This window comes from Acinonyx jubatus, chromosome B2 (assembly GCF_027475565.1).
Source record: "Acinonyx jubatus isolate Ajub_Pintada_27869175 chromosome B2, VMU_Ajub_asm_v1.0, whole genome shotgun sequence".
In the NCBI taxonomy this organism is placed as follows: Eukaryota; Metazoa; Chordata; class Mammalia; order Carnivora; family Felidae; genus Acinonyx; species Acinonyx jubatus.
In genome coordinates, this window is record NC_069385.1 from 81,735,672 (window position 1) to 81,807,760 (window position 72,089).

At 36.9% G+C, this 72,089-nt stretch overlaps 1 long non-coding RNA gene across 2 annotated transcripts; it reads left to right on the forward strand.

Moving 5' to 3' along the window:
• Positions 1 to 10,222: 10,222 nt before the first annotated feature.
• LOC128315595 (uncharacterized) lies at positions 10,223 to 39,169 on the forward strand. Of its 2 annotated transcripts, none has more exons than XR_008298519.1 (3): positions 10,223 to 10,651; positions 37,831 to 37,971; positions 38,476 to 39,169. It is a non-coding gene; the product is annotated as an uncharacterized LOC128315595 (long non-coding RNA). The 2 variants fall into 2 exon arrangements; XR_008298518.1 differs by lacking the exon at positions 10,223 to 10,651 and adding an exon at positions 32,385 to 32,584.
• The last annotated feature ends 32,920 nt before the right edge of the window (positions 39,170 to 72,089 follow it).

Here is a 72,089-nt window from a genome sequence, read left to right on the forward strand (position 1 = left end):
ACAGGGCCCTTCCCAAAGCAGACCACTGAAGGCAAAGCAAGCTGAGTCTGCCCCTCCCACCCCTGTCCACCTTGCAGATCCAACCTGGCTAATATGCCAGATCCCATAGAAGCAGCACCACAAGCCTGGCAGTGTGCAAGTAGCCCACACAGGGGCCACACCACTCCACAGTGAGTCCTGCCCCTGGGAGAGGGGAACATAAGGTACACACCAGTCTGACTGTGGCCCCAGCAGTGGGCTGGGGGCAGACATCAAGTCTGACTGTGGCCCTGCTCACCAACACAAGTTATTCCAGACACCACAGGGGAAGAGCCCTGCAGTTCTGCACCACTCCAGGGACTATCCAAAATGATGAAACGGAAGAATTCTTCTCAAAAGAAACTCCAGGAAGTAGCGACAGCTAACAAACTGATCAAAAACGATTTAAGCAATGTAACAGAAAATGAATTTAAAATGTCATAAAATTAATCACTTGGCATGAAAAAAGTATAGGAGACAGCAGAGAATCTATTACTACAGGGATCAAGGGACTAAGAAACAGTCAGGAGGAGCTAAAAAATGCTATAAATGAACTGCAAAATAAAATGGAGGCAACCACAGCTCGGATTGAAGAGGCAGAGGACAGAATACGTGAATTAGAAGATAAAATTATGGAAAAAGAGGACGCTGAGAAAAAGAGATAAAAAAAAATCCAGGAGTATGAGGGGAGACTTAGAGAACTAAGTGACACAATTAAACATAATAACATACGCATCATTGGGATTCCAGAGGAGGAAGAGAGAGGGAAAGGTGCTGAAAGTGTACTTAAAAGAATCATAGCTGAGAACTTCCCTGATCTGGGGAAGGAAAAAGGCATTGAAATCCAAGAGGCACAGAGAACTCCCTTCAGACGTAACTTGAATCAATCTTCTGCACAACATATCATAGTCGAACTGGCAAGATACAAGGATAAAGAGAAAATTCTGAAAGCAGCTAGGGATAAACATGCTCTAACATATAAAGGTAGACAGATAAGACTAGTGACAGATTTATCTACTGAAACTTGGCAGGCCAGAAAGGAATGGCAAGAAATCTTCAATGTACTGAACAGAAAAAAATATGCAGCCGAGAATCCTTTATCCAGCAAGTCTGTCATTTAGAATACAAGGAGAGATAAAGATCTTCCCAAACAAACAAAAACTGAAGGAATTCGTCACCACTTAACCAGCCCTACAAGAGATCCTAAGGGGGATCCTGTGAGACAAGGTACCCAAGACATCACTACGAGCATAAACCTACAGACATCACAATGACTCTAAACCCATATCTTTCTATAATAACACTGAATGTAAATGGACTAAATGCTCCAACCATAAGATAGGGTATCAGAATGGATAAAAAAAACAAGACCCATCTATTTGCTGTCTACAAGAGACTCATTTTAGACCTGAGGACACCTTCAGATTGAAAGTGAGGGGATGGAGAACTATCTATCATGCTACGGGAAGTCAAAAGAAAACTGGAGTAGCCATACTTATATCAGACAAACTAGACTTTAAATTAAAGGCTGTAACAAGAGATGAAGAAGGGCATTATATAATAATTACAGGGTCGATCCGTCAGGAAGAGCTAACAATTATAAATGTCTATGCACCGAATACAGAGGCCCCCAAATATATAAAACAATTAATCACAAACATAAGCAACCTTATTGATAAGAATGTGGTAATTGCAGGGGACTTTAATACTCCACTTACAACAATGGATAGATCATCTAGACACAGGATCAATAAAGAAACAAGGGCCCTGAATGATACATTGGATCAGATGGACTTGACAGATATATTTAGAACTCTGCATCCCAAAGCAACAGAATATATTTTCTTCTCGAGTGCACATGGAACATTCTCCAAGATAGATCACATACTGGGTCACAAAACAGCCCTTCATAAGTATACAAGAGTTGAGATCATACCATGCACACTTTCAGACCACACAATGCTATGAAGCTTGAAATCAACCACAGGAAAAAGTCTGGAAAACCTCCAAAAGCATGGAAGTTAAAGAACACCCTACTAAAGAATGAATGGGTCAACCAGGCAATTAGAGAAGAAATTAAAAAATATACGGAAACAAATGAAAATGAAAACACAACAATCCAAACGCTTTGGGATGCAGCAAAGGCAGTCCTGAGAGGAAAATACATTGCTATCCAGGCCCATGTCAAGAAACAAGAAAAATCCCAAATACAAAATCTAACAGCACACCTAAGGGAAATAGAAGCAGAGCAGCAAAGACAACCCAAACCCCGCAGAAGAAGAGAAATAATAAAGATCAGAGCAGAAATAAACAATATAGAATCTAAAAAAACGGTAGAGCAGATCAATGAAACCAAGAGTTGGTTTTTTGAAAAAAAAAATTGATAAACCTCTAGCCAGGCTTGTCAAAAAGAAAAGGGAGATGACCCAAATAGATAAAATCATGAATGAAAATGGAATTATTACAACCAATCCCTCAGAGATACAAACAATTATCAGGGAATACTATGAAAAATTATATGCCAACAAACTGCACAACCTGGAAGAAATGGACAAATTTCTAAACACCCACACTCTTCCAAAACTCAATCAGGAGGAAATAGAAAGCTTGAACAGACCCATAACCAGCGAAGAAATTGAATCGGTTATCAAAAATCTCCCAACAAATAAGAGTCCAGGACTAGATGGCTTCCCAGGGGAATTCTACCAGATATTTACAGCAGAGATAATACCTACCTTTCTCAAGCTATTCCAAAAAATAGAAAAGGAAGGAAAACTTCAAGACTCATTCTATGAAGCCAGCATTACTGGGATTCCTGAACCAGACAGAGACCCAGTAAAAAAAGAGAACTACAGGCCAATATCCCTGATGAATATGGATGCAAAAATTCTCAATAAGATACTAGCAAATAGAATTCAACAGCTTATAAAAAGAATTATTCACCATGATCAAGTGGGATTCATTCCTGGGATGCAGGGCTGGTTCAACATTCGCAAATCAACCAATGTGATACATCACATTAATAAAAGAAAAGATAACCATACGATCCTGTCAATAAATGCAGAAAAAGCATTTGTCAAAATTCAGCATCCTTTCTTAGTAAAAATCCTCGAGAATGTTGGAATAGAAGGTACATACTTAAACATCATAAAATCATTTATGAAAAGCCCACAGCTAATATCATCCTCAATTCGAAAAAACTGAGAGCTTTCTCCCTGAGATCAGGTACACGACAGGGATGTCCACTCTCACCACTGTTGTTTAACATAGTGTTGGAAGTGCAAGCATCAGCAATCAGACAACAAAAAGAAATCAAAAGCATCAAAATTGGCAAAGATGAAGTCAAGCTTTCACTTTTTGCACACGACATTATATTAGACATGGAAAATCTGATACACTCCACCAAAAGTCTGCTAGAACTGATACATGAATTTAGCAAAGTCGCAGGATACAAAATCAATTTACAGAAATCGGTTGCATTCTTATACACTAATAATGAAGCAACAGAAAAACAAATAAAGAAACTGACCCATTCACAATTGTACCAAGAATCATAAAATACCTAGGAATAAACCTAACCAAAGATATAAAGGATCTGTATGCTGAAAACTATAGAAAGCTTATGAAGGAAATTGAAGAAGATTTAAAGAACTGGAAAAACATTCCGTGCTCATGGATTGGAAGAATAAATATTGTTAAAATGTCAACACTACCCAAAGTTATCTACACATTCATTGCAATCCCAATCAAAATTGCACCAGCATTCTTCTCGAAGCTAGAACAAGCAATCCTAAAATTTGTATGGAACCACAAAAGGCCCGAATAGCCAAAGTAATTTTGAAGAAGAACAAAGCAGGAGGTGTCACAATCCCAGACTTTAGCCTCTATTACAAAGCTATAACTATCAAGACAGCATGGTATTGGCACAAAAACAGACACATAGACCAATGGAATAGAATAGAAACCCCAGAACTAGACCCACAAAAGTATGGCCAACTAATCTTTGACAAAGCAGGAAAGAACATCCAATGGAAAAAAGACAGTCTCTTTAACAAATGGTGCTGGGAGAACCGGGCAGCAACATGCAGAAGAATGAAACTAGACCACTTTCTTACACCATTCACAAAAACAAACTCAAAATGGATAAAGGACCTGAATGTGAGACAGGAAACCATCAAAACCCTAGAGAAGAAAACAGGAAAAACCTCTCTGGCCTCAGCCGCAGCAATTTCTTACTTGACACATCCCCAAGGGCAAGGGAATTAAAAGCAAAAATGAACTATTGGGACCTCATGAAGATAAAAAGCTTCTGCACAACAAAGGAAACAATCAACAAAGCTAAAAGGCAACCAACGGAATGGGAAAAGATATTTGCAAATGACGTATTGGACAAAGGCTAGTATCCAAAATCTATAAAGAGTCCACCAAACTCCATAGCCGAAAAACAAATAATCCAGTGAAGAAATGGGCAGAAAACATGAATAGACACTTCTCTAAAGGAGACATCCAGATGGCCAACAGGCACATGAAAAGATGCTCAACGTTGCTTCTCATCAGAGAAATACAAATCAAAACCACACTCAGATATCACCTCACGCCAGTCAGAGTGGCCAAAATGAACAAATCAGGAGACCACTAATGCTGGAGAGGATGTGGAGAAACGGGAACCCTCTTGCACTGTTGGTGGGAATGCAAACTGGTGCAGCCGCTCTGGAAAACAGTGTGGAGGTTCCTCAAAAAATTAAAAATAGACCTACCCTATGACCCAGCAGTAGCACTGCTAGTAATTTACCCAAGGGATACAGGAGTACTGATATATAGGGACACTTGTACCCCAATGTTTCTAACAGCACTCTCAACAATAGCCAAATTATGGAAAGAGCCTAAATGTCCATCAACTGACGAATGGATAAATAAATTGTGGTTTATATACACAATGGAATACTACATGGCAATGAGAAAGAATGAAATATGGCTCTTTGTAACAACATGGATGGAACTGGAGAGTGTTATGTTAAGTGAAATAAGTCATACAGAGAAAGACAGATACCATCTGTTTTCACTCTTATGTGGATCTTGAGAAACTTAACAGAAACCCATGGGGGAGGGGAAGGAAAAAAAAAAAAGAGGTTAGAGTGGGAGAGAGCCAAAGCATAAGAGACTCTTAAAAACTGAGAACAAACTGAGGGTTGATGGGGGGTGGGAGGGAGGAGAGGGTGGGTGATGGGTATTGAGGAGGGCACCTTTTGGGATGAGCCCTGGGTGTTGTATGGAAACCAATTTGACAATAAATTTCATATTAAAAAAAAAAAAGAAACTTTCAGGCATCTGAAGCTCTTTAAAACTAAAAACTCCATAGTGTATTCAGTCACCGTTATTAATGGTGAAATCTCTTACAATCAGATAATTCATCTTTTTAATCAATACAAATCTGTGAGGTTGTTTATGTAAATAAAGGAAGATAGACAAACTAGAGATTTTTTAAAATACTATTGTAAGCCTCTTGAAAGCAGGGACAGTATTTCTGAATCACCAGCTCGTAGTTGCACGTCTGCCTTAAAATAGAGACTTAATCTTTTTAAATAAATAGTATAAGTCTATGTTTGTTTTGGATTATTTATGTCTCCTTTGTTTTTGTGATATCTTCAATTCTATAATGAGATAATTCAAAGTGAGACCTATTTGGAATGCCAAGGAAATAAATTTAATTCTGGTATGTCATCTGAGGGAAACCTGCAACAAACTAGGAAAAATGTATTTTAAAATCTCAAGAAAGGTCATTTTTGTAAAACAAAACAAAAATATGAAAAAAAACTATAAATCTAGCCAGAAATTGATTCCAAGAACAAATGTTTTAAAAATCCACCTGACCTTTACATTTGTTTCCTTTCCAATTAATATGTGCCAAACCAAGTCACAAAATTATAAAATTTAAACTACATTGGTAATACTCTAAAAGGATGCTAAGAAAACTCAACATTTCCAGTAACGTATTTATCAGAACATTTTTTTCTAAATGTAAACTGAATGGTTTACTACAAAATATTTTTAGAGCATAATTCTTAGTACAGAATTAAAAAATAAATTTATATTTCAAAATCCAGCTGTCATATAATGAAAAAAAAATGCTCAAGCTTGTTAGCAAAAACATTCATGTGTAAAACAATCATCCATCCAAAATGGTTAATAACACAAGCAATAAGTCCATTATCTAAGGGGCTACTATTTTATATGAACAGAAAACAAGAAGACACAACTAAAATGCATCAAATAAGTGAAAGAGTCATATAATCTGTATTCTGCCAATATAGTTTCTCAAGTACTGGTAGAGTTCTGGTAGAACTAGTAAGCAAACCTTGAATTTAATTGGGTGTGGAACAGGTTACTAACATTAAAATTTAGCCAAGTAACTAAGGTCATTCACAAACAAAAACTCTCTGTCCATAAAGGATACTTTTCTAAGGGAAAATTGTTGCAACTCTACTACATATTTCATTATTTATAATTGGCATTTTACACTAATATAAACTGTAAATTTCCTAAAAAAGCATAAAGCATGTAACACTTCCCAAACTTATTTGGCTGTTGTATTAGTTTCTTATTGTTGCTATAACAAATTACCAAAAACTTAGTGGCTTAGAACAACACAAATTTATTATCTTAACTGGAGTCCAAAATGTGCCATAGGGCTGTGTTTCTTCTGAACACTGATGGGAAAAATCCATTTCATTACCTTTCATAGGTTCTAGAGGCTACCTGCATTCACTGGCTTGTGGCCCTGTCCTCCATCTTCAAAGCCAGCAATGCAGCATCTTCCAATCTTTCTTTCTGTCCCTCTGCTTTTACTGTCACATCTCTGACTCTGATCCTCCTGTCTCTCTCTTACAAGAACATTTGTGATTACACTGAACTCAGTGTATATAATCAGTATATAATCAGAATAATCTCCCTATCTCTTACACATACACAAAATCCCTTTAGCTATGTAAGGTAACATATTCTTAGATTCCAGGGACTAGGATGCAGTCATCTCTAGAAAACCATTATTTACCCAATCACAGCCTGGCATCTCTTTTTTTTTTTTCATGCAACTTTCATTGTAATATTGCTGAAGTAGAATTCTGTAAAACAAAGTTTGGGAAACTTGTATTTTTATAAGAAGATGGACAAGGTTCCAGACTCTGGAAGCAGAGGTGAGAAAATGAAGAATAAGCTGTACTGCAAATACCAATCTATTGTGGAAAACCATAATTGCTGGAGTCACAAGTCCTGGCTTGTGACTTGAACCAGTTGTGCCAAAATGAATAGTCAAATGAGGTAAGAAAAAACTAGGGCACTAGAACCCTGTCTTGGCATGCTTCCAGATTCCTTAAATGCTATGTTAAATGTTCCTTAAGATGATTAGAGAATTATGCAAAAGTGTAATAAAGGAAGAAAAGATAAATGTGAGTACTATGACCTGTTGGATTAAAGGAATCTATATGTTTAATGAGGATGGGACATGATGCATAGTAATGAGGGATAATTAGAAGATGGGATTTGGAAAGTTCATAAGGTTATGTGAGGTTGATGAGATTTGGGTATCTTATGTCATGCTAAAAGCATACTCCCTTGGCTAAGCCAACACACACACACAACAAGTAAAATCTAGCTTCAATTAAAAGGAAGCATAGTGTATAGTGGTTACTTGTCCATGATCTAAGGCCAGGTTTCCATGTAAAATTGTAATTCTACTGCCTTAACTTCCCTTTACCTCTATAGAACAGTTTCCTCTCCTGTAAAATGAGAAATATATCGATGCCATATTATTGGTAAAGATCAGGTGCATTACATAGCTTGAGCTCAATACATTTTATCTATTGTTCTTACAATTGCTCTGGTTTCTGAGGAAGAAAGTGAAAGGCAGCAATGACAGAAAAAGATGACCCAGAGCTAAATGTGAACATGTCTTCTCCTGACCATATCTTCTCTAACAACAACAAAATAGATAAGTGTGTGGTTATACACATTCTAGAAGGGTGAGATTAAAGAAGGAATAATTCTCCTCTGACAATCTTAACTGATAATGTGAAATCACTGTTCACCCTACATCCATTAATAGAATATAAAGAAGGTCTTGAAAAAAGTAAATTCCCTTTCACATGACTCACAAATATTAGTATATTTTGGAATCAGCTTGGGATATTAAAGAATACTGGCTCCTGGATCCCACTCCCAGCCATTAGTATTTAGTCATTCTGGGGGCATATTTGGCATTGATATCTATACAAGCTCCCTCGGTGATTTTAATGTGCAGCAAAGATGGGAACCCTTGCCCTTGCTAGTTAAAGAATTGTAGCTAATGAAGAAACATACAGTTTGCCATGGAGCAGTGTGCTTCAGGTCTGCACTTTATTGCTTTTGAGTTCATACTAGTGTCTAATTCTTTGAGTTGATACAGATATAGTATACTGAATCATATTAAATTACTGGATATAACTGCTTTGACTTATAAAAATAGTAACTTCATATGCAGTGATTTTGAGTAGTGTTTTTACAGAACAGCTTTTGTCCTAAACAAATTAAATGCCCATTAATAAAAAAATGGATAAAGAAAACATGGCATATACATCCAACACAATGTTATTCATAAAAAGAAAAGAAATCTTGCCATATGCTACAACATGGATTAGCCTTGAGGATAATATAAGTGAAATAAGCCAATCACAGAAGGATAAATACTATGTGATTAAACTTCCATGGTTATCTAATAGAGTTAAACTCATAGAAATAGGAAGTGGAATGGTGGTTTCCAAGGGCTGGGGAGAGGGAGAAATGGAGAGTTGCTCTTTAATGTTGATAGAGTTTCAGTCATGAAGATAAAAAAGTTCTAGAGATCTGCTATATAAAATTGTGCTTATAGTTAACAACATGGTATTGCACACTTAAAATTTAAGAGGGTAGACCTCATATGTGCTTTTTACCACAATAAAAAATATGCTATGGAGTAAAAACTAGATTTGCCAGAAAATAGAGTACTCCTGCCACTTCTGCCACCTATAATGTCTTCACTTTGAATTCCATCTGTAAGAATCCTATCACATCTTGAAATCTTAGTTTCAATGCTACATTCTCCATCAGTGCCTTATGTTGCATAACATCATGACCCTTGTCCATGGAGAGAAGATCCCAGGGAGGTGGCAGTGACAAGAAGAAAGGACATGGGCTACTTCTAGAGGATGATCAAAGACTTTGGTGAAAAATTTGTTCAGAAAACTAATGAGTGATAAAAGGTGGAGAATAGAACACTTGTGAGAATGGGGACAGAAAGTGGAAATAAGGACACTGAATTTCCAAAAATTGTATAATAACAAAGTGCAAGGACAGGTGCAGTGGGAGAGGTTGGAAGTACAGCCCCAAGCAACACTGCAGAGGATGAGCATCTCATTGACAGCATTAAGATTAGCTGAAAATAGAATGAGGTGTGCATGTTGGGAAAGTTTGGTAAAAGCATAATATTGCTGCAAGCAATTAGATGTTCGAATTAAATTATGCTTACTGCCATTATATTTATATCCAATTCAAATTGTATATAATTAAAGGAACTAGCATAAGAGATTGGCATAAGCTGTTTTCTTAGCTTCCTTCTTGGCACACGTTATTGAAGGAAACAAGAAGAAAGTGAACTAAGAAAACAGGGCACCAGTCCCTATTTGTGCCTGATCCATGGAGGTCCCTGTATAGCAAGGGAGAGTAAAAGTGTGAGGGTCTATAGCACACTCAAAAAGAGGAATACCTCATGTGGGGGCAAAGAGGGATAGTTTTTATAGATTCCAATCGCCACCAGATTTTAGCTCTCCTCCCCAAACTCAAGCATGTCCCTCTCCTGAATCAGAGAAAAGCAAGCATGACTGCAGTCTTCATGTCTTCAGTGTTCTAGGCCTGAGAAAGAGACAAAGACAACTTTTTATTACTAACCTTAATTACAGGTGGTCATACCTCTAACTCAAACACCTTTGTACTTCTTCTATGATACTCATTGCCAAATTGTAAATGGACTTTGATTGAGGCATCCTGGGACCTCAGCATTACCAGCTACAGTGAAGGAGAACCAAGACCAAAACAGGTAAAGGAAAACCAAACCAGGAGCACAGCTGGTCCTGTGGGCTGGTAGCTCCATTATGACATGTGGCGATAAGAGATAAGGGTGATGGAGATACCCATTAGAAGCAGATCACCCACAGATCACAACTGCCACTGGGACAAGACAGAAGTGCATTGGGTGGATATATGCTACCGCTATGTCAGTGGTTTAGTATTTCCAGGTGATTAGAACATGAAGAGCAGGTACCTGGTTATCAATTTGGAGTGTGTAAAGGACCATACTTCTGGGAAAAGAGGTTTATTAGAGATAGGTTGGGTGCTGAGAAGGTGTTCTCCAAGACTCGGTGGGAAGTAGCAGTACTAGATAGGCAGAATCTCCAATTGAGGACGCTGGCACTTGTGTTTTGAGTACATTTGTGCCAAGAGTCATCAAAAGTACACTGGATTTGGGTCTGAACCTATGTCTGCCTACATATTGCCTGCTTTTGTCAAGAGGATATCAATGACGAAAACATCCTAGACTGCTGGAACTAGGAATCAGTAAATGGAGGTAAAAACATTAAAACCATAGTTAGTTTTGTATAATAATTACCTTATGTGTTTAGCATATTTCTTATACTAGACAGTAAACACCTTGAGGGCATGGATGATGCCTAATTTATATTGAACCCCTGAAGATACATGTGCTTATTATAAAATTGGAAGATAAAAGTACAGAAAATTGTGGAAGTTCCTCTACAATAATAGCCAGGGCTTCCGGATGAATTTATATCCAATTCCGTTTTTCAGACACATTTCTTCTTGAATTATAATTGTTACATCACTGCCATCTGGCATTTCATGGCTAAGCAAAGCACCTTTTCCGGAAAGTAAAAAGTCAGTGGTAATAAATAGCAGCTTGTGTCCACTGTGATGCAATAACATAGTTTGTGGGCATTAATTCATTGCCTTAAAATGGAAAAAAAAATTAAATATAAGCATTAAAAAACAACATCTATCATGATGCATAAAATGCCAAACAGGAATGGGTGTGACAATGTGTAGAGTTTATTCAGGGTATGATGACTCCAGTATGGTTTTGTTTTTCAAATGCATTCAACACTTTTCCACCAATGCAATTTTGCTTGTGCAGCTCCTTGCTGCCTCAGGTCCCTCCCACCAAGCATTACTGTTGAAAATTCTGCCCATATTTCAGGCCTCAGTCAAATGGTATCTCTTACATAAAATTTTTTCTGATCCCCATATCCATGAGTGGCATCTCATTATTTTTTTTTTAATGTTTATCTTTTATTTTGGAGACAGAGAGAGCAGAGCATGAGTGGGGAAGAGGCAGAGAGAGAGGGAGACACAGAATCGGAAGCAGGCTCCAGGATCTGAGCTGTCAGCACAGAGCCCAACACGGGGCTGGAACTCAGGAGCCGTGAGATCATGACCTGAGGCGAAGTTGGATGCTCAACCGACTGAGCCACCCTGGTGCCCCTCATACCTTTTTTATTGACACTCATCCTTATCCATTTGTCTAAATGTCAGTGGCCCCTGATCTCAGTGTTTGGGCCTCTTCTCTATCCATGCCATCATTGGTAAGTGATCTCATCCAGTCACAAGAGTTTCAATCTCATCCATAATTATTGAGTTCCCCATTTTTCCCCAACCTTGACCTCTTCTTTGATGCAGCCAACTGTCTACTATACATCTATACTTGTATATCAACAGAAATCTCAAATTTAACATGTGAAAAACAGAACTTTCAATATTGTCCTCCCAAATTATCCCCCTCCATTTCTCTAAACAAGAGTTATTTTTGATTCTTCTTTTTCTCTCAAACCACACATCCAATATACTCCGAGCAAATCTCCTCAGCTGCATCTTTCAAATGAAAAGAATCAGGGAACACTTATCTTTCCACAACCACCAGAGCCTAAGGCACCATTTTCTCAAGCTTGGACCTCTGCCAGAGCCTCCTTACAGACTATTCAGATTCCACTCCTTCTTCAATCATTCTCCATGGGGCAGCTGGAATACTTTTTGACATAATACTTTTTGGATGCTTAAACCATACAAGTGAATCTCATCACACTTAAGACAAAAGCCTAAGTCCTTTATAGCAACTGTAAAGCCTTATGTACTTCTCCCCCAGGACTGTCTTCCAAACACCTTCCCCTGCAACTCACTTATCTCCCCATGAACTTACCTCCTTGCTGCTCTTTGGACATCAGGATTTACCATACCTTTGGGCCTTTTCATTTGCTTTTCCTCTTACTGAAATGTCTTTCTCCTATTTCTTCCTATGGTGGTCTCCCTCACTTCATTAGGTCTCTGTCACATGCATTATCTTTTTTTTTTTTTTTTAGTTTATTTATTTGAGAGAGAGAGAGAGCACAACAGGACAGGAGCAGAGATTTTGGGGGAGGGGGGAGAGTATCCCAAGCAGGCCCCATACTATGAGCATAGAGCCCTACATGGGGCTTAATTTCACAAACCATGAGATCATGACCTGAGCTAAAACCATGAGTTAGACACTTAACCAACTGAACCACCCAGGCACCCCACATGCCTTATCTTCTAAGAGGCCTTTCCTGACTTCACATTCTAAAAGAACTGCTCTGACCCTTTTATCCTTATCCTAGTTTGTCTCCATATAATTTACCTCTATTTGGAAACATACTTCATATTTATTTATTGACTTGATATCTTTCTAACCCCTTTGGAATGTTAGCTCTATTAGGGCAAGACTTCTGTTTGGATGTTAATATCCCAACATCCAGAATGGTGACAGACACAGAGTAAGAATTCAATAAATATTTGTTATATAGAAGTTTCTTTAAAACCTATTTAAAGTGTTTTTATTTATCATATTCAATTAAGTGTATATTTAATCTTCCCTGGAGTACTATAAGCTTCTTGAGGGCAGGAAAGGTGTCTATCCATGTATCCTGGACAAAATCGAGCATTTGGCTTTTACTTCATGATACAGGATAAATATATTTTGACTAAATTTATTAAATAAAAATAGAGATAGTACTTGGAAGTTTAGCATTTCAAGCTAAGAAGGTTGAAAGCTGAGAGGTAGTCACCGTGGAGTGATTTTTATAGGTTCTAGGAGAAAGACATGGTTACTTGATACTTCAGCTGAGGAACCCATCCTCTTAAAAACTATGGAGAGTAACTAAAATACTTGAGCAATTAGTTACTCTATTAAGCCTGTGATATAGAAAGAATTGGAGGTGAGGGAAAAGTACAGATAAAAGATCAATTTAGAGAATGTTACAACAAACTAGATGAAAAGTCATGAAACTCAAATAAGGCAATGCCAATGAGTCAGAAAGAAAGAGAAAACTACAAGAGGCCCTTTGGAAGGTTACTTGGTACTGATACTGGATCACCTGGTCACATTTCCAAGATGAAATACAGGGAAACAAGAGGCATCAAAATAACTTTAAAGTCTGTACCTAGATAACAGAGAGGACAATTATGTCAATATAAATTAAAAAGTTAGGAGGCGTAGTGCCTGGGTAGCTCAGTTGGTTAAGCTTCTGACTGTTGATTTGGCTCAGGTCACGATCCCATGGTTTGTGGGTTTGAACCCAACCAGGTTCTGTGCTGAAAGCTTGGAGCCTGTTGCTCCCTGTGTCTCTGCCTCTCCCCTGCTCCCTCTCTTCTCTCTCTCTCTCTCTCAAAAATAAATACATAAAGTAAAAAAAAATGTTAGGAGGAAGCAACAATATAAGGGGAAAAATTAATGTAGTTCAGACATTTTGGATGAGAAAAAATGAGGGGAATGGGTAAACACATAAAGACAAACATGGGAAGAAATTCATAAATGATTATTGTGCAAGGACTAAAATTCTACCTAGATCCATGTCTAAGATATTGCAACCAAAGAGAGATGATGGGTGGACATTGATCCCAACTTCTAAGAGCTGGAAAAGATGAAAAACAGTGCTCTGAAACAAATGAAACCCTTTATGATCACTATATTGTACCTTACATAAAAAGCTTAAGCTAAATGGCTTTACAAAAAAAGAATAATCTACCACAGTGTGTTGGACTTCAGTGTAACTGAATCTTGCGGTATCAACATTCTGCTGTTAAAAAGGCACTGTATCACCAGACGTCTGGGTGGCTCAGTCCAACTCTTGATTTTGGCTTACGTCATGATCTCATGGTTCATGAGTTTGAGCCCCATGTCAGCCTCTGCACTGACAGCACAGAACCTGCTTGGGATTCTCTCTCTCTCTCTCTCTGCACACCCCCTCATGCTTTCTCTCTCTCTCTCTCTCTCTCTCTCTCTCTCTCAAAATAAATAACCTTAAAAACAAAATGAAACAAAACATTAAAAAATTTAAAAATTAGAAAAAAGGAACTACAGGCAGGGGAGTGGGAAAAAAAAGGAACTACGACCTATGTCATACTAAATTCTGAAATTCTTCTCTTAAAAAAGAAAAAGAAAAAGAAAATCACTGTTCCATGTTCTAGAAGGAGATGTAAAGAGAACCACATTAATTTTAATGTCTTTAAAATGAAATCCAGGATATGTGAGTTGCCAGGCTTATGTGATAACGTGAAAACACATCTAAAATTTAAAAAAAAATGTTGGGGCACCTGGTTGGCTCAGTCAATTGAGCATATGCTCTTGATTTTGGCTCAGGTCATGGTCCCAGTGTTGTGAGATCGAGCCCCACATCAGGCTCCACAATGAGCTTAAAGACTGCTTAATATTCCCTTTTCCTCTCCTTCTGCCCCTCTCCCTTGCTTGCACTCTCTCCCTGTCTCTAAAAAATAAAAAAAAAAAATTAAATTAAAAATAAAATGTTGAAGTTCCCTATGAATGTGCATTTATATAAATAATTTTAAAATGCACAAAAAGAACATGGTTTTTCTGAGAATGAGAATCACTCTGTTATCACAGAGATTTCGTTAGTGATGCAGTATGTCTGAGCTTTGCCAAACATTACCAAGCTCCCAACTGTCTCCTTAGAGTTTCAATTAACAGCCTTTGTGATGTGGTTATCAATTTTTGTCTGATGTAGCCTCCATTCTATGTCTGACTCCTCTATAATATTACTCTCTAGGTAAAGTCAATGTAACAAAACACATGTGTCTTTATTTCTTTTAAATCTCAGAAGTTTTGACAGGTAATAATTTTATGTTTGTGGTTTTATTGCACATTTTCAACGGTCTTGGATACATCTATTGGTGTGTCCTGAAGTAATCTATTCATATATCATCTATTGCTTCCATTTCAGTCTAGAAAATTTGTTCAATATTTATCACTTCCAGGTAAAGTTTTTGACAAAACTGTGTCATAGATAAAATTTGCTTTTCTAATTTTTTTCACATCTTAGGGCCCTTTTAATTTGAACGTTTTGTTGCATATCAATTGCCTATGTCCACACTGTTCAGAGGACATTTAAATATGCTTGGCCTGCACCCACAGACTGCAGATGAATCTACATCACATGTTTCAAAGGGTGCTTGCACTTTTACCCAGAAATTTCTCTGATCTCCACTTTCTTTTTCATCTGCCAATAATCTCCCTCCATTTTCCCAGACTTCAATGTTAAGAACAACTCCCTCTGTAAGTACCTTCTTAACCTGGCAAACCCCCTTGTCTGAGACAAAATTTCCAAAGGTGCTCCATCTGGTTAATAAATATAGCAAAAACCATTCTGATAGTTTGAAATTGTACCTAGCTGTGTGTGCCATTGTAATTAATACACATTACTTACTGTGAGATTCCAATAATTCCAAACTAATCCTTTATTATAACTTATAAATTCTGAGCATTATGTAATTGTATAATAAGCACTATGTAATTGTTAGTTGCCATGCTTTTCATTGTAACCCTCTCAATCAAACTATATCAGGTTACTGTTCATTGCACCTGAAAGATATCTTTGAACATCAAGAAGAAGGCACACGTTATAAGAATCAATGCAAACAGAGAATTGAGAGAGACAAGCAAAAATTTTATCTTCATAGATTGTTATTTTATAGTGGCATATACTGCAAACCAACATAGTGTCACCTGTTCTATTTTTCTCCATTGGTAGGTAAATCTGGGAAGTATACAACTCTTCCCACAATATTTTTGGTGATTCATAAGCAAAAAAGTGGTCACAAAAATTACTAAATTTATTTTTTTTCATATCCATCACTTAGAAACAGTTTATAGACTTAAACTAGATATTAGAAGTTCCTGAAGAAAGTCATAGTTTCTCAATATACCTTGAGCAACTGGAAGAGGAGTTGTAATGAAAGTCATCCTTCAATGTGGCCACCTCTTACCAACTCCCATGAACACAATAATAGGTGACATCAGTTGACACAGTCAGGTATAAATGTCTCTGCTATACAGGCAAGATGAAACAATCCCTATGACCTGAATATGGTCTCCCCTGCATTATACAATCAGAGAACATGCTGATCATAGCAGCAACAAAACAGTTTCTCTCACACCTGGCAAGGAAAAAAAAAAAAAACACTGTTCCTGGGACCCCCCAGAAACCATATTGTAACTCGATTATCTGTGTCTGAATCACAGAAACCCTTAATATATGGCACCAGGAATTTTTGGTCACCTTTGGGAACCTGATAAAAACACCATCTTAAAACTATTTTTAATTAGTTCTTACATTGATGGTAACTTCAGTTGGGCTCACCTGACAACAGGAACCAAGGTAAAAAAATTCTCAGGAACAGGATCCCAGAGTATAATTTGGTGGAAAGATTTTAGAGATTTTTTTTTCACACCACACACTAGATGATAGATAGATAGATAGATAGATAGATAGATAGATGATTGTTAGATATTTGATAGATGATAGATAGATAGATAGATAGATAGATAGACAGATAGATAGACAGATGATAGACAGATGATAGATAGCAACATGATCCCCAGCTAAATGAACAAACATTGTATAAAGTTTAAAAGTATTTCTGGGTTTCGAAATTAAGCACAGCAGAAAATGAGAGTTATGCATTTCAAAAAACATTGCACACTCTTTTTAAAGCTTCAGTTGGAATATTTATGTGTAACCTCCAACACTTTTGTACAACTGTAAACACAGCATAAGGCAATATAGAGACCCTATACTGGAATGCCAGCAGATAGACTGTTTAAAAAAAATCTATGCCCATGGAATTTACTCGTTTCATTTCTTTAAGAATCCTTATATGAAAATCAATATAAAGTCTCTGATTTAGTTAAACTCCATTGCTAGAAATCTAGAGATGGTTCTATATAAGTGATGTATTCTATTAGCAAAGATTTATTAATCATGTTACAAGTGCCAGGCAATGTCCAAGGTGCTAGAAATATATCATGAATAAAACAAAATAAAATTCATATCCTTAAGGAGTTTACATTCTAATTGAGAAATATAGAAAATAAGTTACATAAGATATCAGTTGCATATAGGCACTCCTGGGTGGCTCAGTCCTAAGCATCTGACTCTTAATTTTGGCTCAGGTCATGATCTCACAGTTCATAAGTTCAAGCCTTGTATCAGTCTCCGCACTGACAGTGTGGAGCCTACTTGGGATTCTCTCTCTCCTCTCTCTGCCTGTCTCCCTCTCTCAAAATAAATAAATAAACTTTTAAATAAAAAAAAGATATCTGCACATTGGATAATGGTAAATACTATGGCAAAAAATAAAGTATGGAAGGGGTGGAGTGCTGAGGAGAGAAGGGAGTTTGAAATTTTAAGTAAGGTCTCCGGGGTAGAATTTACTAGAAAGGTGAACTAAACAGGACTGAAACCAGGTAGATGTGTGAGGAAAAGCATTCAAGGCAGAGGGAATAACAAATGCAAAGCCTTGAGGCAGGGTCATGGCTGGTATGAATTAAGAAGAACAAAGAGCCTTTGGAAATGTATGGCAATGAGCAAGGGTATAGGGAGAATAAGAGATGAGGGTCTTACAAGCCATTTAGTACATATTGGCTTTACTGTGAGTGAGATGATAAGGAGAAATGTTTTCAAGAAATATTTTGGTTACTGAGCTAAGAACAGACAGGAAGCAAGGGCAGAAATAAGGAACATGTAGAAGGCTATTGAGTTGAGAGAATATGGTAGCTTGAACCAGCATCTTAGAAATGGAGGTGGTAAGAAGTAGTCATATTCTGAATATATTTTGAATGTAGAAACGAAAATGTTTTGCTGACAGATTGGGAGTGGGATGTGAGAGAAAGAGAGGCGTCAAGGATGCTAAGTGTTTGATCTGGGTAACTGGGAGAATGGCTGGAGTTGTCATTTAAAGGGAGGGAGTAACCTGAAGGAGAATCACTTTCAGGAGTGGAGAGGAGAATGGAGCTTAATTGGGACACATTGAGCTTTCTGTAACTATGACATAACAGAATTGAATTGTTGCTGATTGAATGAGGAGACATCTAGGTGAGAGATATAAATTTGGTTGTCACAAGAATGAAGATAGTTTTTAAAGCCAGGACATTGAGCAAAATCACCAAGATGTGAAAGCAAAGGGCAAAAAGAAGAGATCATGGAATTAAGCCATGAAGCACATCAACATTTAGAGGTTGGAGAAAAGAGAAGGGATAGTTAACTAAACAAAACTGAACTGAAAAGGGTGATTAGTGAGGTATGAGGAAAAGTACAAGCATGGATTGAGTCTTAGAAGCGAGGTGAAGAAAATATTTCAAGGAGATAGAGATCAACTCTATCTAAAACTAAATGTTGATCAGTCAGTAGGAGTCATTGGACATAACCCTCTATAAATTAGAAGTATTAGAAACTGTAAGGCATTTGTGACATTTCCAAGAAACGGGTTGTGAGTAGGTGAGTTTGTTCCAGAGAAAACAGGTCAAGGAGAACAAGAGTGAGTAGGTATATATAATTTTTTGAGAAGTTTTGCTATAGAGAGGATCAGAGAAATGAGAAAGTCAATAGAAGTAGATGAAGTAGGGTCAAGAAATATTTTGTTTTAAGATGAGAAAGAACAGCATGTGTGTATGCAATAGAAATGATCCAGTTGAAAGCATTATCAACAAGTCAGCTAGTAAGAAATATCTGTTCTAAGAAATGGTATACTTCTTTTCTAAGAGTAGGTTAAAACACTGAACCATCAATTGCTGATGAAGAATAAAAAATTTTAATATATTTTTATAATACTAAATTGAAAATATAAATGGCCCATTTTTATGTCTTGTCTTTTTTCAGTGTATCAAAGAAATATTCATCATTGACCATTATTTTGCCCAAAAAATGTTCCACAATATCACCTTCCACCATGAGCAACTTGCCTGATGAGCACACTTTAAAACAATTCTTCAAAAATATTTGATATATTCATAAAGGCCCATATAATAGGTGTTCTGATCAGGAATTTTCTCTAAGATTATAGTTTCTGGGGGAAAGAAGCAATGATTTTGAGGAGCAAGATGTTACTGAGGAAATGCAGAAATAGGGACAGGGGTGTCCTTGATTGATTGAGAATCAATTTGAGGTGAACAGTAGAATCACTTGGAAAGTTTAAGAAATACCGATACCCTGGATTCCTCCTCAAAATTTCTGAGGCTTACGTGCTCTTGGACAGGACCCAGGCATCTGAATTTTTAACAGTTTCCCAAAAGATTCTAATGAACTATATTTAAGAACTACTACTCAGGGCACATATTTTTGATAGCCATCTTCTAAGGAATCTTCCAAGATCTGAAGGGTTAGTGTCAGGGAATAAAGGAACCATGAGATGACCTTCTAACCTGCTCAAGATGTAGTGTGGTATGATAGGGTCTCTGGCTCAAGAATGACATTTATCTTTTGTTAAAGTCCTATGTATCCACCTTAAAGAAGCTTGTGATTACCTAAACTGCTCTGAACTCTGTTCCTTATCTCTTCCCAGTTCTTCAAAACCTAACTTAAAGGTATGAATTGCAGACTAAATTATGAACTTAGAATGTCTAAGAATATCTACCCATACTATTAATGGAAAGTAAGTTTTATTTACACTATCTGGTTGAGCAGAGACCAGAACACAGAAGTAAGATCCTTGGGATGTTAAGATGTGGATAAATAGCATGCTTTAATTTCCTATAGCTGTTTCTTTTTTTTCCTACGTTACTCTAACTTTTTCTTTGCTTCCTTTAGCCTCTTGTTTTGTTCTTTTTTTTTTTTTTACCATTCTCTTGTGTTTTTTCTTTCTACATTTATTATTGCCTTTTTCTGCCTTTCTTTTTATTTGGTGGTATCTTCTCTCACTTCCTTTATCACTGGGGGCAATAGCTGGAACAGAGAGATGGGAGGAAAGATAAGACTCTAGGAATGCAACATCTTGGAAGGTCCTTATAATCATTTAGGAAGCATTTCATAAAGAAGGGAGGTGCTAGGGGCACTTGGGTGGCTCAGTCGGTTAAACGGCCAACTTCAGCTCAGGTCATGATTTCACGGTTTGTAAATTCAAGCCCCAGTCAGGGTCTGTGCTGGCACCTGGAGCCTGCTTTGGGTTCTATGTCTCCCACCCTCTCTGCCCCTCCTGTGCTCATGCTCTCTCTCTCTCTCCATCTCTCAATAATAAATAAACTTAAAAAAATTTTTTAATAAAAAAAAGAAGGGAGGTTCTAAAATGTATTTGCCAAAGCAACAAAGACCAGAAAATAAGTCCAATGTAGTTGCACCATTTTCTCAAAATGAAGAAAACTAAGAAATGGAAAATCACATACATCATATATTCACATAGATTTTAAAAACACACTCTATTTGTTCAATAGATAATATTATTGCCTGACTCTATGAGAAAAAATATGAAATAGTGATTCTGTTGCATTTTAAGTACCAGCATCTTCCTGAAAGAGTGATTTCAAAGCAATCATAGCATAATCAACATAAGCAGGCTTTTAGACCCAGTGCATATATAAAACAGATTCTTCAAAAGAAATTGCCTAGGATGATCACTGGGTGTTATATGTAAGTGATGAATCACTAAATTCTACACCTGAAACCAATTTTACCATGTATGTTAACTAACTAGAATTTAAATAAAAACTTGAAGAAAATAAAAAAGAAATTGTCCGGAAGTAAAGAGAAAAAACCACGCATTAACCACATACAGTGCTTAGTTTTAATTCCTATCTACCTATTAATTTAGTACTTACTAAATATCAGTAAATAAATGAAGCTCTATAATAATTCTTAAAGAATTCTGATAAAAACATTTTTAAAAATTCCTTTTCACTCTTGACGTTATCACATCTCTATGATAAATCAGATGTTTTTCAAAGCCAGTGAGTCTTCGGGCAAAAAATGTTAGAAAGCCACAGCATAATTTAATTCATTAAAATAACTTAATTAAACATGTTGGTTGCATAACAAAAGTCACAGACACCAGCTGATATAGGAGGCATCCAAACAATATGAAAAGGATTTAGGAAACAGGAAAAAAACATAGCTAATTGAGTTTCACAAAGGAAATTGTCTTGATGATTCCAATCAAGGCAATCATTTTATCCTTTGCCAACACTATTCACAAATGAAATTTAAATTGTTGAAAGAAATACAGCCAATTAACTATGAATTTAAAAAAATGTTAGGGGCACCTCCTTGGCTCAGTTGGTTAAGTGTCTGACTCTTGATTTTGGCTCAGGTCATGATCTCAGGGTTCATGAGTTTGAACCCCACTGTGCTGTCAGCACAGAACCTGCTTGAGATTCTCTTCCTCTCTCTGCCCCTCCCGTACTCTTGCTATTTTTACACCCAGTGCATATATAAAAAAGAGACATTGCCCATACATTTGACAATTACTAAGTGTTTGTATACTGGATTTCTTAGTTGTCTGCACCAAAAGACTGAACTGTTTTAAATTTTATTTAAATTTTATTTTACAGACATGAAAGACAAAGCCAATTATCTGTCCATTAATCATCCTCCTCAGTGGGAAATCCTAGAGCAGGGTCTCAATCTCTGGTCCACCAGATTTATACAGCCATAGAATGTTTCTGGTCATTTCATTTTTCCTAAAGGTGTCTCAAAAACTGTAACTAGGCAGGGGGTGTGTCTGCAGTATCAGCAGTGTCTCATTCCAGGACTGCTTCACACTGTGTATTACAACATAAATCCTGCATGCATTTGAGTTTATGAGCCTTCCCTCTTATAGTGCAGAGTTTTATAATTGAAAGAGCTACAGTTATGCATCTACCTCAGCCTCGATTCCAGGGAGTATCTGTATGATTTCTACAAGAATATGTGGCATATATTATTTTCTATTAAATCATTCCATTTCTTTTTTTTAATTGCTATGTAACAAATTATCACAAATGTAGTGGCTTAAGATAACACACATTTTATAAGTTCCTGTGGGACAAGAGTTCAGGCACAGCTTGACACACTCGTTTGATAAGGGTCTCACAAGGTTGCAATTTAGATGTCAGGTGGGCTTCTCCTTTCTGGAGTTCAAAGTCTCTCACCAAACTCACATAACTGTTGTCAGAATTCAGGTCCTTGCAGTTATGGGACTGAAGTCCTGCTATCTTGTGTTACTCTTAGCCCTTTAGGGACCTCCCTGGTTCCTTGCCACCTGACCCTCTCACTAGTCCTATCCTAACATAGTGCTTTATTTCTTCAAAGCCAACAAGAGAATCTCTCTCTTTGGGAAGGGCTCACTCCCCCTTTTAAGGACATTTGTTCAATTAAGTTAAGCCCACACAGGGTAATTTTTTGATTAACTCAAAACCAACTGACTTGGAATTTTAATTACAGTTGCAAAATCCCTTCACCTTTGTCATATAATGTAACGTAATTACAGCTATGACATGCCAAGTATTCAGAGGTTCCACCCATACTCAAGGAGAAGGGATTATACAGAAGCCAGAAATCTTGGAAATCATCATAGAATTCTGCCTACTACAATGATAAATGTCTTTCAGATAACTTTGTTTTATTTTTTTTTCAATATATGAAGTTCATTGTCAAATGGTTTCCATACAACACCCAATGCTCATCCCAAAAGGTGCCCTCCTCAGTACCCATCACCCCCCCTCCCCTCCCTCCCACCCCCCCTCAACCCTCAGTTTGTTCTCACTTTTTAAGAGTCTCTTATGCTTTGGCTCTCTTCCACTCTAACCTCTTTTTTTTCCCTTCCCCTCCCCCATGGGTTTCTGTTAAGTTTCTCAGGATCCACATAAGAGTGAAACCATATGGTATCTGTCTTTCTCTGTATGGCTTATTTCACTTAGCATAACACTCTCCAGTTCCATCCATGTTGCTACAAAGGGCCATATTTCATTCTTTCTCATTGCCACGTAGTACTCCATTGTGTATATAAACCACAATTTCTTTATCCATTCATCATAGATAACTTTGTTTTACAGGATGTAAAAGTATGTTGACAGTTATATTTACACATGCATATTTATGTAGTACATAAAATATATAATATGTATTATATTAGCTTAGTTAAAAACATTGCATATATTTACACATATATGTAGGTATATGTGTGTAGATATAGACACACACATATTTATTTTTGCTGCTACTCCTCTTTCTCCTTTATTTGCCCTTCTTTTCTCTATCCTTCTCTTCCTCCCGTCTCCCTGCTTTACCTCTTCTGCATCAGTTAAAAACCAAGTAAGGTTAATTTATATAAATTTCCAAAAAGCAAGAGACTTTATCGTGATTTTGAGAAATTAGTCTGAAGTTTTCGATTTCATTCTTAAGAGAGCATTTAGAGCAACACTATGATAAACCATGTATTTATATGTATAAGTGAGATGAAGTTTACTTTTTACATTGGAGAGCTCTAAACCACATATCCTCTTAATCGTGCATGATTACATAAAGAAAAATATACCATCTGTAAACCAATTTCCTCAGGGAAATTACGGACATTTTTAGAGGATTCACAATAAAGTGAAATAAAAGTTTGATAGAGCCAATTCTCTACTTTGTTCGATAGAAATCTTTGTTTAAAGAAAGTGGATTAAAGTGACTTTGCTCAATGTATTTGTCTAATGGATTTTCTCAAATTTGCAAAGCTTGAGAAGATAAAATGAGTAAGAAAGTGAACTGTAGAGATTTCCCTATCTAATCAGAGATTTAAAAGTCATTTTATTCATAAGTGTTCAGGAGTGGAAATTGAAGGGAAGATTTCACAGGATGCCTACTCTGAGACGGTAAGAGAAGCAAAAGTATGCATCATAAACTGAGCCACTAAGGGGTCCAAAGGAAAGAGCATCACTCAGCAAGTGTGAGTCTCAGTTAAAGGCCAGTTCTACTATTAACTAGTTCTGCCATTTAAGAAATGATCTCATTTTCTTCACATATGGGTTATGAATAACACTAACTTCTCTGTCCAGATCTTGGGATTATTATAATTAACCATTATGATTTAATGAAGAGAATAATGGACACACATTTCAGAGAGAATTTGGGTATAGTTCTGCCTTTACCACTTTCTAGCTGTGTGGACCTGGGCATGCTATTTCTCTTGTCTTAACCTGAGTTTCCTCCTATGGAAAATAACACATAGTCTCGAGATTACTTTAGAGATTAAACTATTTGTATAAACAAAATAGATAATCCATAAATTGTGTCTATTGTTAAGATTATTAAAGTATTATTGACATGTAAATTAGAATTATTAAAGCATAGATTTAGAAAGAGCCCCCCACCCCAACTAGAGCAAAGAATGACTTGTGGAATATATGCTACATATGTAAGAATACATGCAGGGGATCCACACTTTCGCACTCTCCCACAACTTCATTTCTATATTTCAAATCCAAATATGTAAAGCAGAGAAGACTGGGGAATGATTAGAATTCATTTTATGACCTGAGAATATTTTAAATGATTATGTATGGATTTTGAAATTATTATTGTTTCATCGCTGTGTCAGAATATAGCAGTCAATATTCTGTATTGATTTTATATACGGTATAAGGAATAAATGCCTTGGAATATCTTTCCTCCAACAAAACATCGTTTACGTTTTGTGACACTTTTTCTAGACCATTATTACCTCACGTATAAGATGAGGAAAACTTATCTATGCTCTCACATTTTGCTTTAAAGTCTAAAAAATACTTTTTAGTAAGAAGGGATCTACTTTTTGTTCAAATTTTGTACAAAAATATGCTTAGGGAAATTATTTAGATGCCAATCAGAGTGATTCTTTGATAGATAACAGATAACATACTAATATCCAGGTATCAAGCAGAAAGAAAATAACATCTGAATCTACATTTTTAAACTGAGAGAGGGGACCCCCTCCCAGTCCACAGTGATTTGCATATCTTCAGCATGGGAACTTTTGCTGTGAAACCTTCATTAAAATACTCTTGAACCTAAGTTCCTTCTAAGGAAGATGAAAGATATCTACTCTCTTACAATCACACTACTTGTTTTCGATGAAAACAAATCACAGACTAAATTCTGCCACTGCCATTTATAAGTCAAATCCTTATTGAAAAATGGGCACAAAAACACTCACATACCTTGTTCCTACCAGCTTGATGAACTCCCAGTTACATGTGTTTTGAGATTAAGCAACCATTTTTTGCAGAAAAAACATTTCTCTCCCAACAATATTTTAGAAGCAGGACTCAGTTAATCTAATATTTGACACAGCCAACCAAAATATTCTAACCCATGACTACATTAGGATTATGCCTTGAATGGCATTCTGAAAGGTGAGGAGTAAAACGTTTCCCTGACTATTATCCTATTTAAGCAGAAGTGGAAAGTCTAAAACAGTTTACCAATGGGTACACGTTGAATACAACTAAGTTCACACTTAATTTACAGGCATACCCATTACGTTTATCATGAAGCTACTAAATTCACCCATGAAAATTCCCTTCTAACATCCATTTGCAGAGCCTCCCTCTGGTGTTGATGAGAGATAATGATCGCTGAAACACTAGTAGTTGCCTTTCAAGTAAATGTTACCAGCCCTTGTACGTAAAAAGTATACCTAACTGCTCCTTGAAGAAATTGAACTAATATGTATATAACATCCTACCTCCTATGATGAAAGGTTTTAAAACATACTTCCAGTGTTATAACACTTAGAAGCGTTTATCACCAACTGAGATCTATACACTCTAGACTCACAGCCATCAGCTGCCTACTACACCTAAGCATTAGCCTTCTTTAGCCCCCTGTAGTCTATTACCAATACCACAGACAGAGTGATCCTGATTTCCCTTTGGTAGAAATTGAGAGCTGCTCAAAGAAAGGAACAGACCTTATCATCCCTGTGCTTAAAACCCTTCAGGGATTTCTCATCTCATAGGCAGTGCAAATGAACATTATCACCAAATCCGCGAGTCCTCTGACCTCTCTGGTCTAATCTCCCAGTTGTTTCCCCACTTACTGTGCTTGAGCCTCAGTGGCCACCTTAATGTTTCCTCAATCATGGCAGACATGCTACCACCTCAAGGCTGATGGACATGAAGTTTCTCTCTGCCAGGAGTTTTCAGTCCCCAGATACATGCATGGCTTGCTCCATCCCCTCCTGTAGAGATGAGTGCTAATCTCACTGTAGTGGTCTCCTGTGGCTGATGTAACCAATCACCAGAAACCTTGTAGTTTAAAACAATAGAAATTCATTCTCTCCCAGTTCTGGGAAATCCAAAATCATGGGGCCAAAATCAAGGTGTAAACAGGGCCATACTCCTTTTAAAGGCTCTGGGGAGAATCCTTTCCTTATATCTTCCAGCGTCTCATGGAAGCTGGGCTTATGGCTGTGTCAAGCAAATCTCTGCCTCCATGGTCACATTGCACCTTCTTCTGTTTATATGAAATCTTCTCTGTCTCTGTCCTACAAAGACATTTCTTATAACATTTAGGACCTATCAGGATAATCTCCCCTGCTCTAGATCCTTAATTTAATCACATTGGGAAAGTCTCTGCCATATAAGATAACATTTACAAGTCGTAGGTTTTCAAACCTGATGTCTTTTAGAGAAGCCATTTGTTAGCCTTCTCAGAGAGACCTCCTCAAACCACTATACTTAAAATCTCCACCCCTTTTTTCCACCCCACTTCCTCTACCCTTCTTTATTTTTTCCAATAGGATTTATTATCTGATGGCACTCAATATATTTACTCATGTATTTCTTATCTGTCTAGCTCCTTCAGCTAAAATGTAAGCACTATGAAGACAGAGTTCTTATCTGTTCTATTCATTGTTATTTCCCTGGCACACTGAACAATGTCTACTACTCTGCAAATCTTTCATGAATATTTTAGAGTGAATGGATAGATGAATGAATAAAGGAAAAGGCTCAAGTTATTTCAGGTGAATGGAAAATGTGCTTAGTGGGTTAAAAGATGACCCCCTTCCATGGGGCACCTGGGTGGCTCAGTCAGCTGAGCATCCAACTCTTGATTTCAGCTCAGGTCATGACCCTAGGGTTGTGGGATTGGGCCCCACATCGGGCTCCATATTGAGTGTGGAGCCGGCTTGGGATTCCTTTCTTTCTCTCTCCCTCTCTCTCTCTCTCTCTCTCACCCTCTCCCTCTCCCCTTCCACCCACTCTCTCTAAAATAAATAAATAAATAAATTAAAAAAAAAAGATGACCCCCTCCCTCAAAAGATTTGCACATGTCTTAATCCCCTGGGCCTGTGAATGTTACCTTAAGTGGAAAAAGAATGAATAATACATTATACTGCAAAGGTGTAATTAAGTTAAAGATCTTAAGAGGAGGAGCTTATCCTGGATAATCTGCGTCTTAAATCAATCACAAATAACCTTATAAGAGAGAGGCAGAGGACGAAAGAGAGAGATGCACAGAGGGGAAGACATACAGAAGAGGAAGCAATGTGACCATGAAGGCAGACATTGGAGTGATGTAGCCATAAGTCAAAATGTGCCAGGAGCCACAAGCAGCTGGAAGTGGCAAGGAATGTATTCCCCTTCAGAGGGAGTATGGCCCTGCCGACACTGATTTATACTTCTGGTCTCCAGAATGAGGACAGAAGAAATTTCTGTTGTTTTAGGACACCAGTTTGTGGAAATTTGTTACAGCAGCCACAGAAAATTAATACAATGTGGGTATTCTAATGGCTTCCTGTAGCTGGTTGTTAAAGGAAGAAAGACTATAAACAGCTATATATACCTTATTTTTACCATAAGGAAAGTAATTCTTAACTTGAAACTACACCTAGAATTATTATCTGGGTTCCTGCCACCCTATGACGAACACAGACTCTAAAGTCAGATTTCCTGTTTTACTTGTGTCTTCACTTCTAAGGACCTTGGGGAGATTATCTGATCTTTTTGCCTCTGTTTTCTCACTGTAAAATAACAGTAAACCAATGCCTACCTCAAAGGTAGGCCTGAGAATTAAGAGTTAAGAATTATAAAGAACTTAGGAAACACACCAATGCCTAGCATACATCAACCATTGTGTCATTTTTTGCTATAATTTTTATTATATAATAAATAAATAGAGCTTATTAGAAGCATCCTTGCTCTGAGATAACATTTTTAACTATAACATTGACAAAGGTCAAAAAGAATGACAACACAGTGTGTTAAAGGGGGGAGGGGTATTCAGATAGGCACCAACACATATTGACAAAAGGATTACAAATGCGGCAACCTAGCTGGGAGGCAATTTGATGCTATCAAAAGTATAAACTTACTTATATTTAGGAAGTAACTTGGGTAGACATAGCAGCACTGTTTTCTATACGAATACTAGAAAATTTCAGCTACATGGGACTGGTTAAATTCAGGAACATCATTCAATTGACTTTTGTGAAGCTGATAAACAAATCAGGCATATTTTATATAGCGACACTACCCAAAGTGATCTACAGATACAGTGCAATCCCTATCAAAACCGCAATGACAATGTTTACAGAAATAGAAAAAAAATCTAAAACTGATATGGAACCAAAAAGGATTCTGAATAACCAAAACAGTCTTGAAGAAAAAGAACAAAGTTAGAAGTCTCACACCACCCATTTTAGAAACATATTATAAAACTATAGGAATTAAAAGTTTGATACTAACATAAAGACAGGCAAATAGACTAATAAAAGAGAATAGAGAGACTAAAAATAAATTCACCCACATATAGTCAAGGTCAACTGATTTTTGACAAGAGTACTGAGAATATACATTGTGGGGGTAGCCTTTTCAACAAATGATGCTGGAAAAACTGGATCCCCCTATGTGAACCTAAACCATCATCTTAAACCATACACAAAGGTCAACTCAAAATGTATTAAAGATTTGAAGACTTGAAACTGCAAGTTTCCTACAAGAAAACATAGTGGAAAATTTCATGACAGTGAAACATGACAGTGTTGGCATGTGGGTTGAACATCTGGAATTTATAAAGATTCATATAACTTAGCAATAAATAACCCAATACTGAAATATGCAAAAGACTTGAATAGACATTTAACCAAAGAAAATCTACAGGTAGCCCATAAGGACACAAAAAGATGCTTAATATCATTAGTGATTAGGGTAAAGAAAATACAACCCATAACGAGACACTACTTCACACGCATTCAGACAGCTATAATAACTAATAATAATAATAATAATAATAACAAGTGGTAACATGGATTTAGGGAAATTGGGAACGCTCATACATTGCTGATAGGAATGTAAAATGGTGTAGCCATTCTGGAAAACAATTTGGTGCTCCTCAAAAAGGTAAACATAGAATTACCACATGACTCAGCAATTCCAATCCTGGATGTATATCCTGGAGACTCGACAGATATTTGTACCTGAATGTTCAATGTCACATTATTTGTAGTAGTCAAAAGTAGAAAACAACTCTTGTGTCCATCCACAAAAGAATGGATAAATGAAATGTGGTATGTATACACAATGAAATATTATTCAGACATAAAAAGGAATGAAGTTCTGATACATGCTGCAATATGGATGAACTTTGACATTGTGCTAAGTGAAATAGGTCAGACAAAAAATGACAAGTGACATTTCAATGAAATAAGTCAGACAAAAAATGACAAACCATACAAACGTATGGTTTATTTAGTTCATAAACACAGAAAATAGATTAGAGGTTACTAGGGGTGAGGGATAGATGGAATGGAGAGTTTTTGCTTAATGGGTACAGAATTTCTGTTTGTATGATAAAAATGTTTGAAAATAGATAATGTGATGGTTGAACAACATTGTACTTATAATTAATGAATTGTACACTTAAAATATTTAAAATGACAATTTTTATGGTATATATATTTACCACAATGAAAACAAAAAAAGAAAAAGAAAAAGAAAAAAGAAAAGAGAATATGCCAGGAGGCAAGACCAAATCAGTGAAAAAAACCCACAAAACAAAACAGGTCCATAGATGACTTAATATACTGGAATTTTAAGGCATGGATTTTAAAACATCTGTAATCTAAAACTAGACAAGATAAGGCATAATCTTATTAAAGCACTGAAAACTATATAAAGGGGTGACGGGGTAGCTTAACAGGTTAAGTGTCAAACTCTTGATTTTGGTTCAGGTCATGATCTCATGGTTAGTAACATCAAGCCCCACCTCAGGTTCTGTGTTGCGTGTGGAGCCTGCTGGGGATTCTCTCTCTTCCTCTCTCTCTCTCTGCCCGTCGCCCACTCACTCTCTATTTCTCAAAATATATAAGTTAATATTTCAAAAAAACTATATAAAAATAATTAAATGAAAACCCTAGAACTAAAAAATACTATACCTGAATTTAAGAATCAGTTGATGGAGAATTAGAAATATTAGAAGATGGAATTAGCAAAACAAAAGATGGGTAAAGGAAAAATGAACAAATCAGGAGACTGTAGATGCTGGAGAGGATGTGGAGAAACGGGAACCCTCTTGCCCTGTTGGTGGGAATGCAAACTGGTGCAGCCGCTCTGGAAAACAGTGTGGAGGTTCCTCAGAAAATTAAAAATAGACCTACCCTATGACCCAGCAATAGCACTGCTAGGAATTTATCCAAGGGATACAGGAGTACTGATGCATAGGGGCACTTGTACCCCAATGTTTATAGCAGCACTCTCAACAATAGCCAAATTATGGAAAGAGCCTAAATGTCCATCAACTGATGAATGGATAAAGAAATTGTGGTTTATATACACAATGGAATACTACGTGGCAATGAGAAAAAATGAAATATGGCCTTTTGTAGCAACGTGGATGGAACTGGAGAGTGTGATGCTAAGTGAAATAAGCCATCCAGAGAAAGACAGATACCATATGTTTTCACTCTTATGTGGATCCTGAGAAACTTAACAGGAACCCATGGGGGAGGGGGAGGAAAAAAGAAAAAAAAAAAAAAAGAGGTTAGAGTGGGAGAGAGCCAAAGCATAAGAGACTGTTAAAAACTGAGAGCAGACTGGGGGTTGATGGGGGGTGGGAGGGAGGAGAGGGTGGGTGATGGGTATTGAGGAGGGCACCTTTTGGGATGAGCACTGGGTGTTGTATGGAAACCAATTTGACAATAAATTTCATATGTTAAAAAAAAAAAAAAAAAAAGATGGGTAAAGGAGCTCACGGATACAGAGAACAGATTGGTGGTTGCCAGAGGCTGAGAGGCGAGATGGGGGAGTGGTGCAAAATGGGTGAAAGTGGTCAAAAGGTAGAACTTCCAGTTCTAAAATAAGTTCTAAGGATGACTATAGTTAATAAATACTGTATTGTACATTTAAAAGGTGTTATGTGAATAAATCTTAAAAGTTCTCATCACAAGAAAAAAATTGCAACTATGTATGGTGATAGATGTTAAATAGACTTATAGTGGTGATCATTTCATAATATACACAAATACTGAATCATTATGTTGCACACCTGAGACTAATATAATGTTATATGCCAATTATATTTCAATTTTTTTAAAAAGATAGGTAACAAAAAAGATCCATATGGAAGCACAAAGGAAAAAAATACAGAGTAAACTGTAAGAATGAATGGGACATATGAAAATTCTAACATAGGTGTTATTGGAGAGCTAGGAAAAAGGAGAAAGAGAATAGAAACTTCAGAAGTTATATTAGCTTAAAACATTCCAAAACTAATCTAAAGCATCAAAACCACAGATTTAAGATGTTCTAAAAAATTTATGCAACATAAATACATAGAAAATCAGACCAGTAAAATCTGATGAAAACCAAAGAAAAAAAGAATACCTTAAAATCTTTTAAAGAAATCTCCTCGAAAGAAACAAACAAAATACTGACCACTGTCTTCTTAACAGAAATGATGGAAGCTAGACCCATAAAGTTCAAAGAGAAAATAACTGCCAACCTAGAATTCTGAGACTCTTGAAAATATTCTTTTCAAATATAGTTAAAATTAATGTAATCCATTAAAATCAAGAACTATGAGTGAAAAAATGTAGGCAACTATCACAGTTTTAGTAAAACAGAAATTGAGAGAATATTTCACTGGGAGAATCACACTAAAAATAATAATAAAGGCAGAAATTCTCCAACAGAAGAAAATCCATTCCAGTTGAAATCATGGTGATGCAGAAAGTTACGAAGAGTACCGTAAAGGTTAAGTATATGCCTAAATCTAATTTTGTGCTGATTATGTAAAGCAATAATAAGAATGTTTTCTGAAAATTAAGATGCATAAAGAATAAATTTTAGGATAATTAAAGATGAATGTAGTCAAAGAGTTCTCACTTACCTGCATTTTTTGAGAATTAGTAGGATGCCAACTTAAAAAGAACTGTAATAAGTCAAGGATGTTGTATGTCATAAGCTCTAGATAGCAGTAAAATAAGCAATAAGAGAGGGATGCCTGGGTGGCTCGGTTAAGTGTCTGACTTCAGTTCAGGTCATGATGTCAGGGTTCATGAGTTCAAGCTCCACGTCGAGACAGCTGGGAGCCTGGAGACTGCTTTGGATTCTGTGTCTCCCTGTCTCTCTGCCCCTCCCCTGCTCATGCTCTGTCTCTCTCTCTCAAAAATAAACAAACATTTTTAAAAATGTAAAAAGAAATGAGATACAACTAACAAACTATAATGTGGGAGGAAGAAATATAGTAATGGTTTTAAAAATCTTAACTAAACTGAGAGAATATCAGTAAGAGGAGAAAAAGCAACATGGGACAAGAAAAAATAAATTATAAGATTATTTATTATATCTTTAAAATTTAAAGATTAAATAAGTCTTAAATAGAAAGGAAAATATTATAATGAATAGATTGTTTAAAATCCAACTATATGTTGCTTACATTAAGCATTTTAAACATAAGGAGAAAAGGGCTAAAAAATAAACAAATGAAAAAAAAAATACACCATGCAGATACTATTAAAAAAAAAAAAAGCCGGTGTGACTCTACTAGTATCAGACAAAGTCAACTTTAAGGCAAAAATTTGATCCATTTTCTAGTTGGGTTGTTTGTTTTTCTTTCTGTTGCCTTTGAAAGTTCATTGTACATTCTTAATACAAGTCTTTTTTCAGATATGTGACTTGCAAGCATTTTCTCCCAATCTGCAGCTTGCATTTACATTCTGTTTTTCATAGACACACGCCCAAAGTCCAATTTATTATTGTTATTTTTTAAATATACAGCTAGCTTTGCTATTAACATGTCTGAGAACTTTTGGCCTGACATCAGGCCACAAAGACTTTTTTCCTATATTTTCCTTAAAATTTTATAGTTTTATGATTTCATAAAACTAGATCTATGAGCCACTTTGAGTTAGGATAGAGGATTTTTAGTAGGAATGTAGTTTGACACTCAGTAGCTTAATCCCATGTATATGGAAGTTAGCCATTCACAATTGGTTTTAAAATAATATAGTCTTGTTGCACAAGAAAAATACTCTTCATTTCTTTTTTTTTTTTAATGTTTATTTATTTTTGAGAGAGAGAGAGAGAGACAGAGCACGAGCAGAGGAGGGGCAGAGAGAGAGGGAGACACAGAATCTGAAGCAGGATCCGGGCTCTGAGCTGTCAGCACAGAGCCCGATGTGGGGTTCGAACTCATGAGCTGTGAGATCATGACCTGAGCTGAAATTGGACGCTTAACCGACTGAACCACCCAGGCACCCCATTCTTCATTTCAGTGAAGAGTATCATTGGAGAAGACTGTCTCTTCTCTTGGTTTTAGAATTATCAGTCAACAAAGCATGTTCTTTCCCTTAAGATTTGGGACATTCCAATCTAGAGCCTTGTTGATAAACACTCACTTCTTCAGCCCATGCTAAATGAGTGTCTCCACTACCTTCCTTAGTGTCTCTGTATTACCAGAGAACATGCCCATGTCTTCAATTAGACTAAGCAATCCTTTCAGATGGGAACCATGACTTGTTACCATTGTAAAACCATTGTGTTACATTTCCACACAATATACTACACATACTTGGTACTCAACAAAATGCATTAAAAAAATATTTGATATCCATACCTCTTCCGCTATTCTTCCCTTCCTGGCCCACTACGCTTCCTTTCTCTTGGTATCTTTAGTTAAAAAGTGGGGGGAGGGTGCTGCTCTTGGTATAGAGCAAAAATATTCTAAGGAAATTTTTACTTCACATTTAAATACATAGTTCATTGTAGAACACGTGCACATTAAACGAAAATATTGTTGGGGAAATATAATTAAAAACCAAATCTCCCAACCTGGAAATCCTGTTCAGGAAGGTAGTGGAGAATGATAACCAGTTTTATTATTGAATAAGAAGTAAACCCAGATGTGATGCACATCACAGACTGCACGGACAAAAAGAAGTCTCATCCTCTTACACAGCTGAAAAAAATAAACCCGGTTTTCATGATAAATGATAACTAACTAGTCCTCCAGTAAGAAGACTTGATAACTCAATTTGTCACAAATAATTTTTACTTTACCTGTTAATTAGAGTGACTCAAGTTGAAAAAACAGACTCTTTATCTCCATGACATAAAGTAATTTTGTGTCTTGGAACATGCACCCACCACTGTAGACTCCTACCCTCCCAGAGAAACTGGAAGATAGGGATGCCCTCTTTTGAGGTTTACATTCAGAGATGGCTCCACATTCTTGAGAAAAGCATTTTTTGGGTCATAAAGCTAACAAAAGGACTTTTTAGTCTTAAAAACTTTACATACACCTCAAAGAGAAGAGAAAGTACTTACAAGTTTTCTAAGGTAAATATTCTATGAAAAAGGAGGGGAGGGAAATTTCTTCCCTCCATTTTCAACAGGGATAAATAAGCCTTTTTTTTTCTAATTTATATTGTCCTTACAATATATAAAGTATATCTTAAATGTAGTTAATCTGTCAAATTACAAACTAAAATAATTTAGTAATGAGTTTGATGTCCTTTATTCAAGGCAAAACAATCCATGAATTGGAGGAGTACAGTGCCTCATAAAAAGGGAAGCATTCTTCCGTAGGTATTTTGGGCAAGAGTGAGTTTTATAGAACATTAGAAAGGGCAACTCAGAAACAGGGCATGGATTTATGCTATTGAAGTGACTCTGGAAAGTACCTAAGGGTGGAGGCTGGTTTCAAGGGAACCAACAAAAAACAGAGGGTTGGAACTTCCAGTCCACCCCCTGACTTCCCTGGAGGGGAGAAGGGCTAGAGGTTGAACCAATCACCAATGATCAATGATTTAATCAATCATGCCTATGTAATAAAGTCTTCATAAAAACTTAAAGGATGAGGTTCAGAGAGCTGGGGAAACAGAATGCTTCCATGTGCCACCAATCTGTGCTTCAAACTTAAGGACAGAAAGTCCTTTGCTCAGGACCCTGCTTTATGTATCTCATCATCTGGCTATTGATTCATGTCCTTTATTATTCTTTGTGATAAGCAGGTAATCTAGTGAATAAATGAGTCTCCCAAGTTCTGTGAGTTTCTCTAGCAAATTTATCAATCCCAAGAAGGAGGTCATGTGAACCTCCAATTTATAGCCAGTCTGTCATAAGTACAGGTAACAACCTGGGATTGGGTTGGCATTTGAATTGAAAAGTAGGCTTGTAGGGTGAACTCTTAGCCTGTGAAATTTGATGCTATCTCTGGGAAGATACTGTGGAAACTGAGCTGAATGGTAGGACACCCAGCTGATGTCTGAGAATTGCTTGGTTGTATGGGGAAACCCCAATCCCTCCAAACCCATGTTGGAATTAGGTGAGTGATCTTCACCTAATTCTTCCATTTTTATTTTAATGCCCACACAAGTTAGGAAATCACTATTTTAGGGATTGTGCTTGGAGCCCAGCACAGATGAGAAGTAAGAGAAGCAAGTGGAGACTAGATAATGAAAAGCTTTGTTGGTAAAGAGGTCGAATTTTATGCTGATAGTTTCCGACCAAGACTTGTCATTAATTTCCAGCTAAACTGGGCATTATAAGCCCCAATATGTGGAAGACAGAATGAAAACAAGAAGAGGTAAGAGTTGGGATTAAGAAGTATTATTAATTTGGGGCGCCTGAGTGGCTCAGTTGGTTAAGGGTCCGACTTTGGCTCAGGTCATGATCTCGTGATTTGTGGTTTGTGGTTTCTGGTTTGTGGATTCGAGCCCTATGTCAGGCTCTGTGCTGACAGCTTGCTCAGATCCTAGAACCTCCTCCGGATTCTGTCTCTCTTGCTCTCTGCCCCTCCCCCACTCACACTCTGTCTCTCCCAAAAATAAACATTAAAAAATTTTTTTTAATTTAAGAAGTAGTATTAACTTATGCTCTCCTCCTCCCTCACCAGCCAGAAGCAAGCTGTTCCTGCTACTTTAAGTGTTTTCTGCCCTGTCAAGAATGTGGCAAAATTTATTAGGAAAGACTTCCCCAAGTAAAGCATTTGCTTCCAACTGTGAATTTGCTGTTCTTTGAGTCACACAGAAACCTCTGCTGGTGTACACGGCTGCTGTTTCAAGAAAGAAAAGAAAAGTCTAAGATTTAGAAATAATAGGGGAAGAACTCCTTTCTTCTCTCAATCTGTGGAACAAATTATGGAAGCAGGGAAATGTGTTGTATAAATGGGATGTTCAAGAGAGTCAAACTCACCTCCTACATTTCACATATCGATTATGACAGAGTGTAAAGAAACTATTACATATAAGCTCAATATATATTAATAATGTTCAAAAAGTCCTTGAGGAAGACCATGATATTCCAATACCTATTGAGAATATTTAAGATTATCTAAAATATGTCATGACGTAAAATGACATTAGAACGTGCTAAAACACTAACTGTTACACAGGCCTGCATGTATCATGGTTTCTCAACATCAGTATTATTGATATTTTGGGCTGAAGAATTCCTTGTTGTGGGGACCATCCTGTGTGTCATAAGATGTTTATCAGCTTTCCTGTCCTACATTGCCAAATGTTCCTTGGTGGGGAGAGGGACAAAATCATCCCTAGTTGATAACCAATGGCTTATTCGTAACTTGTGAAGATATTGCCTGCACTTTCAGAAATTAAACCCCCACCGAAAGAGTGTCCAAGTCTAACCCATATCCAATTTAGAAAACTGAGGTTCACTAAATCTCACCAAATCCAATCATATTAATGCACAGATAAATATTTCTGACCATAAGCAGCCTAGAGTAAAGATCAGGGGGTTAAGGCTTGAAGACAGACTTTCATAAAAAGATTAATAACATTCACACTACTGATTTTTTTCCAAAGTATTAAATTGTATCTTAGTATCCTTAAGAGTTAACCCTTTGCAAAATCCATCAGTGATGTATTCCTTTCTAGGCCCAATGACCTGGCTCACAGTAAAACCCTGTGACCCTCAGATAGGATAGGGGAATATAAGGCAACAGCATCCTTCATATATAATTTCTGTTCATTCCACAGACTCACACAAAACTTATGTGGCCAGGATCTCTGAACTCCAAATGTTGCTGATTCACAGTGTCTCCTCTGACTATGACCCTGACTTATCTTTGAGAAATTTGAAATTCATTTTCTCTAGAATGAACATCCTTGGATCTAAAGGTAAATTTGGTTCCATAAAAAAAATTCAGGGAACTGACTAACCTCTAACCACTCTGAGTTTGACTTCTATAGATCTCATTTCAATTTTTTTGCCTCTAAAGAGCCTTAAATCTAACATACTTATTTAAATTTGACAGTAAATACTGGCACCTTCCCCAGTGTTCATAACTCCATTTCTAAATGTATTTTAGGTGACATATTGCTTGGGTGAAATTTATATATTCTATATTTATGGAAACAACCTCACTCTCCAACAATAAGGAGATGGTTAAATAAATTACTTTACATCCATATACAGCCATTTAAAAATTGTAGTAAGAAGAATAATTAATGGTATATGCATGATATAAAGTGGAAGTTACAAAAGCAAACTAGAAAACTATATACATTTGGTTTTGATGTTATAATTATATACACGTATGACTGAAAAACATTTTTACCTATCAAAGTGACAAATATTCCAATTCACATATTTATTTTACATTTTCCTCTGCTATCCTCAAGGCCTTCATGCCAGAAATGAAGAAGGAAGCTGCATGTTCAGAACAAGACAGATGTGCTGTCCCTTACCCACCTCCTTCAGCCTCCTCGTTCATGGTGAACCTCTACACTCTTCATTCTGGTCTTTAGACCCAAGAAATGCTGGACATCTTTTACTTTCAGCAGATTCTAATCTCTCTCTGGCTCTGTCTATCTTCTTTTAGGACTAATTCCCTGAAACGCCTTCATAATTCATTTGAAGACTTAGCTCACTCATTAGTAAAAGCTCCTTTATTCTCAGTCACTTCTGCAGACATTAGCTTTCACTTTTCTGCTCTAACAGGAATCTGGCTCTCTCTCCTGTGACATCATTCCCTGAAATCCACTCAAATGAAGATTGAGTTGATCTTTCTATCCCTTATTCTTCCCACTTTTGAGCTGGGCTAAGGGTCCTTTTTATTCCACATTGTCACACACAAACTGCTCTGCCCTCCTTCCCCCTAAAGACTTGTTTCCTGGGGTGCCTGGGTGGTTCAGTTGGTTAAGTGTCCGACTCTTGATCTCAGCTCAGGTCTTGATGTTAGGGTCATGAGTTCAAGCCTCACACTGGGTTCTATGTCCAGTGTGGAGCCTACTTAAAAAAAGAAAAAAGAAGAAGACGACTTGCTGTTTCCTTAAAGCACCCGCCTTCCAAGTATACCACCCACTCACTACCCTACTGGGTAGCAGTTATTTACAGTCCTCCCAGTCATAACACTCATCAGTTCCTTGATTTGATGCTTGTGTCAATCATTTTGATATTCTTTGCATAAATCCTTTCCCTTCTATCAGTACTTAGCCTCAACTACAACTTTAGTCAAATCCAACTCTCTTCACATACAATTAGAATATTGAATCAAGGGGCGCCTGGGTGGCACAGTCGGTTAAGCGTCCGACTTCAGCCAGGTCACGATCTCGCGGTCTGTGGGTTCGAGCCCCGCGTCAGGCTCTGGGCTGATGGCTCAGAGCCTGGAGCCTGTTTCCGATTCTGTGTCTCTCTCTCTCTCTGCCCCTCCCCCGTTCATGCTCTGTCTCTCTCTGTCCCAAAAATAAATAAACGTTGAAAAAAAATTAAAAAAAAAAAGAATATTGAATCAAGATGTGAATCCACCATATCAGAAGAAACAAATATATTTTCAGTAGACACTTAAAGTGTTGTGTCAAGGGGTTGGGAGAAGCCAAGATGGCAGAAGAGCATGGAAGTTTTTTGTGTGTCTCCCATCCATGAAATACAGCCAGACTAACATTAAACCATCCTACACACCTAGAAAACTGATTGGAGGATTAACACAACAATCTGTACAACCTAAACCACAGAATTCAGCAGGTATGCAGTGCAGAGAGATGAACTTGGGGAGTGAGAAGGCACAGGAAGGGAGGTGCTTTAGCGAGTGGAGAGAGGACGGAGACTAGGGGGATAGGGAAAATATGGGAAAAGCACCCCTCCCCAAAAGCACCTGGAGAGAAAGTGGGAAGTTAGAAACAGCTGCAGGGACTAAACTAAAAAGGTAGAAAGAAGAAAGGAGAAAGGAGAGGGTTTAAATACCATTAAGACTGTAAACAAGGGGAGCACAAAGTCTGCAACTCAGCAGCTCTATACCTGGTGGTGCTCTGGTGGGAAGGGCAAATCCCCAGGAGCAGAGTGGGGTCCAGGAGGTTCTTGGGCCACACGGGGAAAAGTAGTTCCACTGCTGGAAGGACATTTGGTAGAGACTGTTGAAGCCACATGGTGCCAGAAGACCACAAAAAACGGCCACATTCGCTGGTGCTGGAACAAAGTTCTTAAGGGTGAAGCCTCGTGCCAGATGTGTGTTGTGATTTTCCATAATCCCTGAAATGCTGCTGCTACACTATCTCACGAGCTTTTTCTGGAGCGGGCTGGCACCTGGCCGCAGTCTCGGAGCTCCAGCAGCAGCAGGGTCCAGCAAGTGTTCCTGGGTGCACCCAACATTTGGCCATTTCTCAGTGAGACCCTCCCACAGAAGGGCGGAATGGGTCAAAGCCTCAGTCCTTCAGAAGTAAGGAGCTGAGCCGGGGGAGGGGGGTGCAGAGCACTGGGTGGCTCAGTCGGTTAGGCATCCGCCTTCGGCTCAGGTCATGATCTCACAGTTTGTGAGTTCAAACCCCTTGTTGGGCTCTGTGCTGACAGCTCAGAGCCTGGAGCCTGCTTCAGATTCTGTGTCTCCTTCTCTCTCTGCCCTGCCCATGCACACACTCTGTCTCTCTACCCAAAATAAATAAACATTAAAAAAAATTAAAAAAAAAAAAGAAGTAAGGGGCTGAGGAAAACAGCCACATCTGAGATAAAACTCGGGAAAGAGATACTGCCTAGGGTTTGGTCACGGAGAGTGAAAAAGTGGGGAGTGGACGAAAGCTGAAGACAGAGGACGGGTGTGCGATTGCTGATCCAGGAGAACAGACTGGGTAGCTGGGTGGCGCCATTTTCACCTCTCCCACGCATGCGCATACACATCTACAGGCACCACAACACTACACCCCAGTAGGCTAGCAGAGCCATCTAGTGGAGAGCGGAGCTATTACACTGAGCCCCCCAACTGGGCCAACCTCACACTTAAACAACACAAGTCTCATAGCCTAGTTTATGGACTATAAAGTGCTTCATAGTCTAACTTCTACAGGAAAATGAAGCAATTTCAGTCCTATTTCAATCTTTTAGCAGGTCCATCTATTCAATTTTTTTTCATTTTCACTTCTTTTCTTTTTCTTGAATAAAGACAAAAACTTCATTTTTATTTTCAATTTTTATTTAAAATATTTTTCTTTAATTTTTTACTATATTTCTTAATTTGTGTTAATTTTTTCAAGTTCTATTTTACTTCCATTATTTTATTTTAGTCTACTTCAGTGTATTCACTTTTTCAAATTTTCAAATGATATGCTTTTACTTTTTCTTTTTTCTCTTTTTCGTTTCATTTCTTTTTCTTGAATGCAGAAAGAGAAAAAAATCACTTTTACTTCCAACATCTATTAAAAATATTTTTATTTAATTTGTTTACTATACTTTTTGCTTTTATGTAAAACTTTTCAAATTCTATTTTAGTCTGTTACAGTGTTTTCACTTTTATAATTTTCAAACCATTTCCTTTTTTTCTCTTTTTTCTCTTTTGCATTTCTTTTTCTTGAATAGAGAAAAAGAAAAAATTCATTTTTATTTTTAATTTTTATTAAAAATATTTTTCTTTATTTTTTCATTCTATTCTTTACATTTGTCTAAATTTTTTCAAATGCTATTTTACTCCCACCATCTCATTTTAGTCTACATTAGTGTATTCATTATTTCAAATTCTCAAATGATTTCTTCCCACCCCCTTATTTTCCCTAATCTATCAAACCACTTTCAACACCCAAACCAAAATACACCTATGATCTAGCATCATTTATTCGATTGGGGGGGGGGGTAATTTTTTAATTTTAATTTTTTTTTAATTTTAGTTTTTTTAATTTCAATTTTTCTACCTCATTAATTCCTTTTCTCCCTTCAAAATGACAAAACGAAGGAATTCACCCCAAAAGAAAGAGCACAAAGAAACAACAGCCAGGGATTTAACCAACACAGATACAAGCAAGATGTCTGAACCAGAATTTAGAATCACAATAATAAGAATACTAGCTGGAGTTTAAAATAGATTGGAATCCCTTTCTGCAGAGATAAAAGAAGTAAAAAATAACGAGAATGAAATTAAAAATACTATCACTGACCTGCAATCGTGGATAGAAGCCACAGCGGCAAGAATGGATGAGGCAGAACAGAGAATTAGCGATACAGAGGACAAACTTACAGAGAATAATTAAGCAGAAAAAAAGAGGGAGATTAAGGCAAAAGAACACGATTTAAGAATTAGAAAAATCAGTGACTCATTAAAAAGGAACAATATCAGAATCATAGGGGTCCCAGAGGAGGAAGAGAGCGAAATTGGGGTAGAAGGGTTATGTGAACAAATCATAGCAGATAACTTTCCTAACCTGGGGAAAGACACAGACATCAATACCCAGGAAGCATAGAGGACCCCCATTAACAACAAAAAATGACGATCAACAAGGCATATCACAGTCGAATTCACAAAATACTCAGGCAAGGAGAGAATCATGAAAGCAGCAATGGGAAAAAAGTTGCTACCCTACAAGGGAAGATAGATCAGGTTTGCAGCAGACCTATCCACAGAAATTTGGCAGGCCAGAAAGGAGTGCCTGGATATATTCAATGTGCTGAATCAGAAAAATATGCAGCCAAGAATTCTTTATCTAGCAAGGCTGTCATTCAAAAAGAAGGAGAGATTAAAAGTTTCCCAGACAAACAAAAAATTAAAGGAGTTTGTGACTACTAAACCAGCCCTGCAAGAAATCTTAAGGGGGACTCTCTGAGGGGAGAAAAGAAAAAATAAAAAAAAATAATAATAAATAAATAAACAAATAAATACCAAAAGCAACAAATATTAGAAAGGACCAGAGAACACCACCAGAAACTCCAGCTCTACAAGCATCATAATGGCAATAAATTCATATCTTTCAGTACTCAGTCTAAATGTCACTGCACTCAATGCTCCAATCAAAAGACATAGGGTAACAGAATGGATAAGAAAACAAGATCCATCTATATGCTGTTTACAAGAGACCCACTTTAGACCTAAAGACACCTACAGATTGAAAATAAGGGGATGGAGAACCATCTATCATGCTAATGGTCAACAAAAGAAAGCCGGAGTAGCCATACTTATATCAGACAATCTAGACTTTAAAATAAAGACTGTATCGAGAGATGTAGAAGGGCATTATATCATATTCAAGGTGTCTATCCCCCAAGATAACCTAACAATTTTAAACATTTATGCACCAAATGTGGGAGAACCCAAATATATAAAACAATTAATCACAAACATAAAGAAACTCATTGATAGTAATACCATAATAGTAGGAGACTTCAACACCCCACTCACAGCAATGGACAGATCACCTAGTCAAAAAATCAACAAGGAAACAATGGCTTTGAATGACACACTGGACCAGATGGGCTTAACTTATATATTCAGAATATTTCATCTTAAAGCAGCAGAATATACATTCTTCACCAGTGCACATGGAACGTTCTCCAGAATAGACCACATACTGGGACACAAATCAGCCCTAAGTAAGTACAAAAAGATCGAGATCATACCGTGCATATTTTCAGACCACAACACTACGAAACTTGAAATCAACCACAGGAAAAAATGTGGAAAGGTAACAAATACTTGTAGACTGAAGAACATCCTACTAAAGAATGGATGGGCTAACCAAGCAGTTAAAGAGGAAATTAAAAAGTATACGGAAGTCAATGAAAATGATAGCACCACAACCCAAAACCTCGGGACAGAGCAAAGGTGGTCATAAGAGGAAATTATATAGCATTCCAGGCCTTCCTAAAGAAGGAAGAAAGATCTCAGATGCACAACCTAACCTTATGCCTTAAGGAGCTGGAAAAAGAACAGCAAATAAAACCCCAAACCAGCAGAATACAAGAAAAAATAAAGATTAGAGTAGTAATTAGTGCTATCAAAACCAAAAAAAACCAGTAGAACAGATCAATGAAACCAGAAGCTGGTTCTTTGAAAGAATTAACAAAATTGATAAACCACCAGCCAGTTTGATCAAGAAGAAAAAGGAAAGGACCCAAATAAAATCAAGAATGAAAGAGGAGAGATCACAAAAAACACAGCAGAAATAAAAACAACAATAAGAGAATATTATCAGCAATTATATGCAAATAAAATGGGAAATATGGAAGAAATGGACAAATTCCTAGAAACATATACACTACCAAAACTGAAACAGGAAGAAATAGAAAATTTGAACAGACCCATAACCAGTAAGGAAATCAAATTAGTAATCAAAAATCTGCCAAAAAAACAAGAGTCCAGGGCCAGATGGCTTTCAGGGGAATTCTACCAAACATTTAAGGAAGAGCTAACACCTATTCTCTTGAAGTTGTTCCAGAAAATATAAATGGAAGGAAAACTTCCTAACTCTTTCTATGAAGTCAGCATTACCTTGATTCCAAAACCAGACAGGGACCCCACTAAAAAGGAGAACTATAGACCAATTTCCCTGATGAACATGGGTGCAAAAATCCTCAAGAAGATATTAGCCAACCGGATCCAACAATACATTAAAAACATTATTCACCATGACCAAGTAGGATATAGATACAGAGAAAGCATTTGAGAAAATACAGCATCCTTCCTTGATAAAAACCTTCAAGAAAGTAGGGATAGAACACGCATACCTCACAATCATAAAAGCCATATATCAATGACCCAATGCTAATATTATCCTCAATGGGGAAAAACTGACAGCTTTCCCCCTAAGTTCAGGAACAAGGCAGGGATGTCCACTCTCACCACTGTTATTCAACATGTGTTGGAAATCTTAGCCTCTGCAATCAGACAACACAAAGAAATAAAAGGCATCCAAATCGTCCAGGAGGAAGTCAAACTTTCACTCTTCACAGATGACATGATACTCTAAATGGAAAACCCAAAAGATTCCACCAGAAAACTACTACAATTGATTCATGAATTCAGCAAAGTTGCAGGATATAAAATCAATGCACAGAAATCAGTTGCATTTCTATACACCATCAGTGAAGCAACAGAAAGAGAAATGAAGGAATCGATCCCATTTACCATAGCACAAAAACCCATAAAATATCTAGGAATAAATCTAACCAAAGAAGTGAAAAATCTATACACTGAAAACTAGAGAAATTGTATGAAAGAAATTGAAGAAGACACAAAAACCTGGAAAAAGATTCCATGCTCCTGGATAGGAAGAACAAATATTGTTAAAATGTCAATACTACCCAAAGCAATCTACATATTCAATGCAATCCCTATCAAAGTAACACCAGCATTTTTCACAGAGCTAGAACAAAAAATCCTAAAATTTGTATGGAGCCAGAAAAGACCCCGAACAGCCAAAGCAATCTTGAAAAAGAAAACCAAAGCAGGAGGCATCACAATCCCAGACTTCAAGCTATACTACAAAAATGTAACCATCAAGACAGTATGGTACTGGCACAAGAACAGACACTCAGATTAATGGAACAGAATAGAGAACCCAGAAATGGACGCACAAACATATGGCCAACTCATCTTTGACAAAGCAGGAAAGAATATCCAATGGAATAAAGACAGTCTCTTCAGCAAGTGGTGCTGGGAAAACTGGACAGCGACATGCAGAAGAATGAACCTGGGCCACTTTCTTACACCATACACAAAAATAAACTCAAAATGGATGAATGATCTCAATGTAAGACAGGAAGCCATCAAAATCCTCAAGGAGAAAGCAGTCAAAAACCTCCTTGATCTTGCCCGCAGCAACTTCTTACTCAACGCGTCTCCAGAGGCAAGGGAAACAAAAGCAAAAATGAACTACTGGGACCTCACCAAAATAAAAAGCTTCTGCACAGAGAAGGAAACAATCAGTAAAACTAAAAGGCAATCGACAGAATGGAAGAAGATATTTGCAAATGACATACCAGATAAAGGGTTAGTATCCAAAATCTACAAAGAACTTATCAAACTCAACACACAAAAAACAAATAATCCAGTGAAGAAATGGGCAAAAGACATGAATAGACACTTCTCCAAAGAAGACATCCAGACGGCCAACTGACACATGAAAAAATGCTCAACATCACTCATCATCAGGGAAATACAAATCAAAACCACAATGAGATACCACCTTCCACCTGTCAGAATGGCTAACATTAACAACTCAGGCAACAACAGATGTTGGCGAGGATGCGGAGAAAGAGGATCTCTTTTGCATTGTTGATGGCAATGCAAGCTGGTGCAGCCACTCTGTAAAACACTATGGAGTTTTCTCAAAAAAACTAAAAATAGAACTACCCAACGACCCAGCAATTGCACTACTAGGCATTTATCCACGATACAGGTGTGCTGTTTTGAAGGGACATATGCACCCCCATGTTTATAGCAGCATTATCAACAATAGCCAGTGTATGGAAAAAGCCCAAATGTCCATCGATGGATGAATGAATAAAGAAGGTGTAGTATATATATATAAAATGGAGTATTACTCAGCAATCAAAAAGAATGAAATCTTGCCATTTGCAACTACATGGATGGAACTGGAAGGTATTAATGCTAAGTGAAATTAGTCAGTCCAAGAAAGACAAAAATCATACGATTTCACTCATATGAGGACTTGAAGAGACAAAACAGATGGACATAAGGGAAGGGAAACAAAAATAATATAAAAACAGGGAGGGGGACAAAACAGAAGAGACTCGTAAATATGGAGAACAACCTAAGGGTTGCTGGAGGGGTTGTGGGAGAGGATATGGGCTAAATGGGTAAGGGACACTAAGGAATCTACTCTTGAAATGATTGTTGCACTATATGGTAACTAATTTGGATGTAAATTTGAAAAAGTAAAAAATAAAATTAAAAAAAAGTGTTGTGTCAAGGAATATAGGATCAGTATTGTGTATAGTAGTTAAAAGTAGAAACCCTGAATTCTCAGCACTAAGGGAATTGCAAGCAAAACAACACAAATGAGGAAACAATGTGACTTGATAGTTGTTTGACCACAAACTGAGGTGACACGAGAATCCAGCAGTGTATAGACAAAGGGTGCAGAGGATGTACATGAGCCTAAAAAGCAAGGGCACTTCTTACATCTTAAAATGCAGTGCCTCTTCATATTAGTGCTTTCATAGTGAGAAAAGCCACATGCAATGACGTGCCCATTAATCAAGGGTGGGGTTAGTCAAGCTACCTAGGTCCACCCAGGGAGACAATGTGAATAGAACTTTGGCAAGGGTTTGAGTAGATAACAAATGATGATTTATTTTAAGGGGATGATCTGAGGTGATAAATAAAAATAGATTTTGTGACAATCTGAGTGCAGATACTTATTTGGTCTGCTGACCTACTGAGTCATTCACTGATGTGGACATGGCCAGTGAAAACATACTGAATGTTTGTCAATCCACTGTCACCTGTGTTTCACCTGGTGACAATGCCTACATTGAAGGAGTTTCTAGTACTGGATGACTCTTGAGCTCATTCTGATTGTGACGTAGCTTTGGCCAAATAGGTATTCCAAGCAACTTATATTGCTATTCCTGCTCCTTTCTGTCACTCATAAAGATAAAATGTTAATGGCAATAGACTTCATAGATCTGTTAATAAGTTAATAAGTTTCTGTTAATAACTTCTCAGTGTTTCATATGCATCATATCCTTAATTCTCACAACCTAGGTAGAAACTACTATAATCATTCTTGCAGATGAGAATACAGACATACATATGTTAAGTAATTTGTCTTGTCACACAGTTAGCAGGTAGAGATGAGTTTTGATCCCAGGAAGAAGGGCTCTAGAACACAAGCTTTTATTCACTAAGAAATATACCAAAAATATTAAGACTACCCAAGGGGAGAAAAAGAGTGGAGTAGTCCCAAATACCATTCTTTTTCAGTATTTAAAATTCTTTATGTTCATGTATTACGTGTATATTCAGAAAAAAATTCCATTATTCTATAATTTTATTTCTACTAATCATAGATTTTTTTTCACTTCTGATATGAAGATGGAGTTTGAAACTCAGAACTCTAGGTGATAGAAGTCACATTTAGGCAGATGCACAGACGAAGGTAAAAAGGGAAACACCATCATCTCACTGAGTAAATTCAGCTCCATGTACAAGTGGGAAGATGAGCACAGGTGAGAAAGGAATGAAGGCCTTTGAGGGTGACATGTAACCCAGCCGGCTTTGAAGGCCCTCTGTGGGATACCACAGGAGACCTCTCCATTCTTAATAACTGCCCCACACAATACTACAACCTGATATGTGGCCTCACCATCCTTGGGTCTGTTAATTAGATCTAACATGAGTTCATTCTCTGAGGTTTTGTCCTGGCTGATATGTACCTCCAATTGTCAACAGTGTGATCTTCTTTCCTAGAAATACAAAAATCCAGACACACTAGGGTAGGCATACCTCACTTTTCTCCTTAGCTAATCTATGGTCTCCAACCACAAATAACACATACTCAAACCACCATTTTTAAAAATTTTATTTATTTATTTATTTATTTATTTATTTATTTATTTAATTTTCTATTTTTTTTGGTGGCTCTATCACTTTATTTTTTTTTTAATATATGAAATTTATTGTCAAATTGGTTTCCATACAACACCCAGTGCTCATCCCAAAAGATGCCCTCTTCAATAGCCATCACCCACCCTCCCCTCCCTCCCATCCCCCATCAACCCTCAGTTTGTTCTCAGTTTTAAGAGTCTCTTATGCTTTGGCTCTCTCCCACTCTAACCTCTTTTTTTTTCCTTCCCCTCTCCCATGGGTTTCTGTTAAGTTTCTCAGGATCCACATAAGAGTGAAAACATGTGGTATCTGTCTTTCTCTGTATAGCTTATTTCACTTAGCATCACACTCTCCAGTTCCATCCACGTTGCTACAAAGGGCCATATTTCATTCTTTCTCATTGCCACGTAGTACTCCATTGTGTATATAAACCACAATTTCTTTATCCATTCATCAGTTGATGGACATTTAGGCTCTTTCCATAATTTGGCTATTGTTGAGAGTGCTGCTATAAACATTGGGGTACAAGTGCCCCTATGCATCAGTACTCCTGTATCCCTTGGGTAAATTCCTAGCAGTGCTACTGCTGGGTCATAGGGTAGGTCTATTTTTAATTTTTTGAGGAAACTCCACACTGTTTTCCAGAGCGGCTGCACCAGTTTGCATTCCCACCAACAGTGCAAGAGGGTTCCCGTTTCTCCACATCCTCTCCAGCATCTGTGGTCTCCTGATTTGTTCATTTTGGCCACTCTGACTGGCATGAGGTGATATCTGAGTGTGACAAAGCACCATTTGCTTACGGTTTTTGCCAATCTAAAAAAAAATCTAGTTACTTCTCTAGTATTACTTTGGTGTATTCCCTCACCAATAGATTCCAAACAGTCTAAAGTTAATCATGTTTTGCACTACTTTTGCATTCTATCCAAAACCTAGCTTATTGTTAAGCAAAGACTGACTTAAACAAATGCATAGTATTTTTTTACATAATATGTATGTTTATACATATATATTATATTCATTAATTCTGTAATTATATTATGTAGTTATACATATATATTATATTCATTAATTATGTAAAATAATGATTTGTGTTTAACTGTTTTCTCCATTAACACTTCAGAGAAAGGAAGAAACCCTTCCACTCTTTTATAATGTAGAGTGCCCAGCCATCACAGGCTCATAGTTGACTTTTAACCAAGTAGCCTAACACTGAGTGCTAGTTCCAGCCCAAGTACCAAGCACTACCAAACTGGGTGACTTTGGGCCAGCTCCTTGGTTTCTCTCACTCTCAGTTTCTTCACCTGAATGGTATGAACAAAATAAGAATGATTACTAAGCAACTGTATCTCATATTCAACAAGCAATTATTGAATACCAAATTTGTGCCAGGGACTGTGCTAATAAGCACAGTATCAACACTCTATAGTGACTTATGGATTCATTCCTTGGCAAATGTTCCTATGTCTCCTAAGGTTTATTCTCATTATAAAATAATGAACACCATCAATAAGTGCTTCCTCACTATTATGATCACATATCTACATTTTATTTTTCAAAGGAAGTTATATGGTCACACCTAACCTACAGAGAAGTGTAATCCACCTACAAATACAAAAATATAAGAGAATCAAATATTAGTGAAGAGAAACAATGCCTCCTACGGCATAACATGATGATTAAGTATCATCATAAATTAAAAGCAATAAACATAGTAGGTGGGATTAAACATAACGTCTTTCTATATGAGAGGACAGTAAACACGAAACACAGTAACAGGAGAACACAAAACCCCACTGTAAAGATCCATATGGGCCATTCATTCATTTAGCAATCATTTAACATTTATCCTTTGAATGCCCACAATATGCCAGGTTCCAGGAATAAAGCTATCACTTACTTAACAGATTTGATTCATTCTTGAAATTTAATGAAATATCATTAAATAAAAATATATTTCCTTTAATTTTAAAGGGAACAATTATGATGCATTCCATCCCAACTCAAAATGTCCAAACAACTTCACAAATAGGAAAATATATCCATTGAACAATAAAAACCAGTTTAAATGATTAATACACTATTTCAAAGCAAAAAATTACAGTTTGCACATAAATGGAGAGGAAGGGGCTTGTCATAATTGTGGAACCAAAATAAGAAACAGCTAGGAAGGGAAGCAGGAACCATTATATATATACAGTAGATATATGAGATGATCATTTAATTTTTCATCTGAACTAGGACAGTTTTGAGAAGTGAAGTCAGTGCTATCTATAAATACAGTGGGACAATAATCATAAACCAGAAGCATTCTGGGAAAATTGGGAAGCATGCCCACCCTACTCAAATGTGATTTTGTTCATGAGAAATCATGAAATGAATGCTAAAGCTGATCTCTCAGGTTGCATCCCCTTGACACACATGTAGTGTACCTAGCTTTGCACACATTTACTCTGACAAAAGTGAGACAGCACAGAAGAAATAGTCAGCAGCCATTATTAGTTTGGCCAACTCCCCTGATGTTCCTTTATTCCTCAGAAACATGCTATCCAGCAGATCCAAGGAACTCACTTGAGACTGAGTTCATTACAACTCTGAATGTCACCCATCTCCTGCCACAGGATCTTATTTTCAGGCAGGCAGCTCTTAGCTCTAAGAAGCCCAGGTGATACTCATCTCAAACTTGTCTACATAATGAAGACATCTGGTTACAAAGACCTCAACTCAATAAGATAAACCTATAACACAACTTGATATAACTTGCTTATATCTTTTAAAGACTACCTTAATGGAACTTGTATTCCTGAATCTTACCTGAATCTCACCCTCTACATAAAGAGTTTGATGCAAGGGTGTGAAATGATCCTACATGGGGTAAATTCCTGTTTTGTCATTGACAGTCTGCTTGGATGTGAACAAATTATTTAATCTATCTAAGTCTCATCTTCTTCATCTGCAGAGTGAAATTAACAATGCCTATGTTTCAAAGTTATTGAAAGAATTAAATGAGTCAAGGTGTGTAAAGTGTCTGGTATATTATTAATCATTTTCTTCCCTTTTAAAAAACATAAAAGCACCAATACAGGGGCCAATATGGTGACAAGGGAAGTTCCTGAGTTTCCCTCCTCCCATGGACACCAAAAGTACAGCAACATATGAAACAATTCCCTCTAAGAGAAATCAGAAACTAGCTGAGTGACTTCTACACATCAGACAACTAAGAAAATTAAACTTTTAGCTAGACTAAGAAAAAAAGAGAAGACTCAAGTAAATAAAATCATAAATTAAAGATAACAGAAATATTAGGAATTACAAGAAACTACCATGAACAATTATATTCCAACAAATTAGACAGCCTAGAATAAATTCCTACATGCATATAATCTACCAAGCCTGAATCATAAAGAAACAAAAAATCTGAACACCAATTACCAGTAAGGATATTGAATCAGTAATCAAAAATCTCCCAATAAAGAAATGTCCACGACCAGATTGTATCACTGGCAAATTCTACCAAAAAATTTAAAGAAGAATTAGTAACACCCCTTCTCAAACTCTTCCAAAAAGTAGAGGAGGAGAAACACTTCTAAATGGCTTTACAAGGTTAGCCAATAAGGAAAGGACCAGAAAAGGGCACAATAAGAAAAGAAAATTACAGGACAATAACCCTAAAAAGCATGGATGCCAAAATATCTAGCAAAATATTAGCAAACTGAATTCAATGACACATTAAAAGGATCATACACCATGATCAAGTGGGATATATTCCTGGGATTGAAGGATGGCTCAACACATGAAAATCCACAAATGTGGTATACCACATCAACAAATGAAGGATAAAAACTATATGAACATCTCAATAGATGCAGAAAACTTATTTGACAAAATTCAACATTCTTTCATGGTAAAATCCCTCACAAACTGGATATAGATGAAATGTACCTCACCATAATAAGAAGCCCACAGATAACATCATACTTAATGATAAAAAGCTGAAAGCTTTTCCTCCAAAATCAGAAATAAGACAAGATTGTCCACTCTTGCCACTTTTATTCAACATAGTACTGGAAATCCTAGACAGAGCAAATGGGGTAGGGGTGGGAGTGGGGCAGAAGGCATCCAAATTTGAAAGAAGTGAAACTATCCCCATTTGTAAATGATATGACATTATATACAGAAAGCTTAAAGACCTCACAAAAAAATCTGTTAGGACCAGTAAACAAATTCAGTGAAGTTTCAGGATACAAAAGTAATATATAAAATCAGTTGAGTTTCTATACACTAAAAATGAACTATTGGAAAGAGAAATTAAGAAAACAATCCGATTTACAATAGCACAAAAAAAACAATGAAATAGTTAGGGATAAATTTAATCAAGGAGATGAAACACCTAAAAACGATAAAACATTAATTTAAAAAGTTGAAGAAGACCCAAATAAGTGGAGTGATATTCCACATTCATGAATTTGAAGAATTGGTATTATTAAAATATTATAGATTCAATGCAATCCCTATCAAAATTACAATGACTTTTTTTCCACAGAAACTTTTAAAAATTCTAAAATTTTATAGAACCACAAAAGACCACAAATAGCCAAAGCAATCTTGAGAAAGAACAAATATGGAGGTATCATACATCTTAATTTCAAACTATATTACAAAGTTATAGTCATCAAAACAGTATGGTATTGGCATAGTCAGACATTTACATCAATGAAACAAAATAGCCCAAAATAAACTCACACATATATGATCAATTAAATTTCAATAAAGGAGTCAAGAATATACAATGGAGTAAGAATAGTCTCTTCAAATGATGGAGATGGGCATGTTGGAGAGCCACATGCAAAAGAATGAAACTGGACCATTATCATATACCATACACTAATTCAAAATGAATTAAACACTTGATTGTAAGACTTAAAACGATAAAACTCCTAGAAGAAAACAGAGAGGATAAGCTCCTTGAGTTGGCCTTGGCAGTGATTTTTTGCTTTTGACACCAACAGCAATGACAAGAAAAGCAAAACATAAACAAGTGGGACATCAAATTAAAAGCTCCTGCACATCAAAGGAAACTATCAATAAATGTAAAGACAACATATAGAATGGGAAAAGATATTTTCATACTACATAATTATAAAGAGTTAATATCCAAAATATGTAAAGAACCCATACAACTCAATGGTAAACACACACACACACACACACACACACCAATTACAAAATGGGCAAAGGACCTGAATAGAAACTTTTCAAAAGAAGATATACAAATGGATAAAATGTACATGAAAATATACTCAAAATCATTAACCATGAGAAATATACAAATCGAAACCACAATGAAATATCATCTCACATCTGTTAGGATGTCTATTATCAAAAAGACAAGTGATAACAAATGCTGGCAAGGATGAAGAAAGGGGGAGCCCTTTGTACACTGTTGGTGGGAATCTAAACTGGTACAGCCACTATGAAAGGACTATATGGACATTCCTTAAGAAATTAAAAACAGAACTACCATATGATCCAAAAATCCCACTTGTTCGTACACCTACTCAAAAGAAATTAAAGTATTACCTTGAGGAGATATCTTCAAAGTATGGAAACAACATATGTGTTCATCAACAGATGAATGGATAAAAAAATGTGAAATGTATACACACAAAGAAATAGTATTTGGCAATAAAAAAAAAGGAATTCCTGCAATTTGCAACAACTTGGGTGAACTGAAGGGTCAAATGATATAAGCCAGACAGAAAGACAAATATTGCATGGTATCAATTGTATGTAAAATTTTAAAAAATGAACTCATAGAAATGATAGTAGAATGGTGATTGTGATCAGCTGGGAGGATGAAGAAAACAGTCTGAGAAAAGGGTAAACTCTCAGTTATAAGATAAACAAGGTCTGAGGATCTAATGTACAACATGGTGACTATATTTGATAACACAGTATATTACACATTGAAGTTTGTTAAGAAAGTGGAACTTAAGTGTATGTAGGAGAAAGAAAGAAAGAAAAGAAAGAGAGAAAGAGAGAGAGAAAAGAAAGAAAGAAAGGAAAAGAAAAGAAAAGAAAGGAGAAAATAAACATGTCAAGTGGTTGGTGTGTTAATTAACTGGGTGATGGGAAATTTTTCACAATGTATATGTTGTCATTACATTGTATCCCTTAAATATTATAATTTTATTTGTCAGTTACACTGTTTGAAAAAACAAAACAAAACAAAACCACCAAAATTCTAATCATATGCCAAATGTTATTCTAAGTACTTCAAGCATGTTAATCCACTTAACAGTCCTAATAATCCAGGAAATAAATATCACCACTGTTTATACATAAGGAAACTAAGATGCGGTGGAGGAGAAAGCTGTAACTAACCCTAAGCCACCATCATCACAAAGAGGTAGATCTGGGATTTGAACACAGGCAACCTAACATCAGAGTCTGTACTTTTAGCCATTACATTATAATGCCTCTTTTTGTGGTCCTTGACACTGTCTTGTATTCCATTTTTTACCCCTGATTATATGAACTCCATTGCTTGCTTTATTGCTTTCTTTGTTCTCCCTGACATCAGAGGACAGGTTATCTATGACCTCTCAGGGTCAGGCAAATTTTCATGAAAAGTTGTAATACTTAAGCTAGAACTCATTATCAGGTCCAATTTTTGAGCCATCTCCATCTGTCACCTATTACCTGGTGTGTGTTTTCAAAATCTCAATGATTTTCAACATTAAGTTTATTTTTTAAAAACTAACCAATATATCATATTCCAATTGTGATTAGCATTAAAACAACAACAACAAACTTGTCTCAACTGCAAAATGATTAGATACACTGAATTAGATATTGAATAAAGGATTAAGTCTGAACGAAGACTGGTATTTGATTATTATAAACATTAGTGTCATGTCCCTTTCTCAAAACAAGAGATGAAACAATTGTCAAACCCAGAATTCAGTGGTAAATGGATTTGTTGAAAATCAGTACATTTTGTAAATTTTCCATACATCAAGTCACAGAATATATATTTACTGAGAAGGTATTTAAAAGATCTTATTTTATCCATTTTTTGTCATGAAGATCATGAACTAATATCTTAAATTTATAGCACTTTCCAGAAAAATGCTCTGAGGAGAACAGAAGAAGAATCACAATTCAAAGTTAATTCAAAGCTGAGCATCTGGGAAAAGTGTACTTAGTTGACAAGGAAAGAGAAAGAAAAATTCTTTTGTGTTTTCCTTCCTTCCTTCCTTCCTTCCTTCCTTCCTTTCTTTTTTCTCCCTCTTCTTCTCCTTCTCCTTCTTTCATCTATTCTCTCCATTTTGAACAATGTAAACCAATTCCCAGAAAGTTGACTATCCAGAAAAAGCAAATGCCTGCTTTTCTTCTCCGGAGTCTGCTTTCTCACTGGTTTAAGATCACTGTTGATCTTAACCAATCAATTGACTGGCACAAGGCCACAGCCTCTAACAGAAACTTCAGGATATATAAAATGCCTTTTTGTTATTATTGTTTACTTAAGTTTTAAACTCTATACAGTGAACCAAATAGGCATATAATAACTTAAAATATCAGATCTTCTTTTTCAGGAAGCCAGAGAACGACACAGAACTTAATTTATAGGAAAGAAATTGAAACTTTTCTAATGAGTTTAATTATCCTATTTCTTTACTTTAAGGTATTCAATTTTTTTAATTAAAAGTGGTCCTCTCTATTCCCCTACTAGAAGCTGGTGGTGCTGTGATAACTACACAAATACCCCTTCAGAAGTAAAGATTTACTGTCCCAGTAAGAGACAGCCCCTGGCTAGAACCAACTATATAATTTGTGGGATCCAGTACAAAAGTAAAATGTGGGGCCTGGCATCTTGTTCAAATATTATAAGAATTTCAAGGTGGTGGCAAAGAGAATTAAACCAAATATGGGGCTCTTCTGAGCACAGGGTCTTGTGGGTCTGCATGGGTTGCACGCCTAGGAAGCCCACCTGCCCTTACCTGCTAGTCAACTGTAATCATAGTCTCAGCAGAAGGCAGCTGCCTCATCCAAAGTCAGCCCTTCCCAGAGTGGACAAAATCCAATAGTTGGATTGACACAAGGATACAAAGTCCTGGCCTCCTTCACCTCAACTTTGGACAAATCTGTAGGGGTAACTCAGCTTCAAAGCTGCTAGTAGTGTAGGCTGAGTACTCCTTTGAGACTACCTCATACCTCAGTTATCCGAGTACAGGGTCTGGCTTCGTTTCCTCCCCTTTTCTTCCTTTCTTCTCCCTTTCCCTTCCCCTCCCATCCACTTTCCTTCTTTTCCACAAGTGTTGATTGCATTCTTTAATAAAACTCTTGCATATTACTGTCTCCTAGAGTCTGCCCCTCAGAGAACCCAACCTGTGAAACCACACTTAAAAACAAAAGCAAAAACAAAAAACAAAAAAACCTGCACCTACAAACGCAATAAACATTGGCACAGCAGCCTTTCCCATGTCTATTATCTAGCCTCATATCAATATTCACATGGCAGTGAGTTGTTGTATGGTAGAATGTACTACGGAACCTATAGGAGGGTAAGAGTCTGTGGAATTGTATTTAACATCCATGTTTGATTTGGCCCTTGCTACAATTTATTGAGTAGTTAATGTGGTAAGTATTTTATATAAATTAGGTTATTTAATTATCATAATAAATCTTTCAGGTATATATTCCAATTATCTCCATTCTACAAATGAAAAATAAAAGTAACAATAGAGAAGTTAAGTAATCTTTTCACAGTCAAAGATGAAAGTCTACCTGTTAAATCAAAGCTAGAGCCTTTGATTCCTACCCTGTAATGTCTGTCTAAATGTTACTTTTCCCTCCTTGGCTTTTCTTGATGAACAGGAATGCCTTCAAGTCAGAAGTCCCAATGTGAACACCCAGTGTATAATAGCAATCCTGAGTTTCTCAAATCCCCATTTTTTCCAAGACAGACTTGTTTTCAAAACTAGCCCTTGACCAACTCCAGGGAACTTCACTCTGAGCCTTGGAATGTCCTACTTAATAACCATATTTGTACACCTGAGGCTTGGTCCACACTGTACAGGTTTGACCAGCTGTTTTATGTTAATGATATGATTTATGGTGAACACCAGTTTTTGCACTGGAGGTTAGAGTCTGAGTAACCAAGATCAGTCACATAGGTGTTACATGCTTACATGACTGACCTCCAATGGAAACCCTAGACATCAAAGTTTGGGTGAGCTTTCCGGTTGTCAACATTTTGCATTTGCTGCCACACATGAGTGCTGGGAAAATTAAGTGCACTCTGTACAATTCCACTGAGATGAGATAACTGAAAGCTTTGTTTCTCTTTTACTTTAGCCCATGAGCCTTTTCCCTTTGTTGATTCTCATCTCTATTCTCTCACTGTAACAAATTATAACCACAAATATAATAGTTTCTGATTCCTGTAGGTCCTTCTAGTGAATCATTAAGTCTGACAGTGATCTTGGAGACCATGCCACATATAGCAACTGGAGAAACAACCTCACACTGAACAGAGCAAGATAGACAAATGAATCTTCCCTTCTTGTTGTCTTTGTTGCTGTCTACCTCAGGATCTATGAGGTTCTACTAAAACTGAATGTATCAACCCTCCAGAGAAGGAAGCATGGGTAGGACATTAAAACCATTGTTCTCTCACTTGCATATGTACCTAAGCTGGAGGAATGTGCATTTCCTTAGTAAATGTTTTTGCTATGTAGGTTCTGTTTGAGACTATATACTTCTTTTTTAATATTTTAATGTTTATTTTTGAGAGAGTGAGAGAGACAAAGCGCAAGCCGGGTAGGGGCAGAGAGAGAGACAGAATCCAAAACACGCTTCAGGCTCTGAGCTGTCAGCACAGAGTCCAACGCAGGGCTTGATCTCACGGATGGTGAGATCATGACCTGAGCTGAAGCCGGATGCTCAACAGACTGAGACACCCAGGTGCCCCAAGACTATATTTTGATCATGGTAGAGACAAAAGTCTAGAGCATGGGAGTCAGATGATGCTGAGGTTTTATCAAAAGAAAGGAGTTACAGTATAGGGTCAGAAGTGAAAAAAGAAGGGACAAGGAGAAGTTGAGAGAATAAGAATGGAAAAAAGTTAGCATGGAAGAGAGGTCAGGTGGCTGAGGACCAAACTATTAAACACATGATAAATTATTGTATATCTATAACCCTGGCTAGCTTTTCCTCAAGGAAAAATGAGGCAGCAGGTGCAATGCTCAAAGTTCTGCCACTGAGGATTTTCCTTCACCACAGCACTTGACAGCCTCTTTAGGGTGGGGTTGTAGTGCTACTACTGTTCAGCTTCTCCTCGTGCCAGCATATGGTGCAGAATTATTTTCTTCTTCAATCGACTGTCACAGTGTACACTCCTTGAAGCCATAAGTGCAGAATGAGAAGGAGGAATGCTGGGAGGAGAGGCCATGGGTCCATCCCTATCTCCCATAAATGATTTGAGCACCATTGGATCTGTTAACTCATGACTCAAGTGGCAGATAAGCTTGTATAGCAGCCTGGACCCCTGTGTAACCTTTTAATTTTCTGCGCCCTAGTCAAAACTTGCAACTTTTTGGTTTACTAGGTTTACTAGGTCAGAGTAATATGTGCAAATGAAATACATGTTTCCTTCAAAATCTAAAAAAAAAAAAAGCATACCAAGTGTTATGCCTCTTTCTTAGTGGTAGGAGGAATCAGATACAGCAACCTGTTCTTCACTTTGGCAGAGATAACTTGGCATGGCTCAGTCCACTGAGCAAGGGTTGGTACACTATGGCCCATGAGTTAAATTTAGCCTTCAGCTTCTTTTTATATAGCCCACAAGCTAAGAATATGTATATATTTTTACATTTTAAAAAGTTATGGAGACGAAGAAGAGATGGAAAAGAAGAATAAGGAGATGGAGAAGGAGGAGGAGAAGGAAAGAAGAAAGAGAAGAAAGGGGAAGAGAAAGGAGAAGGGGAGGAGGAGGAAAAAAGAGGAAGAGGTGAAAAAGAAACAGAGACTGTGTGTGACATAAAGCCTAATATATTTACTAATTTATGGGCCCTTTATAGTAAACGTTTGCCAGCTGTAAGGGTTTGTACATGTCTTTTCCTGCCCATAATGGCTTTCACTCCATAGGCCAAAGAAACAATATGAAGATTCAGATAGCTGACAGCATGTTCTATTCCAATTATGAATTTCAAGTTGGGGTAATAACCACAAGGTTAATTCAAGGACCCACTGAGCCCACAGTGAGATGGACTCAATTCAAAAGCCCACTGACCACCTGACAGACATAAGCCCCTTCTCTGACTGATGGACCACAGTAGCATTTGGGGTGACTAGGAATTAGTTTCAGTTCAGAGCCATTGTCCAATCATTCCTAAAATGTGTGATTATTTCCCTTCTGCAATGCATAGTCATTCTGGCAAATGGAGTCAGGTTTATTTAGAGAAGGTGAGGAGGAAGATTTACAGTAAAATTTTTGGCTGAGAGAGGGGTACTTTGTCAAGGGGACCTAGCCACCCCCTTATTTAAGGCTCCCTGGGTGTTAATGGTTAGCTAATGGTTAAGTTTGGAAATTTGTCAATGGGCTGTGACTTCTGTTAACTAGATGTAGAGCTTTTTGGCTTATATAAATAATATAAGACTTTAGTAGGCTGCCCATCTATTCTACTTCTAGGACCACCATAGCTAACCAAAGCCAAAGATCTTTATGACTCAGGTCATTCTGATATCCACATTGTCTTTCACAATTAGGTGATGCAACTTGACTTCTGCAACCCTAGAGTGTTATCATCTCCATTGAATTCTGGGAGTCCAACCCTCCATCATTCTGGCCTATAGGGAATACCTCTACCCCAGAGCTCTTCAAGAATGCTAGGACTCCTCTCTTGAATGTATTTCTCAGACACTTAGTAAAGAAAATTTACTGTTCTAGAGAATCTATTCAGGGGGAAGACAAGCATATCTTGCATGATAAATCCACAGTAGCATCCCAGTAACTTTGGATATTTTCCTACTTAGTATAGCAAGGAGGTCCGGCCTTTCAACCTCTTTTAGTACAGGCCACCCACAAATCCAGGTTTGAAATAAACAACTATGTAAGCTGTTAGAGCCATACACAGCTCCTTAGGCTAATACACAGCAATGAAAAATTCTGCTTAAACAAATTTCAATAAATTTGGCTGGATCCAATTTTGTACTGCTTCAACCCTGATCTCACATCACTAGGATGCATTCTCATATTGTTCTTTAGACTTCAGTGGAAATAAATTGGCAAATAATGTGCAATTTTTTTTTAGTATATATACCTTCTCACTAACCACATTCTGTGCTTCATGAATTCCATTGGGACTTGAATCTGTTTATATGTTTCAAAGCAATGAGAAGTAACGAAGGTAGGTCATGAGATTGATTGGTAGTTTCTTACAAGGCAACTACCTCAGGAAAGCCCATTTGAGTGTCTTTAGACAAAGGGAAACAAATATGCTCACATAGAGGAGAGTTGATTCTACTGGAAAAGAAGAGTAAAAAATATGTGAGTTCAAGGACCATAGCTTTATCAAATTCAACCATATGATCCTGTTACATCAACAAGGTCCTACTCCTTCTCAATCAATAACATAATTTTAATGTAAGACATATATATGCATTTGATTACAAGTGCCTAAATATAAGAATTTAAATAGATATTTTTTCTATTGCATGCCTTGGCACACCAGTATTACCTTTACCACTAGGAAAGGGTCATTAATACACTTAAGTCTAACCAAATAACAGAACAAATTCCAGATATCTCAGAACCCTTCCAGAGAATTCATACTTAAGATTAGATTCCTCGTGAACCACTTCTAGTGATACTCACGTATCAGTCAGGGTTTGATTCAAGAAGAAGAACTAGTAGAAATGATGTGAAAATAGTGGATTTATTATAGAAATTCACCTTACAGTACTATAAGAATTTACTGCATATTTTTACACATGCTTGTTGCTTCTGAATCTGAGCTAGAGTCTAGAGTCATTACAGCAGACAGTTGAGAGAGAGACAGATGGGTGTAAGGACAGATGGATATAAAGTGTATGGTGAGGCAGGGATGAAGAGAAGGGTGGGGAGCAAGAACTAAAAGCAATCTGTGAGAATGATCAGGGAACCTCAAGAACAACCTGGAGCCTTCTTTGGTCTCTCACCTCTTCTAAGCCTGGGACATGTGGGTGATGTGCATGGGAATGTGACGCCCTTTATCATGGAATTAAAGGAGGAGATTTGGAGAATGTTGCAGGAGCTGCAGGCTTAGTTGTTGTCTGGCAGTAACAAGATGAGTCAGGAGATCCACACAATGGATGAGCTGCAATAGCACCTAACTGAATGCTGACCTTCCAAGCACAATCCTGGCTGCTGCTTCACTCCCATCTTCCCAACCTCATGTAAATTCCTCTTGGGACTAAACTAGCTCAGAACAACATAAGGAAGAGAGTGTCAGCTTAGATAAGTTGTCAAATATGGTTTGCTATGTAAAAATAGTAACTGAAATAATAAGTATACTTGGATTTCTTGTGAAAGAGAGTAAATGTTTTGATTCAAGTTGGTTTGGAGCAGCAATAGTGAGCCCACAGCGGATGGAGTGGAACAGGGCGAATTGGAAGCAGGCGTATCTGGATTAGACATATGGTGGCCATTAGGGGACTAAATAATAGGATCTTCAGGAAAATGGAGAATTTGGTGTTTGACATTCACATGCAAGTTCGTAAGGAGAAAAACCAATAAGTCTCTTCAGGTGCTTTGTTATCACCCCAACAAATAATAAATTAGGGAGGAAAGATCATAGAAATACATTTGGCTAAAGCCTACTAAAAAAAATGCTTTCTTCCAAGTATCTACAAAGAGGGTTGACCTATGAATGGTAGTTCTCACACTGAAGACTATGACCTCACGAAAAGCGGTTGACTCAGAATCTGAGGGAGAGAAAGAACAAGATCCTTTCTCATGAATTTTGGCAGCTCCTTAAATAGAGAGTGAGAAGCAGCACATGGAGGAGAGATGGAGGAAGAGGAAGCCCTGTGTCAGCAGGAGTGGAGGCAGCAGGAACAGGAACCACCCATCTGTTTATGGTACCACGTGATAGCAGCCACTGCAGTGGCTAGCTAAGCACCAACAGCGGACCAAAGCCTGAGACATATGCAGGGAGCACCCAAAAGTTCCCAGGTGACTATGTTCAGCAGACACAGCAGGACCACACCTGCAGCCCAAAGCTGTTATTCCCGGTTCAGCACAGAGCATAACAGAGAGGGAAAATATTTGCCCACATTAAGATTTATAGAGTAATCATAAGTTCAGGACCCAATTAGTTATTTCGGGAAATGAGGAGTCATTTGGGGAGCTGAAAGCTAGGTCTCTGTATGGACAGGGCACATGCCTTCTATAGAGGAAGTAAGGAGTGATTAACTGCATTTTTGGAGATTATCATTCAGGAGAAATTCGTTGACATTCAGAGAAATTAGCTTTCCCATGCTAAGATTATATGTGATTTTTTAACGATGTCTGTGTGCTTTCATTTTTATCTCTACTTACCTAATGTAAACTTTAAGATGGAATTCTATAGCTGATTCGTATCCCAGAGTTTTAGGTTTTTGATCATATAATTCCTAAAGACTATTCACATTTCAAGCGACTCTCAGTTGTCTTTGTTAATATAACAGAATACGTTTGCTTATTTATTTGTTTATTTATTTTTTGCTTATTGGACTCAATTAGAATACAGCTGTAAATGTTTTGAAAGGGTAAATATTTTGCTACTTTATTCAATGAGATACACATTTATACTCTGTAATAAACATTATTTCTACATCATGAAAATTACTATCCAACACAGGTTAAGTAGTAATTGAATATACTGATAATAAAATCATTGTATTTGAAAACAGCAGAGAAGTTCTAGCCTGCTAAAGTACTGCTGATTAAACATAAATATGGGAAGTATGAGAAATTTGAAATTTTTGAGATTCTGCTTTCTATGACTGCATACACATCTGCATGCATGAACATTTTGCATATATTTGTGGTATTGAGATATTCTAAATTTACACTTGAAATATTACCAAAAATGTTAGGTTTCCTTCTTTTTTTTTAGATACACACAAACAAAAAATGTTGTTACTTTTTCTGTAACAGGGTGAGAACATACATGTGAAACTGAAAGAGAAAAAAATAAAGTTGGTGATATTTCTCTAAACATAGTGGTTTATTTAGCCTGAGAAAATAAAAGAGAAATTTCTCTACTACTGCCACCTTGTGGTTTAATATGTATGGACAGACTGGAAAAGATCATTAACCACAATATTTTGAATGTTTTCTTCTGTTTTTTGTTTTTGTTTTTGTCTTTGTTTATGTTTTTTAAATAGAGAAGAGCTATCTAGGAGCTGTATGACCAGTTATGTGGAAATAAATAATTCACCATAACAGTAATACATGACAATTACATTGATATACCTCATTTCTCAACTACTTATGGTAAGTAGAGTATGTGTTATATAACATAGATGCACATTTTACCTTGAAGGAATCTTAGGGATAATCTAATAAATCATTTAATATTACAAGTGTGAAAAATCAAATATTTTCTTTCTATTATATCATGATTGAGTAGATAGAAAAGGACAAATACAAAATGTGGTTCTTTAAATTGTATAGGACAAAGTTTTTAGGGAAAAAAATTTAGTTTTAGAATACTTAGAAGCAATATTATGAAATCAAAAGTGATTAAACTCACATGTTTAGTGCTTGTCATGTACAAAGCAATTTTTGAAATAATTTATTTCTTCTCCTATCCAATAGCAGAATCCCTACTTTTTTTTTTTCTTTTTGAGAGAGAAAGAGCATGTGAGTGGGAAAGAGGGGTAGAAGGAGAGAGAATCTTAAGCAGACTCCATGCTCAGCTCAGAGCCTGACAAAGGTCTCCATCCCACTACCCTAGGGTCATGATCTAAGCCCAAATCACAAGTCCGACGCTCAACCAACTGAGCCACCCAGGCGCCCGAGAATCCCTACTTTTAGTTGGTGTCTTTCCTCAGCTTTTCTTAAAGACAGGCATGGCTAGCTATGTGACTAAATCCTGACCCACAGTACATAAGAGCAAGTGATTTGCACAGTTTTTAGGTTACTCCTTACAGGGTAGGCTGTGCTCTTTCTTCATGTTGAAAATACACATGGAGGTGAGTTCTTTTGGATCATGTGGATGAGGAAAACCCACAAGGAAACTCTGAAGTGTAAGAAAAGTAAATTTCTACCTCATCTCTGTTATTTTGGGACTTTTTATTCTAGCTAAATTTATGTCTGAACTAGTAAAATGTGACCGTTTTTTTTTTTTTAATGAGTAGCTGACAATTTCAGATGCTGCAGAAAAATAAAGTAAGACAAAGGGCACGTATTAGTTTGCTAGAGCTGCCAAAACAAAATAGCATGGACTGAATTACTTAAATAATAAAAGTGTGTTGTGTTTTTTATCTCAGTTCTGGAGTCTAGAAGTTCAAGATCAAGATGTCAGAAGAGTAGGTTTCTTCAGAGTCCTTGCCCCTTGGCTTTCAGATGGCTGCCTTTTCACTGTGTCCTCACACGATCTTTCCTTGTGTGCAGGTATGTGTGTCCCAATCTCTTCTTGCTATTAAGACACCAGTCATGTTGGATTAGAAACCAACTTAATGACCCAATTTTAACTTCAGCACCTTCTTAAAGATCTCTCCAAATGCAGTCACACTTTGAGGTACTATAAGGGTTAGGACCTCAACACATGAATTTTGAAGATATGCAATTCATCCCCAGAGTGAAAGTGTTTATTGGTTAAATTAAAAATGCTATATACCAGGTACTTTAGATCAACATACCTGTTGCCCTAACCAAGGTATAAATATTTGGGGTAAGTCTCCCTTAAAGAAAAATATCAAACTCTCAGTTTTTGTGTGCCTCCATTAATAATTTGTTTTCTCTGGCCTATGTGTCCTTTCATTTCTTTTTTCAACCTCAAAAGGTTAGTCAACTTTCACCGTCTTTTGTGGATTCAGCCCTTTGTCCTTTTCACCCCTGTATGTACTTTCTTTCACAAATACAACTCATCTAGTCACATAGCTTCTAATATCCCCTGCCTCGGTCTTTCCATACATCTCCAGGATCATATATTCACAAATTGTCTATTTGACATATCTATGTGGATATATAACAAATATCACAAACATAATGTGCCCAAAAGACTCCTTGATTTCTTCCCCTAAGTCATTTTCCTCCCAGGTTTTCTCATCTTCATAAATGGAACCACTACCTATAGGCTTTCTAAAGCCAAATCGTAGATATAATCCTCAATTTCTCTGACTCATCACCCCCAACTCTCCAGCGTCCTCAGAATCCACCATGAAACTGAATCAATTATTCTGCCAAAACATACCTAGATTCCATACCTCCTCTGCATCTTTACTGTGGTGATTGTAGCTCAGGCACCACAATCTGTCATGGCAACCCTTGCACTAGCTCCTACCTGGTCTTCGTGTTTCTACTCCTGATTCGTACAGTTCATTTTCAAATCAGCATCCTCAAATCAGGGGCGCCTGAGTGGCTCAGTCAGTTAAGCATCAACTTCAGCTCAGATCATGATCTCAAGGTTCTTCAGTTCAAGCCCCGCATCAGGCTCTATGCTGACAGCTCCGAGTCTGGAGCCTGCCTCAGATTCTTTGTTTCCCTCTCTCTCTGCCCCTTCCCCCACTCATGCTCGCTCTCTCTCTCTCTCTCTCTCTCTCTCTCTCAAAAATAAACATTAAAAAAATTTTAAACATGAATCAGATCATGTCGCTCTCCTGCTTTAAATTCACTAACGATTTTCCATTGCACAAGAAGTAACATCTAAATCCTTCACTATAACCATGTGGGGCCCTATATAATCAGCTCTCTGGGTCCCCTCTCATGATGAGACTGCATCTCATGCCATTCTCTTCCTTGCTCATTTTGCTCCTCCATGATGGTTCTCCTCTTGTGTTGTGAATGCTTTAACTTCATCGACTATTTGAAGTCTTTTCTCTTCCAAAACGTCATTCAGGTTTCCACTCCAATGTTACCTTTCAGTAAGGCCTTCCCTGACTACCCAGTATAGATCTCAACCTCAGCACTCTTTATCACATAAGTCTCTTTAATGTTCTGTAGAATACTTCCCATATCTGAATTTGCTATCTTGAATTTCCCACTTGCTGAATTTAACTTATTTGTTAATTTAGGAATAGTTTATCTTCTCCACTATAACATCAACTACCTGAATGCAGAGACCTCATCTGCTTTGGTGGCCACATTATCCAAAACACCTAAAATAGGGTCTGGCAACAAATATTTTTGAATAAATGATGCATGAATGTCTTAAACTGCTTTGTGGAATGTAGATTATAATCTATGATGACAGGCCAGAATCTGGGTGACCAGAACTTGAGAGAAGATAATGCAATCGTCAAGGCACAACTCACAACATTTATGACAATTTCCTCCTTGAAATGAGATTTAAGATATCTAAGTGCTCTCTTAGGGGGATATTCTTTGCATTCATATATTCTAATAGTTCTGAAATCCTTATCCCTTGGACTAACCATTTCCCTGAAGTCCAGACATAATTATCAAAGTAATTCTTAGACATTATCTGTAAATCTCACAAGTACCTCAAACACAGCATGTTGAAAAAATATAGTGTTTTGTTTCTTCCTTTTCCTCTCTGGAAGTAAAAAAAAAAAAAAAAAAAAAAAAAAAAAAAAAAAATCTGCAAACTTTTGGTCCTAATTCCACAACCAGATATATGATATTGAGCCATTTTGCCTCTTCAAGTCTGCTTCATCATTAAAATTAAAGAGCACATCTAGATGACCTCAATTGTTTCTTATAACTTTATCTTTCTATGATGTAATGGCTGAGTAATGTTAAGCCATTTTCCCTCCAAATTATTGTACCTAAGTAGCCCCAAAAATGATTAAGCAACCAACTGCCCCACTGGACCCAGAGTGGACATAGTCAAATAAACACTGAATGTAAGATCATTTGCTGATAGGGCCTGTCATTCCAAGCAAATCATTCCAAGCTCTGTGACTCAAGAACATTTTTAAACAGACATACCTCTGACAATAACACTTTCTACTTACTTATTATTTATGTACCAGGTAATTTGTAATTTAGAGCCAAAACAGACCCACAATCCACTCTGTAGTACTTTACTTTCCTATGTTCTGTTTATGTTTAAAATTTCACTTAACATCTTTCTCTTCTTTGAAGAAATTCTAGAATATTTACACCTTCCTGTCACTACCTTTAACACTCATTTGTCAGTTGATGCCTTGTTTTTAAAGTCATTCTATATAGTCTCTCACACAGTTTCCCCCCCGCCATGGCATTCAGTATTGTTCCTTGCATATGGTGTGTGATTGGTAAATATATGAGAATAGGGATTACTATCATACTGAAACCTACCCTTATCTCTACAAAACAAAAACAAAAACAAAAACAAAAAACAAACAACAAAACACTGTTAAGACAAATTTGGGTGCCATAGATCAAGAAATACAGCCAGCTGGCAACACAGCAACAGATAAAGAAAGGTCTCAGGGTCCACTCATAAATTTTATAGATTACTTCTTTACATTTTACATTAACTTCCCCAATCCTTTTTGAATCCCCTCCATCACTACAGCAATTCACAACCAGTATGAAACAGGATTATGATCAAAATAAGCAAAAAAAAGCCATTTGGATATTTATTCTTAGGACTAAGTCCAACATTCTTACCTTCTATATGCAAAATATTACAATATTGACCTACTATGCCTACTAGCTAATCCTGCAAATACTTCCCACGTATCCAAGCACAATAACTCAGAAAGGCTATAGAGAGTATTGTTCATACAGTCAAGGAAGCTGATTCTTCAGGGCCCTGGCCTTACATTCCCCTTAAGAGGTTTGAATTATGTATTCATAACTTTTTATTCTTTTTCTTAAAGTGAGCTGCACAAATTGTATGAGTTTTGGACCCCACGAACCCTGGATCTACCCTTAAGTACTTGGTATACCACTTAAATATGTATGTGTCTTCCCATAATGTCTAGCATCCATCCCTCAAGATACACCAAAATGACATAAAATATCACAGAACTAAAACATAAAAGTCAAGGAAGTGGTTCATAGATTAATTTGCTACAAAAGAGTCTTTAAAATCCCTTAAGCAGTTGGAATGGAATGTCAAGCATGTACAAATCTACTTCTACTTCTTTGATTATGAAAATGCAGTATGCTGAATAAAAAGGCTGTTATTAATAAAATAGCTACCAAGCATGGTTTAGATAATGAAATTCACCTCATAGAAGGTGCCATTAATCATAGTTTTCTTAATAGAAGAAAAAAAATATGTTGGTGTGGAATCAAGGGAAGCTGAACAGGGAAAGTTAAAAGGATTTTCTTTGCTAAAGGGTAATCCAATACAGCTGTCCATATGGTGATGAAGACTGCTCTTTTGGGACTTTTCCATGAATGATGAGTTTGTCATAAAAGATCAAGATTATAGGATTCTTCATAAGATGAGAAAAATCTAAGAGACACTCAGAGAAACATAAATAGAACCTAGCATTATTGTCCCCACTTAACAAACAGTGTTAAGTGAAGACTAAAGATACCATGTCACCAGCAACCAATACAACACATATATAATAAGCAGCCGGCTTACATTTAAACTATATTTGCAACATAGAATACAAAGGGCAAAAACTATACTGCATCTACTGGAGGGGGAAAAGAGGCTTTTAAATATTAGAGGGAGAAGACTACACAAGCATCCTAGCAGATAGAAAAACTAATAAAAATGACAGGTGAGGTGAGTTTGTGAGAGGAGAAAAAGGGAATGGCACCAATATTTTTTTCTATGTTGAGCAAATAATGAAGGTGAGAGACAACAATGAGGAAGAAACACCTCTCTATGTTATTCCCTTTAGAGGATTCAAGAGAGATGATATGTGAGTTTTCTCCCTGGGGCACCTCACAATTTGAAAGGAACAAATAATCGGACTGAAGGTCAGGAGACTACGAGATGGTGACCCCTGCATAGAGGTCTGAAGAGAATAATCCTTGGGGAAGGGAGAGGGGAGTGGCAGCTAGCACAAAGAAGAATGGGATTTAGAGTCAAAGTAATCTGAAATCTAATTGTGATAACCTTATCAGATTTAGAGACCTGGATGAATAAAATGGTATTCAATGAGATGTGTTTAAGGACCCAAAAGTTTCAAGTCAACATTTCTGTAACTAAAAAGCATCTACTTTATTTATTTTGTTTTCATTAGCAAGGGAAAGGTTTTTTTCTCTTGGTTTTTCAAATGCTGTGGCAGAACATTTCCTTAGGACAAATCAGTGTCACAGATAGGATGCATCTAAAATTTTAAATGTGTTTTGGTGTTTGGTCAAGAGATCACCTCTGATCGATTGGCCGGCTTACTTGGGAGTGGAGGGGGAAGGTGAGCACCTTGGGACCTCAAAGGGCAGCTCAGGGCCTGCGGAAGGGAAAGGTTCATTATTTGCACCACGCTACTGAGATGGCAGCCCCAGAACTTGCAAGACATTACTTCAGTATGACAATTTATTTCTAGTTAACCTTTGCACAATTGCCTGTATTTAATGCTGGAGTTCACGGACAAAGCTTGACAAAACCTATATTACAGTGCTTAATTTATATATAGTAAGCTATAATATGGTTAATTAGAAATTGATCAAAATTTCTTCTTCCATAAAGGAGGGCAGAGTTTAGTTAGGCTACTTCCTCAGCAGTTTAACTTTCCGATGTGGTTTAAAGGTTAAAATAAATTAGTAACCTGTTCTCCAGTAGGAGTTAAGTAACTTGCCAAGCAAAGAAACTTCAATATCTGTTTTGCTGCCATTTCATTCCTGCAACAGCTTTTAGTTCCATGAAGCAGTTTTAAATTATTAGGGTACAACAAAAAAATTATATGAAAAGAATACTGGGCCCCATTTGGCAGCATTATTTATATGAAGTCTATTCAAAATTTTATGGGTAGACTGGATAGCCTCTGATAATATAGAGGCCCATGATGATTTGGCATTATGTCTTGAAAAAGGATAATCATACACATGAAACCTCTGAGAATGCTGGAGGATATATTGAAATACACTCCTAGATACTAATGAGAGGTTTATAAATTGGTATAAACATTTCTGGAACAAGTCAACAAATTCTATTAGAAAAAAAATGTATCATTTATATTTCTTATGAATAATTTTCATCTTCAGAGTATATCCTAAGGAAATAGAAATTCAATCAAAGATGAATGTGAAATTATGACTGTCATAGAATTATTTGTAATATTGAATTGGTGGAATCGGCTTTACAGATGAACAAAAGGGAACTGTTTAAGTAAAGTACTCCATATTCAAGTTGAAAAAGTATCCAAAAAGTCCTTAATCATGAAGTTTGCAAAAATATTAAAGACAGAAAAAAAATGTTTACATTATACTTTCATTAAAAGATAGAATATGGCTAATTCATGATACAACTATAGCTAGAGGCATAGCTAGATAGAGAATAAATAGGAGAAATAAGCAGTCGAAATCTCTTAGAATTATGGGAAATTTTTATTTCTGCATTTTCTACAATGTGCATGCATCACTAATGTAAACATAAATACTGAAGATATGAATATTTCTTCTACTTGAACATTTGAAGACACTGAATAGCTCTATCCCTCATAAATGCTGAAATTATTTGTATGAACCAGAAGTTAGACATGAATATACCATTAACTGTCTTTGATCAAAATAATTCTGGGACGCTTGGGTGGCTCAGTGGGTTAAGCGACCGACTTCAGCTCAGGTCACGATCTCGTGGTCCATGAGTTCGAGCCCCGCCTTGGGCTCTGGACTGATGGCTCAGAGCCTGGAGCCTACTTCTGATTCTGTGTCTCCTTCTCTCTCTGCCCCTCCCCCGTTCATGCTCTGTCTCTCTCTGTCTCAAAAATAAATGAACTTAAAAAAAAATAATAATTCTTATCAGAACAACCCTAAATATATTAGCTTGGACTTTTAAGTAGGTCTTGTTAAAACTAGGACAGGTGGAGTAGAAAAATTTATTAATATTATTCTTAAAATTGCCACGGAAACTTTAATATGAAAAAGGAAAGGAAGGAAGGGATGGAGGGAGAAATGAAGTTAAGAAAAGAGGAAGAATAGAAAGAAAAGTATAGAAAAAAAGAGCAAACAAAAATAGTCATTTTAATTCCAGGGGCAGGGGGAAATTCATGAAGTCCCTTAATGTAACCTATGGGTTTATCCAACACTCTGTACTCTGGATGTAATTGGACCTAGTCTTAAAGTTTCTGGGACAATAAAATCAATAGGTATCCCCTTTCTATGATTTCCAATTTTTTATTTTCTACAAAGATGAGAAAATATTCTGC